General features: G+C 36.6%; 2 protein-coding genes across 2 annotated transcripts; both read right to left on the bottom strand.

The window, feature by feature from the left end:
• Window positions 1–24,942: 24,942 nt before the first annotated feature.
• On the bottom strand, window positions 24,943–29,325 carry LOC145278308 (uncharacterized). The gene is made up of 5 exons (XM_080130599.1): window positions 28,564–29,325; window positions 26,764–26,794; window positions 26,156–26,403; window positions 25,864–25,894; window positions 24,943–25,421 (listed from the first exon to the last, which is right to left on the bottom strand). The coding sequence occupies exons 1-3, from the start codon at window positions 29,224–29,226 to the stop codon at window positions 26,222–26,224; spliced, it is 876 nt and encodes a 291-aa protein (XP_079986725.1). The 5' UTR covers window positions 29,227–29,325; the 3' UTR covers window positions 24,943–25,421; window positions 25,864–25,894; window positions 26,156–26,221.
• Window positions 29,326–33,193: 3,868 nt separating this feature from the next.
• Window positions 33,194–48,528, bottom strand: LOC145278135 (uncharacterized). Its single transcript, XM_080130416.1, has 10 exons — window positions 48,267–48,528; window positions 44,889–45,008; window positions 44,627–44,671; window positions 43,767–43,914; window positions 43,262–43,323; window positions 38,683–38,808; window positions 37,221–37,268; window positions 35,972–36,085; window positions 33,713–34,737; window positions 33,194–33,218 (listed from the first exon to the last, which is right to left on the bottom strand). The coding sequence occupies exons 1-10, from the start codon at window positions 48,333–48,335 to the stop codon at window positions 33,194–33,196; spliced, it is 1,782 nt and encodes a 593-aa protein (XP_079986542.1). The 5' UTR covers window positions 48,336–48,528.
• Window positions 48,529–72,089: the final 23,561 nt, after the last annotated feature.

Below are 72,089 nucleotides of genomic sequence, written 5' to 3'. Positions count from 1 at the left end.
CTCCTAAGCCGTAGGAGCTAGCATCACTAGCGACGACTATTTTTAAGTTTGTGTCAAAGTGCGTTAAGAATAATTCGGATGTTAGTGCGCTCTTTATTTTGTCAAAAGCGGTTTGACATTCTTGCGTCCAGTTCCACGGTGTATCCTTTTTAAGCAGATTATTTAAGGGGGCTCGCAAATTATGCATTCCTTCAATAAAAGATTGGTAATAATTTGCGAGTCCTAAGAAACTCTGCAAGGTTGTTACATTATCGGGTACTGGCATATTTTTTATTGCCGCAGATCTGTCTGGATCTGGACGTCGTCCATGTTTGTTTATTATGTGTCCAAGATACTTAATCTCGCTCATACAAAAGTCACATTTACTTTCTTTTACTTTAAAGCTGAATTCTTGTATTCGAGTAAATACTTGTTTCAAATGTTCCTTATGTTCTTCTAGGGATTTGCTCCTGACAACAATGTCGTCCAGGTATGCACATGTGCACTCAATACCACTTAGCATGGTGTCCATCGCTTGCTGAAAGATGGCAGGCGCTACTTTGATGCCAAAAGGCAATCGGTTGTATTTGTATAATCCCTTATGCGTATTAATGCATAGTATTTTTGAGCAATTCTCCTCGACCGGTATTTGCAAATACGCGTCGCTCAAGTCTATCTTGGAAAAGATATTACCCCCATTCAACTTCGTGAATATTTCCTCTGGGCTTGGTAGGGGGTAATGGTGATCTTTTAATAGGGAGTTGACCCCGGTCGAAAAGTCTGCGCACACTCTAACTTCGTCATTCTTTTTCTTTACGTATACGGTGGGGGCTGCCCACTCGCTGTGTTCTATTTTTGATAGAATTCCCGTCTGTTCCAATGTCTTTAATTCTTTATCAATCTTTTCCAACCCAGCGAACGGAACATTTCGCTTTTTTCTAAAAATTGGGCTGGCGTTTTCTTTAAGTTCAAACGAGGCCTTGAATTTATTGCAGCGACCTAAGTTAGTCGTGAATGCCTCAGGAAATAATTCTTTTAAATCGTCTTTTATATTTACTGTTGTTGGAGAAGAACATTCTAATTTTTTACAGAATGTATTGATTGGCTTATCCCATAGTCCGAATTTCTCAATTAAATCTATTCCAAACAGATTTTCACTATTTTTTAGTACGAATATTTTTAATTTCTTCGAAATCCCTTTCAATTTTATCGGGAGGACAACTTTTCCTTCAAATTTTATACCACCACCAGTTACCGTCCGGGCTGCTTTACTAGTTTTCATCATGGCCGGTTTTCCCAACTTTTTCCACGTATTCAGGTTTATTATAGAAACATCGGAGCCGGAGTCGAGTTGTAACTTTATTGATGTTTTAAATATTTCCACTTTTACGTATTTTCGCCGATCTTTGTCTAATTTTGTATTTGATTTTGTTTGCTGTACTCTCTTTCTGGTGTAATCTTTATATCTGCAGCAATCGCTTTTGTGTCCCACCTCCTTACAAATCTGCACATCTCTTACAGTTATATCTAGGAAGAGGCTTGTTATATTCTGTACTATATTTATGGTTTTTATCTTTGGAATATCCCGTTCCATTGCTTTTCTTTGTAAAGTTCTTGGTTGGTGCGTATGGTTTTCTAACTTTTCTTACATATGCCACTCCGGATTCTTCTATATTTTTTTAATCCTTTTTTAGTGTAATGGCCCTTTCACAGTCCTCTGCTAGTTTCTGGAGGGTTAAATCTTGCTCAGATTCCAGCTTAGACAACACTCGTCTGCGTATTTCTGCATTTTTCGTGGAAACTAACCCTTGAGCGAAGATTAGACATTTAAAATCTTCTACCGTTAGTTCTGCAAGTTTAAAATTATCGCAGTTTTTATTGACAACTGATGCATATGTCAAATAATCTTGGTTGTCCATCTTTCTTAGATTCATGCACAGCCATCTTTTATGAAAAAGAGATATATTTGGATTAAATAATTCTTTTAGTAATTTTACAGCTTCCATGAACTCTAATTCCGCAGTTCTTTTAGGTAATATGTAATCTACGAATTTGCTGTGTTCTGATGTACCCAATTTTCTGAGTAAGAGGCTCACTTTCTGACTATTTGGCCAATTTTTACAGTCCAGTTGAAAAACATCCTCGTATCTTGTGTAGTATGCTTCAAAATTCTTCTCTTCCTCAGGCACATAATGAAATGTGTCCATGCTATTAAAAATAGTTGCATGGGAGAAATTAACACTATCAACATTTTCTCGATTACTCTTTAGTAGTTCCAGTGTTTTAGCAAAACGTTCCTCTTGTCTTTCTTCATATTCCAATTGTAGTTTCTATGCCTTTCTTCCTGTTCCAATTGCAGTTTTTTCTGCTTTAACTGTGCCATTTTCTGCTTTTCTTCTTGTTCCTGCTGCCATTTCAATAATCTGTCCTCTCTCTTTTCCTCGCGGTCAGCCTGTGCCTGTATTTGTGTTTGCAAAAGCTCGTTTTGTGTAGCTTGTCTGCGTTCATCCCACTCAGCCTGTGCTTGTAAAAATTGCATGAACATTTTTGATAAGTCTTCCATGTTTTTTTTTTTTGTTTTTTTGTTTTTTTTTAGTGTGTAGTTAAAAAAAATATTGTACCATGTACCATATACACCGGTTTGGGTTACAACAAAAAAGCAAATTGCTGTAAGCTCCTGTTTTCAATAATAATATCGCTGCTTGCAATAATATATTCTTTTTGCGAGTCACGCTGCAAAAAAAAAAAAAATAAAACAGGTTTATCTGGAATCACGAAATGGAATTGACTTTCCGTTTTTAGGCACTTACTAATAAGTAACTCTTTCCACAAAATAAAAGTTTGGGTTTTTTTGTTTTTTTTTTTAATCGAGTCACAATTGAATAAATGTATGCAGTACATTTAGTTCTTTGAGTTTTTTTTCTCTAGTATTTTAGTAATTAAAATACCTCTTACATTGAGATTACCTTTTTTTTTCCGTGACGTTTTACTGTATTATCCGTTATTCAGTGACAACTTCAAGAAAAAAAATCCTTTCCTTGAATTTTAATTTTAGCTGTGGTATTTCCTTTTAGTACCGACGTCAACCAAAACATTAATTAAAAAGTCCTTTAGTTGTTGTTTTGTTTACGGAGAACAGTAATTAGAATCCACTGGTGAACTTTTTTCGTAGGTTACTTCCTTGCTTTTCGTAATACGGGTCTGACCTGTCGTTTTTGCGACAGAACAAAGTTTGCTTTTCGTTTGCAAGTTGGTCCTTTAGTAAGATTTGTCGTGTAGCGACAAACAAAAATTCACTTTTACATTCGTTTGCAAGTCGGATTCCCAGAAAACGGCGTAAATTGTCGCTTTTGCCACGTTAGAGTTTTTTTTTTTTTTTCACTTGAGTTGAAACTTCTCTTTAGCGTAAAATCCGCTTGCTCGTCAACACTTTGCATTCCTTAAAAAAAATGGTCAACCTTTGCGTTGTACTTTAAAAAATTTTTTTTTTAAATAGTTCTTCGTCAAACTGTTATATTTGACGCTTCATATCTCGTCACCAACTGTTGTGGTTGCAAGGTTGAACAATAATTAGTAAGGAAATACAATGAAGACACAACAACAAGATAACGCAATAATAAGTGTATTAAAGAAAAGGTATATTTACAATATGTACAAATGACGGTGTCGAGTCAGAGAGTCTTGGTGGGAGGACATGTACGCTCTTCGGCGTCACTTCTGGTGGCATTTGAGTAAGACACACCAAGGCCAACCTAGGCTTGCCATTTATAGTGTTATGTTATTCGCATATGCAAATAAGTGGTTGCCACCACAACAGTAAGGTGGTAGATAGTAGGTATATTTTCTATAGGCTTAAGAGCAGCAGACGATAACAGCGGAGGTGGAGAAGAGGCGTTAGAGAAAGTGGAAGGAATCTGAGGGTACAAGTTTGCTTCCTGGTCCAATATGAGACGAAGTGATCTTCTTTGAGTTTCTGTCTCCACATGAACTCTGTCAGATAGCTTTCTAGTAGTTCTCACTTGGTCCCATACTCCACTTTAAAGCCGGCCTAATGGTTATCGTACTTGACTTACTGTCTTTAGATTTTGGTTTCGTTCTCAGCTTGATATGCTTTTACTTACAAGTCTCCTATATAATAATTTGACTGCAGAAATCTCCCTCTGGATCAAAGTGTCGTAGGTTTGCAATAACAGATGCCACATACTAATTCATTATGTCTAAGCTGTTAGCCACTATCTTACGTAATTTTCGAACATAATTATAGACACATTAAGTAGGGTTGTGTAGTCGGATGATAAAAGTCTGACTCCGACCCCGACTCCTAGAATTCCTATGATGCTGACTCCAACTCCTGACTCCTTAACCCCTATATGGAAATCTATTCTGCAGGTCCATATACCAGCAAGGATTTTATAAATACTTTTCATGTATATTATTTTTTACGTTTAACATTCACTAGTATGATAAATATACTTACATATACACTCAAGCAGCTTTATAGAATAAGTTAAGATAACAAAGGGACAAAAAATTTACAATAAATTTTTATTATGCTATCAGTTCAAAAGGGAAACCAATATTTAGGAATAGAGAAACATCTTCAGGCCATGGTATTTCGAAACCAAACGCTTCTCATCATAAGAGGGATGTAAAAAGACATATTATATAGAGAATAACTTTCTTAAAAGATGATACTGCCTTTATGGTAAGAGGATCAAAGGAAAAACAGGAAACTGTCCGTTAAGTACAAAGTAGCTGAGAAGTTGCTTGGTTCCATATATATATATATATATATATATATATATATATATATATATATATATATATTGACATATATAATTATCCTCTGTATTCAAGGGATTTCCTTAATATTTTAGCCGTTTTCATTATTGTTATCCATTGTATCTTCTCAGCCATCCTTCTGATTCCAATCTCTCCCATTCCTTTTCCAAAGTTTCCTAGCCCTCATACTATTAGTGGTTTTATCTTGCTTTTCTTCATTTGGCTAACACACAATTGAGCCATCTTTGATTTTGTTGCACGGAAAGCTGCAACGAAAATTCTACCACGAACAATAAGCTTCGAGTTATTTCAATTGTTGTTTCCATCTTGGAAATGTTGAACGCTGATACAGTCCTGTCTACATCTAAATTATCGGCCTTGCCTTTGCTGGGTGGTATTCCGTCTGTCGACCGTCTCTCTCAGCCGCCCGTTACAGACTGCATGCTAACTAACTATCGAAGGTGTCTCTAAACCCGTATATATAGTATATCGGCTCCCTGGAATAAACTGCCGCTTGAGGTTGTCACTGCACCAACAACGGATCAGTTCAGGACGAAGTTGGACAGTTGCTGGGCAATTGTATTTCCGACTGTCTAAATTCACAGTCTCCCTTCCTCCCTATTTATTCGCTTTCTTTTTTCTCTCGCTTACTTCCCGCGCATTTTTAATGGCCATGAAACATCAAATGTATTAACCCAAGGCAAACAAATATAAACAAAACTAAAATAAACCACGACACCTACATTCTGATAATTTATAGAACCACGACACCTACATTCTGATAATTTATAGAACTAACGATATTATCATTGAATTAAGCATTGCTTATTCAATATTTTCACACAAAAAAATTATAATTGCAAAACATATTTCCTGTTTTTTTAGGGTTACACTTTTAGCATAATTTTAATGAGTAAGATTTTAATATTTTCCTTGCATGAATGAAGGTGCAATCTTCAACGTAACATAATTTTTATATAATTTTTAAAAATCTCCCCTCCCCCAAATTTAAAAGTAGGAAACACAAAAATAATTAAATTAAAAAATGGTAAAAATTATACATAAGTTCACGATAGGAATGTATGGATGCAGGGATGGGAAAAGAAAGAAAATCAGTCGGTTTTGCACCTCTTCCCTTCCTCTCTTCAACCACCGTACATCATTTTCAGACAGCCTTTTGACTTTCTGACATTTTGGGCTTCCGTAGAACTTATGCTAAACGATTTTTCGTTTGTTCTATTTGTGCGAAGGCAGAATCTACTGCTTCTAAGGGACTAATTAAGTTCTTTTTTTGTACAAACAAGCTTATTTTTAAAAAATGTAATTCAATATCTTAGAACTTTACTAATTATCTTTGCGGGGCCGGTCGTCCGGGGACAATCGATCCAACAACTAACAAGGTAGATACAGGCATAAAGTAAACAGCAAAAAGGCAAAGAAGAATGACAGATACAGGTTATTTGGTTAAAGAATAGGGTTTTATTTGCAAATGAAAGCGAAAAATCGTATGATCTGGATGCTGGTCGCCTGGAAGGTCGCACGTCACTGGAGGCTAAGGTCTGGAGGTCTGGAACAGGTATTCTGGACATAGCGTTGTTCAGGATTGCTCGCTGGGTCTGGAATGATCGGCTGGACGTCAAGGCGATCCAGAATGGACGGTGGACACTGAGCACTGAGGTGGTCAGTGTTAAGGAATGGATGACCCTGTTAATGTAGGAGTCAGTGTTAAAGAATGGACGACACTGAGAACGGAGGATCAGTGTTAAGAAACGGACGACACTGAGAACAAAGGATCAGTGTTAAGGAACGGACAGTCGGTAGGGAGCCAGGTGCGAGCGAGGTTGCAGACCGGAGGAACTAGGTGCAAGTGAGGTAGCAGACCAGAGGTGCAAGGTGCATGAAAGGTTGTAGGCCGGAGAAGCGAGAAGCGAGGAGCAAGCAAGGTTGCAGACCGGAGGAGTGAGGTGCAAGTGAGGTTGCAGGCCGGAGGAGCGAGGTGCAAGCAAGGTTGCAGGCTGGAGGAGCGAGGTGCAGGAAAGCTGCACGAGGAAGCTGGAGGTGCTGGAACGAGCTGGAGGCACCAAGGGCTGGAAGGCTGTGGGAATGAGCAGGAACCCGCTGGAGTGAGCTGGAAGCGCTGGAGACTGGGAGTGAAGTTCACTGCTGGTGGGTCTCAGGAAGCAAGCAGTAGTGAATCACATTTGTTAAAAAACTTATTAGCCCTTATAAGGACTGGTTGTTTAGCCCTGATAAGGGCTGATTGAACTGCTGCTGAGACGGTTGCTGTCGCTGCTGCTGCTGCTGTTGGAATCCTTCGGCGCTGGTGGATTCGGTCGACATGACTGGTAACGTCAGTTATCACTTCAGGACCCTCCTGTTACTCCCCAGCGGAGTTAGCTTTATTTATCATGAAAATTATAATACATATTATTGGGTAAATAACCCTTGCCAGGCAGGTATTATACAATACAAATGTTACAATTTTATGATTAGGCATGAAACACAGAGGGAATCTGGGGGGAAGGGGTGTCGGGGGTCGTCCACTTGGTCTATTCCCTAAAACTAGTTGCAATCACCACAATAGCGCATTCATGCTATGAACTTAAGCTATTTAAAATTTACCCAGATGAGATGAAAATGACATATTTACTATATTTACAATGCTAATATATATATATATATATATATATATATATATATATATATATATATATATATATATCTTAGGGTTTTTTTTTTTTGAACATGAATTTTAATGAGATAATAAACGGGTGATTTGTATGAAATATGAAATAATGTAATTGTGATGTGTATGATATATGAGGATGATGGGGGAGGGAATGAAAGCCTTAAATACACGCCAAAATAAAGAAAAATAACAGTAATAAAAAACAAAGAAACCAAATAAAATGCTAATGGTGATGTGTTAGCGGGAACCCTCCTTTCCTAATCTAATTCTGAAAGTCTTCCTGTTTTCCGATTCTCGACCGAAAACAAGGGAGTCATTTCCTAAGTGGGAGTGGGCAGTCTACAGACAAAACAAATGGGTGGGGTTTTCGGGGCTGTTCGGTGACTTCCAAGATGTGTACCGTGGGAATGGATAGGGTCAAAAAATAAATTGTTGGGTGCGGCCTTCTTGGAGGTATTCTAACACCTTGAAAATAAATGGTGGGGACGTGAGATTTATTCATACCAACTAGCTAAGGAACTGATCCACTATGATCGGATTTTCTTGTTCTTGTAGTCAGCGTGTGCCATGTCTAGGCAGGAAACACGTACCTGAGCCTGTTTTGTGTGAACGCACACAAACTAGTAGTGTATATCCACCTACGACTAAACTCCGAGTGGGATAGCCTCCTTCTATCACATCTGATTTTGATTTTAAGTTGATGTTTAAAATGCGAAATCAGATAGTAATGAGCGATTAGATCCCCCCTCGCCCTATCTCTAAGCGTGATGCCCACACAACTAGTCTAGCTACACCTAAGATCACTAGGAACACCATTCGTTCCTCCCTAAGCCACGGTGGATCTGCGTTGTAGACAACGGATGCTAAATCCAGGCACATCATCTGGTCAGGATGATGCGAGCTGTGACATCGCTGACATAAGTCCAGTATTCGCGGAGCTTGGAGCACTAAAAAAAAGCGTGTTCCACAGTTTCCTTGTGATCCTCCTCGCACCGAGGACAAGTAGGGTTGATTTCATTGTTGATACTGTGACGCCTGCCATTAAGGACAAGCACATTCCTAACCAGTCGCCAGGTCAGGGAAAAAGTAATTCCACAGAGAGGGCACCTCCCCATCCGACAGCCACAGCCACTCCCCTAGTGGGTCCGACGTGGTCCCTCCACTAGCTCCCTGTAAAATGCCCTTCTAGGCCGGGCGAGGTCACTGGACCCCGGCAACACTCTGAGCACCTCTTGGGATTCGTCATAGAACTGCGGTTGTTTTCTCGGTCTACGTATGCCTTTGATTGTGAGATCGGGGATGAGGTCAGGAAATGCTCTACTGATCACAGAGCCCCATGCAGATTCTTCTACCAGAGTTCTGCTCAGGAACGCCAGTCTCTCGGCACGTTTGTGACTCATCAAATCTGACATCCCCAAGCCCCCATCAATCGGATGTTGAGTACAGACCTGTCTACAGATGAGCGGCTGCCTCCCGTTCCACAAAAGGGATAAGAGCAACTGGGTCAAAGCTGCAAGACGACCCGCAGGCAGGGAAGTACAGCCAGCTTGTAAGCTTGTAAAGGACGAGCGGAAAGACATATGAAGCACACGCCTCCGCTCTACCTTTAAGGGACAATCCCCTCCGAAGCCAAGTCCTCACAGATGCTCCAACCTTTGCCTGTACCTCTTTCCAGTTTTTGTTGAGCTGGAGGCCTGGTCCGAACCAAACTCTGAGTATGCGAACCGGTCCGTCTATCCAGACAAAAAAGCTCGGCAGTGTTAACGAGCCCTGCCTGGCGGCCAACCTCAGGCCGACGAACTTGCTGAGATTGACAACTGCCCCTGTGACTTGTTTGTACTGCTTGAGTGCCTTAATCACTGCATAAATGTCATAATGGCTCGAAACGCACACAGTGACATCATCGGCAAACGCAGAGACCATAGCTCGCGCACCACCAGGCAATTCGATTCCGTGTAGTCTCCCCAGTCCTCAACTTGCACAGGACAGGTTCTAACGCGAGGATGTATGACAGGGGAGACAGCGGGCACCCCTGGCTGACTGACCGGGAAACAGCGAATTGATTGGTGCGGCTTTGGTGTCGTCTTCTAAATTTTCTATGATCGTGCACATCAAGTGCAGATTGCAGATCACGAGTTAACTGTATATATTTGCTTCCCCACGAGAGCAAATTAGGCATGAAGCCGTTTTTTTATGTGGAGAGGGGGGGAGGAGAAGAGGAATGGGGACCAGCTTCCGAGAGGTGGGAAATGGGAGCTGGATAGGGTTTCCCCTACATGGACCAGAAACTCATTGCTACAAGGGCAATGGTCTTTGCTTGCAGTATCTGCTAGAACGAAATTTATGCAATCAAAAGTAGGTTGTGAGTTTGTTGATTCCATTTAAATTAATTTTGTCTAAAGGGTAAAAAGTCTATCGCCTGTTTTATTGTTTTTTTGTTGATATATTTAAATTCCCACGTGCATAGCGACGTTGATGATGAAAAGAGAAAGGGTGGGTGTGGGGTATATGGTTAGAAAAGAAAAAAAAAAAAAGAAATGTACCGGGTGTATCTGCATCGCTCTTTGGGAAAGAAGAAGGAAAGGATGGGACAGCAGAGAGATAAGAGCCGTGAACATCTACTCTTGAAAAGAATTTCGTATTGCTGACGTTCGGATTGTGTGGTGTGACATTGGTGGCGAGAGGCCAGGTGTGGTCGATTGGAAAAGAAGAGGACAGAAACGTGCTGTTGTCAAGAGAGTGACTCACTCCTTCCCGACCCCCAGAACCGAATCTTGATTATAACGCTAGAAGCTATTTCGGCAAGTCAAGCAGGTTAACATGGCTGACTGGAGACTCTCAACTCAGATGTTGAGACCCTTCACTGGGGAGGGTGACCTAATTAAATGGCTGGAAAAATTAAAGATGGTGGCAAGGTTGCAAAAAATTGAAGACGTGGTCATCCTGCTGCCGCTCTACTTAGAGGGGAAGCACTCACTATTTACCAGCAGATGCACGATGAAGATAAGGGAGACCTTGCCTCAGTGGAGCAAAGACTGAAATTAGCTTTCACCGAGAGTTCATTTGAAGCACTCGGCAAGCTTGCAAGTTTGAGGTGGACCGGCGAGTCTGTTGACGTCTTTGCTGCGGAGATCAGAAGACTGGCAGGATTGGCTGGTTACATGGGGAGGAGTCTGGAGATGTCGGTTAGTGAATGGCTTCCCAGAAGAAATCTTTGCAAACATGTAGAGAATCACTAAGATCAATACGATGGAAGTGGACGATCTCTTGGTCAACGCCAGAGTCCTAGTCAAGAATGTCAAGGACCCAATCGTGGCTGCAGCTGTGAGTTGAAATAAGTTCATGAGGCCCCACTTGAATGATCAGAGACAGGCAGCGACGCGACAGGAGGGGAGGCCTGCCATCAAGTGCTTCCGGTGTCAGGGTCCTCATCTGCTCAAGGACTGCAAAGAGCCGAGAACGGGGGACATCTGCTACCGATGCGGACGAGTGGGGCACATTAGCCACTATTGCGTTGCTGCATGGGACCAGGGAAACGAGTGAAGGGAAGCTATTGCGCCAGTGGTTCCCCCTTCTATGTGGAAATGGCACACAATGAAACGTTGCGTCAGTTACCGGTAGTAGTCAATGGGAAAAGAGCCATGGCCCTTGTTGACTCAGGTTGCACCACAACGTTGGTAACAAAGAATGTCGCTAGATCATGGAGCAGAGCCAGGAGTATTAAGATCGTGGATGGCAGGGAGGTGAAATGCCTGGGAGAGACAACAGCGGAAGTACTGGTGCAAGGTGTTGGATCGTCTGGTTGGTGATGTTGATGTGGTTTTAGGTGTAAGTGCGATCAACCAACTGGGGGGTGCTATGTTGAGAGCGGGGGCCAAGTAACTTTTGGACACCTCGACACAGTAGGAATGGCAGGAGTGAAAGGAGATAGAAATATCAGAACACAAAAACCATAGGCATACTACATCGAGGATGAGGATTTCCTGGCGAAGTTCGATGGTGAGAGGTGGACAGTGGAATCGAAATGGATCTCCGGGCCTCAGGAACTACGAAACAAAGTAAGCTGCTACGAGAAAACACTACGAGGAGAAATAAGAAAAGGATTCGAGGAAGAAGTGGAGAGGTGGATAGAGGAGGGAATTCTGAAACCGTGGACAGGGGAAGAAAAAGGAGTGCTACAATTACTGGTGGTTGTTCAACCGACAAAAAATTAAAGTTAGACCGGTACTGGATTTCAGAGAATTAAACAGATACGTAGCCTGCCAAACTGGAAAGGGGATTGATGTATACGAAGAGATGATGAGGAAATGGAGGAGGATGAAGCAGGCCACTAAGATTGTCGATCTGAAGTCGGCTTATCTCCAGATCTGTGTAGATGAAAAACTCTGGAAACATCAATTGGTCCGGTACAAGGGGAAGTTGTATTACCTGACGAGGTTAGACTTTGGGCTGACCTCAGCCCCCAAAATTATGAGTGCCATGCTGAAGACGGTGCTGAGTAAAGACTGTACAGTGGACAAGGCCACTAGTTCGTACATTGACGACATTCTTGTGGAGGAAGTAGAAGTGACAGCAGAGAAAGTGAGAGGCCATGTCGCGAGGTATGGGTTGACTGCAAAACCGGCGGAGTCCTTGGATGGAGGAGCAGCGTTGGGGTTGAAACTATGCCGAGATGGTGAAGGAAGCCTTGTCTTTAGACGAGAGAATGCAATACCCGAAATCGGAACCGACCTGAAAAAAATGAGAACTCTTCTCAGCTGGCTCAGGATAGTGTGCACCTTTATTAAATGATAAATGGGCACTGATGGCTGGGAGGGTTGTGTGACGAAGGAGGTCACGAACATGCTACAAGAAATCATCGCGAGAGTGATGAAAGAAGACCCAGTAAAGGGGGAATGGTACGTCAGTGGTGGAGATGCAAGGGTGATTTGGTGTGATGCCAGCAGTCTGGCATTGGGCGTTGTATTAGAGATGGGAGGCGTAACTGTGGAAGATGCGGTGTGGTTAAGGAAGAAAAACGACTATTCCCATATCAACATAGCCGAACTGGAGGCCACTATGAAAGGAATCAATCTGGCCCTGAAGTGGGGATTGAAAACGATTGAAATCAAATCCGATTCGGCAACAGTAGTTTCATGGATCAGGTCAACAGTGACTTGCGATAAGAGAGTTAGGACCAGAGGTGCTGCAGAAATGCTGATCAAGTGTAGGCTTGGAGCACTTGCAGATTTGATAGCGGAATTCCAGTTGAAGGAATCTGTAGTGCTGACTCCATCAGAAAAGAACAAGGCGGATTCGATGACATGGGTAAAGAAGGCCTGGTTGCAAGAGAGAAGGAGGTTTCTTCAGTATGCTGTGCAGGGGAGGAAGTTAAAAAGTTACATGAAATGCACCACTTTGGTCAAGAACGGATGTTATTCCTGGCAAGAGAGGTCTACCCGGAAACCACCGAGAAGGAGGTCAAGGAGGTAGTGGAGCACTGTCAGGAGTGCCAATCGATAGACCCCGAACCATCCAGACACGAAGCAGGAGAGTTACACATTGCAGAGGATTGGAAGCGATTGGCCATTGATGTGACCCATTATCGCCATAAGCTGTATCTGTCGATGGTTGACTGTGGACCGGGGAAGTTTGCCATATGGAGTGAGATAAGAGCAGAAGCTGCATGGGCGATCGGAGGGGTCATCGAAGAAATATTTTTGGAAAGAGGGCCGGTTGAGGAACTGTTAATGGACAATGGCCCCGCTTTCTGATCAGAAGCTTTTAAAGAGGTGTGTGATAGATGGGGAGTAAGGCAATTTTTTAGAGCAGTATATCGGCCGAGTGGCAATGGGATAGTGGAGAGGAATCATCTCACCATCAAGGCTGCTGCGGAAAAAAGCAACATTTCACCCATGGAGGCGGTGTTTTGGTACAACATCTCACCGAAAACCAGACAAAATGAGACAACTGTGCCTCATAGAGCCATCTTTGCATATGAGTGGCGGCATCCGTGCAACAAAACAGTAGGAATTGAGGGTAAAGAAGCTACCATTAAAGTGGGCGAGGAGGTGTGGGTAAAGCTCCCCAATGAAAAATATACCACTCACTGGGGGAGGGGGGTCGTAACAGGAACGCAGTCAAAGAACAACGTAATGGTGAATGGCGTTCCCCGGCATATCCTAGACCTGCATTGTGTAACCCTGCCGGTGTGCAGTGATGGCAGTGAAGAGGAGGAAGTCGATATCCACCAAGAAGCTAACGATGCACCACAATTCGCCTTAGCCCCACATTGTGGTTCTTTACAACTGGACGAGAATGTCTGTAGTTAACTTGAAAACGTTAACCCCCAGGAAGTTGTCCCCCAGAGGCCTCAACGTGAGAGGATGAAGGATTATGAAGCGTCTTATTGATCTCAAAGATCAGAGGAGCGTGTGTGGTATATGGTTAGAAAAGAAGAAAAAAAAAAGAAAAAAAAAAGAAAAAAGAAACGTACCGGGTGTATCTGCATCGCTCTTTGGGAAAGAAGAAGGAAAGGATGGCCAGCGCATTTGTAAACGCGAAGGGCATCTTGGGAACGCAGAGCATGATAGGAGAAGCTATGTTTTTCCTGTCTCTTCCTTTTTTTTCTAGATAGGACGATATAAAAGATGGGAAAAATTCCTTGGGGCAGCAGAAAGAAAAGAGTCGTGAATATCTTCTCTTGAAAAGAATTTCGTATTGCTGACGTTCGGATTGTGTGGTATGACATTGGTGGCGAGAGGCCAGGTGTGGTCGATTGGAAAAGAAGAGGGCAGAAACGTGCTGTTGTCGAGAGAGTGACTACTCAGCACTGACTCACTCCTTCCCAAACCCCAGAACCGAATCCTGATTATAACGCTAGAGTGGGTGAATGAATGAATTCACTAAGCCCAGATATGTTCAACGCGCTTCACTCGTAGTTAGCCGATGATCGCGTCCTTTGTTTAAGGCAAGGGAAGCAGCGAGGGCGAAGAGAAAAAGAAAAAGAAATGAAGGCGGTGATTTGAAACCGCGACAATAGTTCCAGAAAACTAATATTTATCTTTCAAGGGATTTTCCAACGAATTTATTTAACTTCAAAATTTAACTGAATTTGTCAGTTTCCGAATGACGCTGTAAAAACTATTTCCATTATAACTTTTTTTTTCACGTGTAAATGCTTTTTTTTTCTTCGATATCATAACAAATTGTTTTTTTTTCGCTGTAAAAAAATAAAAATAAAAATAACTACTGGATGAAATTAAGTGAATTTTTTTCTCGGAGAACTTCATTCCGTAACGGATGCGTAAAATAAAAACTTGTTCGATATTTTCATTTTTTTAATGTCTTGATTAAATTCTAGAAGGACCTTAAATGCCAGTTATCTCCTTTAGATAAAGACCAAATCCTGGATAAGCGCCGGAAATCGATCTTTGCGCTTTACTTTGTGCTGTTGAGAAAACAACAAAACAGGGACAAATTTCGGTTAATAAAAGTTAAAATACGCGAAAACATTATTCAATCAATTTTTAGAAATACTATCACAATATGTATTTCTCTAAGCTATTCGCCTTGCAAAAGTTAAAAAAATAAAGCTTAAATTATTATTTTTTTTATCGCTTTCAAGGGGAATAACTCTCATATTATTAGTAAAAGTTATTTCCCTTGAAATTTTCTGGATTTCTTACGTTATCTACACTTGGCAAATACATTTTTGTCCCTTTTGTATGAAAAGTAATCGATTAATGGGAAATAACTCTGGATAAATATGAAGAATTACTCCACCCTCGAAAATTCCTTTAAAATTACCACCTTTATAGGTTTTCGGGGTCGCTGAAAAGGAAAATAACGTTGAAAACTACGGCAAACGAGTAGTTTCCAAGATATGAAAAAATGTTAGTTTTAAAAAAGTGGGAGGGGGGGGGCGCTCACTTTTCTATAGATACCGCCAAAAATGGCCGAAAAATCAAGTTGTTTTTCAAAACGATATTACATTTATTAAAATCCATTATTTCTGAGTAACTTTTTTTTCCAAAAAGATAAAACGCTGAATTTTATCATATAGAAAACAGAATAATATAAAACTTTTTCTACTATTTTTAATTAAATTTTAAATGTTAAATTTTCCCAAAAAGTTAACAATTGACATTTTTTGTCTTGCACAAAAAACGTATATAAATGATTAAAAAAAAGAAAAAAAAAAGGTTTTTGAAATAATTAATTTATTTATTTGTTGTCTAACTAAGATTTAGGGTGATTTTCTATGAGAATATGCAAAAATATTATAATATAAGTACCTTGATTTCAAATAATTCCACTTATTCATAGAGGCAACCAGTTACTTCGCGTCGATCTAGACAATGTTTACGTTTGTACTATGGAAGCCCAAACAGGCAAAAAAGAACCTTATTTTTCAGTGACGAACATTTCAATGTATTATTAACGCTGAGGCTGGCCAGTACCAGATGGGTGACCATTTGTATGAGTTTGGTTTTTAATGTGTATGTGTGTGGGGGCCAGGCTCCCCAAAATGGGGGGGGGGGCAATTTAAAGCAGAATAAAAAAATATTATTTCAGCGCGTTTGGTGCATCGTAATCGAAAGGCGGCAAACGTTTTCAAACGGGATTGAAAAAATGATGCTATTTTTAACACAAAGGGAACAATATTTATCGAATTTTTTTTGTATCGATTCTTCAAAGCATGCCCTGTTTAATAATGGTCATGAATTATTAGGCTCGGTAAAAAACATTGTTAATTTATTTATCAAAGATTTTAAAATGGCTTTTTTGTATAAATATTAAAAATTGTTTTTTTTATATTTTGCTTAACTTAAATTAATTATTTTACTTAACATATTCACTGAATTTCACACTTCAAAACTCAAAAGCGGGATAATTAAACACAATCGAAGTTCTGATATTCAGACGTCAAAATAAGGTATGCAAACAATTTTTTTTTATTTTTTTAATCTATAATCCTGTCCCTTACAACAACACAATATGTTTTGTTCAGTTTCAGATGATTATTTCAAGCATATTTGGAACCCCCTCAAAACAAGGGGGGGTTGTAAGCAAAAAAAAAATATATATATATAAATATCGTTTATGAAAAATAAGTACATTGTTATAAAGTTCATTCTTCTCTTAATAATCGCTGAAAATTTCGTATTGATTGGATAATTACCTGATGTTTTGTAGATTTTTAAAAAGACGGTCCATCAAAAAGTACTTACCTGCCCCCCACCCACCAGTTTTTGCGGTGCCTACTTTTCTATAATAATTTAACGTAAAATAAGCACCCACTTTGTTCATATCTTGGAAACTACTCGTTTGCCGTAATTTTAAATGTTATTTTCGTTTTCAGCGACTCCGAAAACCGTTAAGATTGGTAATTTTAAAGCAATTTTCGAAGGTGGAGTATACTTCTTCATATTTACTTAATTCTGACTAAGAGATTCATAATTTTTGTACCTAAGAGAACGTCGAATGATGAAACACGCTTTTATAAAAAAAAACAAAAAAAACAAAGAAAAATAGGTAATTATGCAAAAGAGAGGCCGTTCTGAAATAATAATTTTATCATTTAGAAATCCATTATTTACATTTTTGTTACTATTCTCTTCACAGTTTAATGAACAAAACATACCAGAAAGATTGAATTTAATTTGAAAAAATCAAATAGTACGGTTTTTATTCTTTATAAATATCAAAACATGTCAAGATATTTGATGTAAAAGAAACAATTCAAGTGCGACGATAATTGGAAATTTTAATTAGCAAAATTGGAATGACTGTTTTTATAATATAATTCAATAACAAAGGCCCCATCAGATTTTTATCTATTTTATGAATGCACATGTGTGAATCGTTCACGTGACGGATTACTTATGTTAAGAATAAGTAGGTTTGAAAACAATTTTTAAATATCGTGTCAAACTGAGCTAAGGGTTATCGTGTCTTCAGATTTTGGTTTCGATTTTTTTTCTTTTACATGGGGGTCACCAATTATCAAGGCCCGAAGGCCATTCAGGGATAAGGGTTATTGCGTGTACAGTAATCAATGAGATAGTATTGTAGTAATCATTAGTATTGGGGTTTTTGATAGAGTGTCTTACTTAAGGGGGCGGTTTGTTAGGAGTTTGTTTATGTTGGATTTGAAGACGTCCAAGTTGTAGTCAGGTGGGAAACAGGCAAGCGGCAGAGAGTTCCACTGGTGTGCAGTTCTAAGAAAGAAGCTTTGCTCATGGAATCTACGTTTGGATTTAGGCACAGATAAAGAGTGGGAGAAAATCATTGACAGTAGTTTCAGTCAGACGGGTTATCTATCCTTGACCCGAGCTCTCTACGAATGAAGGAAAGGAGTACAGCTGTCATAGCAGAGTACCTATTTACAATGCCTCCCCACGGGACAGAGTTAGACACCAGGGTCGTTTTTTAACGTGGAGAAAAGGTACAAAAATAAAAATTGTCTCAGTCGTGAAGGATTTCTCCTCCACTGAAAGAGAACGAGAAATAGAAGTGCCGCATCTGAAGCACAGATGGTATTTATTTGCTCCCCCACCGAGCAAATTAGGCACAAGGCCAATTTTTAATGTGAGGAGTGAAGGGAGGGGGAAGGGAAAGGGGGGACCAGCTCCCGAGAGGTGGGAAATGGGAGCTGGTTAAAGGTCAGGCATGTGGGGTTGCCCCCACATCTGGTCTTTGCTAGTCATAGCTAGTCATATCATAGCCTACAGTATCTGCCGGAACAGATGGTATTTATTTGCTCCCCCACCGAGCAAATTAGGCACAAGGCCGATTTTTAATGTGAGGAGTGAAGGGAGGGGGAAGGGAAAAAGGGGACCAGCTCCCGAGAGGTGGGAAATGGGAGCTGGTTAAAGGTCAGGCATGTGGGGTTGCCCCCACATCTGGTCTTTGCTTGCAGTATCTGCCGGAACAGATACATCACTTTAATCTTGGCCAAAAGGCCAAGTAGCCTAGCAGAGTACTTATTTACTATGCCTCCCCACGGGACAGAGTTAGACACCAGGATCGTTTTTTAACGTGGAGAAAAGGTACAAAAATAAAAATTGTCTCAGTCGTGAAGGATTTCTCCTCCACTGAAAGAGAACAAGAAATGGAAGTGCCGCATCTGAAGCACAGATACTACACTTTACACTTTGATCTTGGCCAAATGCCAAGTAGCCTAGCAGAGTAAATGAAAGATGTTGTGTTCATCGTAGATGAATAACCAAATGTTTGTGTCCTGTTGTCATTCCCCGTTATGTAATATTTCTATATAATAACTATACAATTATAAACGTTGTTACATTAAAAAAAAACAAAAAAACAGTTGTTGCTGCTTTATTAAAAATTACAACCTTCCACGCCATCATCCTCACCCAAAATCGTTTTCAAGGGGAATAACTCTCATATTATTAGTAAATGTTTTTTCGGTTTTGGTTAACTTTCGCCACCCGTTGTTTACAAAGCCATTTGCCGGAAGTGACGTTTTATCTACGGATGATCAAAACCGTATAGAATGAACCTTTTTTTTTATATAAGTTTTATTCAAACAGGCTTTATTTGAACTTAATGGACTTTTTTTTTGTATTTATTAACTGTTTTATTCTTTTTATCAAACAAAAATAGAATTTTTATATTGACATATTATGGACTGTTTTTCGAACATCGAAATTTTAAAATTAGTTTTATTTAAAAAAAAAAAAAAAGAAAGGCGGTGTTTTTTTTTTTAATTAAATTCTAAACTTTATTTGAATTTTTCAACAAACTTTTACAGACATAATGGACTAGGCACCGCCAAAACTGGGGGGGGGGGCAGGTCAGTACTTTTTGACGGACCGTCTTTTTAAAAATCTACCAAAAATCAGGTAATTATCCGATCAATACGAAATTTTCAGCGATTATTAGGAGAAGAATGAACTTTATAACAGTGTACTTATTTTTCATAAACGATATTTATATATATATTTTTGCTTACAAACCCCCCCTTGTTTTGAAGTGGGAACAAATATGCTTAAAATAATCATCTGAAACTGAACAAAACATATTGTGTTGTTGTAAGGGACAGAATTATAGATTCAAAAAAAAAAAAAAAAAAAATTGTTTGCATACCTTATTTTGACGTCTGAATATCAGAACTTCGATTGTGTTTAATTATCCCGCTTTTGAGTTTTGAAGTGTGAAATTCGGTGAATATGTTAAGTAAAATAATTAATTTAAGTTAAGCAAAACAAAAAAAAAATTTTTTTAATATTTATACGAAAAAAGCTATTTTAAAATCTTTGATAAATAAATTAACATTTTTTTTTTAGCGAGCCGAATAATGCATGACCATTATTAAACAGGGCATGCTTTGAAGAATCGATACCAAAAAAAACAATTCGATAAATATTGTGCCCTTTGTGTTAAAGATAGCATCATTTTTTTCGATCCCGTTTGAAAACGTTTGCCGCCTTTCGACTACGGTGGACCAAACGCGCTGAAATAATTTTTTTTTATTCTGCTTTAAATTGCCCCCCCCCCATTTTGGGGAGCCTGGCCCCCACACACATACACATTAAAAACCAAACGCATACAAATGGTCACCCATCTGGTACTGGCCAGCCTCAGCTTAATAATACATTGAAATTTTCGTCACTGAAAAATAAGTTTTTTTTTGGCCTGTTTGGTCTTCCATAGTTTGCTTTTTATCAAACGAAAACGTAAACAGAGTCGATCTGAACTCTACGTCAACGCGAAATATCTGGTTACCTCTATGAATAAGGGGAATTATTTGAAATTCAGGTACTTATATTATAATATTTTTGCATATTCTCTTAGAAAATCATCCTAAATCTTAGTTAGACAATAAATAAATTAATTAATTATTTCAAAAACCCTTTTTTTTAAATATTTAAGTACGTTTTTTGTGCAAGACAAAAAATGTCAATTGTTAACTTTTTGGGAAAATTTAACATTTAAAATTGAATTAAAAATAGTAGAAAAAGTTTTACATTATTCTGTTTTCTATATGATAAAATTCAGGGGTTTATCTTTCTGGAAAAAAAAAAGTTACTCAGAAATAATGGATTTTAATAAATGTAATTTCGTTTTAAAAAACAACAACAACTTGATTTTGCGGCCATTTTTGGCGGTGCCTATAATGGACTGTTTTTCAAACATCGAAATTTTAAAATTAAAGTTTTATGACCCTTCTAGAGTTATCGAACTTACTTTCGAATTTGCAAGACTGCCAAATTGATTTCCAAATTGATTTCCAAATTATGAACATTTTAGCAAATACAGTAATGCCAGCGACAGAACTAGCAACAACAAATATAGTATTCAGTGATGTGATTAAAGAAACGTCCTCTGCAAATACACTGAATATCATGAAATGGTTGGCACGACGTGGCCTAATTGCCAACCAACACATGTGTACAAAATGTACTGACCCATGTCGAAGTATGAATCTCCAACATAGAAATGGAAGGCGCGTTATTGACGGCTATTGTTGGTCTTGTTCCAAATGCAAAAAAACAATAAACATTAGAGCTGGTTCCTTCTTTGAAGGTAGCCATTTACGGCTACAAGACTTGATACAAATTTTGTATTGGTGGTCGTTGGGGGAACCAATAGTGACTGTTTGCAAAGAAACTGGCGTCTCTAAAAAATCTGTAATCGACTGGTATAATTTCATTCGCGATATATGCGCGATGACGATGCTAGAAAATCCAATACAATTAGGTGGTCCTGAACGAACAGTAGAAATTGACGAAAGTAAGTTCATGCATCGAAAATATCACCGAGGAAGATTCCGTCCAGGTCAGTGGGTTCTTGGCATGGTAGAACGAGAAACGAACTTGACAATGATGGTGCCAGTCGAAACGAGAGATGCTGCCACCCTATTACCAATCATTTCCCATACGTGAGACCAGGCACACGGATTGTGACAGATGGTTGGCGCGCCTATAATACATTACCGAACCATGCTGTGGTAAACCACCGGTATAACTTTGTGGACCCAAATGATCCTACTATTCACACAAATCGTGTGGAAGGTAGCTGGAGTCTTTGCAAAAATAAATTCAGGTCCATGAGGGGGACTAGCGATGCAAATTTTAATAGTCATCTACAAGAATTCCTTTGGCGGCGGCGAATCAAAAGCAATTATTTTGGGAATATAATGTATTGGATACGATTTTTTTATGATGTATGAGTTAACTACATTAACAATGAAAAAAACAAAACTTTTTCTTTAAAAATTTTTTAAATTTTATGTTATAAAAGATCTATAAAGTCTATTTTTTTATATGAATGAAAAAATTTGTTAAAGAGTTAAAATAAACAAAGACTTTTCATTAAATATATTTAAAATAGATTATAAAATATCTATAAAGTCTATTTTTTATGTCTGTAAAAATTTGTTAGAGTTAAAATAAACAAAGACTTTTCGTTAATATCCATAAAGTCTATTTTTTATCTCTGTAAAAGTTTGTTGAAAAATTCAAATAAAGTTTAGAATTTAATTTAAAAAAAAAAAACACCGTCTTTTTTTTTTTTTAAATAAAACTAATTTTAAAATTTCGATGTTTGAAAAACAGTCCATAATATGTCAATATAAAAATTCTATTTTTTTTTGATAAAAAGAATAAAACAGTTAATAAATACAAAAAAAAGTCCATAAAGCCTGTTTGAATAAAACTTATATAAAAAAAAGGTTCATTCTATACGGTTTTGATCATCCGTAGATAAAACGTCACTTCCGGCAAATGGCTTTGTAAACAACGGGTGGCGAAAGTTAACCATAACCGTTTTTTCTTGTATAAAACTATTTCCTGGATTTCTTATGTGACTTGGTTGCAAGTACGTTTTTGGTGCTTTTGTATAAAAAGTCATCAATGCAAGGGAAATAACTCTGACTAAGAGATGCATATATTTTTACATAAGAAAATATGGAATGATGAAACCAACTTTGAGGAGTTTTACTTCTTATAAAAGACTAGCCTGGGTGCCCGGCATTGCCTGGGTGTTTGGAGGCGTGTGTTGAGAAAAAAAAAAGTGGTAGTAGGCAGGCTCGAACCTGTATTGTGAAGGAGGAAAAGAATGTGAAAACAAAAAAACGTGACATCCTTGCTGTTGTGTCCTTCACTAAACTGGAAGTGACATAGGTTTAAATTAAGGCTAGATATTCGAAAAGAGTGGTGACTTTCGAAAATATTGGCGAAAAAAGCGACCCCTCCCTGCAGAAAAGTGCCTTATTCAGGGTGAAGGAATTAATGTTTTTGACCAATTTTTTTATATTTGTCATCCGAAGGGTCAATCTTACAAATGATACTAATCTCGTGAAAATCAGTCGTTTCTGGCAAAAGTTTTAAGCAGATATACAAACATACATACATACATACATTTAAACAGACAGATAAGATTTATATTACAGATTATCATCCCATTAGCCTCCTCCCACTTTTCGCCAAAATATTTGAGTTCATAATTAATCAAGCTATAGTCCATCACCTTACAGTTGCTAAACTTCTATCCAACCATCAATATGGATTCACACAAACCCATTTTACTGCAGATATTCTAACTGTAATCGCTGAATGTATATACCATGCAGTGGATAAGGCAGGTGAGGGGAGGGCAGTATCCCTATATATATCTAAGGATTTAGACAGGGTAGAAAGTTACTTACATCTGAAAGTATCCTGTATCTCTACAATACCACCATTCGCCCATGTATGGATTATTGTTGTCACATCTGGGCTGGTGCATTTGCTGCTGGTCTCTCCCACCTGGATAGGGTACAAAAAAGAGTCGCCAACCTGATAGGTCCTGAACTGTTATCTAAGCTTCAACCTCTGTCCAATCGACAAAATGTTGCATGTCTCTGCCTGTTTTACAAGTATTTTAATGGTGAATGCTCTGATGAACTTATCTGTGCCTAAACCTAAACGTGGATTTCTATGAACAAAGCTTCTTTCTTAGAACTGCACGCCTGTGGACTTGTCTTCCGTTTTCCTGCTTTCCGGCTGACTACAATATGGTTGTCTTCAAGTCTAATGTAAATAAGTTCTTGATGAGACGTTCCATATAAGTTATCAAATTTACCAAATTTTCATTACTAATGATTACTATATTGTCCAATTTCTACTGTACACTCTTTAACCCTTATCCTTGAGTGGCCTCTTGGCCTTGATAATGTGGTGATGCCTATGTAAAAAAAAAAAAAAAAAAAATGTCCTTGTGTCCCCTCGCAAGCAGAAAAATCCCACTCCTACACAGTAGAGATCCCTAGATGTAAGAACGTCTTCTACGCTAATAGTTTCTTCCCTAGAACTGCTAGACTTTAGAAACCACTTCTGGGCTCCTGTTTCCCTAACTGCACTGTCACGTAGAAGTTCAAGTGTAATGTAAACAAACATTTTGCTGCTCAACTCCCTACACAGTATCCCTGCAACTTATGTCCCTGATAGTAACACTCTACATAAAAGTGGCATTATGTCTTGCTTTAGATGAAAATGTAAAAAAAAAAAATGAATTTATGCAGAAAACAGATTGTTGTGAAATAATAATTTTATCATTTAGAAATCCATTCTTTATATTTTTGTAACTATTCTCTACTTTCAGCTTACAATTCAATGAACAAAACCAAAACTTAATGGAATTTAATTTGAAAGAAATAGTACGGCCTGTATTCTGCATGAATACAAAATAAAATGTTAAGATATTTAACGTAAAACAATAAAATTCAAGTGCAACATTAGTTGCAAAGTAATTGGAATTTTTATTACCAAAATTGGGATGACTTTTTTTTCCCTCCAAGTTGTGTTGGTTTCAGCTACCAAAATTCTATTGTGAAAAATGAGTTACGTCCCTTTAATCGGTGACTTTTTACACAAAAATTGATTTCCAAGTCTAAAATTAAAATGTTTTAGTTTATTTGCTTAAGATTTAACATGTATCTTCCCCATCGTTGGTTTTTATTTTTTCATTTAGAAAAAAAGAAAGTAGGAATATTTGACTTTCCATGTAATTCCCACTAATTCTTTGCTCATACATTGGAGGTAAAATTCTTCATTCAAAAACCTTCGTCGCTTACAGTGGACGATATAGATTTATAGTAACCTTCCCCTCCATTTCCTCATCCGAAAAATGTACAAATGACAAAAAAAGAAAAAAAAATGACAAATCGTTGAAAACTCTATTGTTTTTAGAGTTTTATTGTACACCTTCCATCATCATTGCTTTTTACCAAAATTTCTTCCTTGTTCAAAAAATATGTAAAGTATTTAATACAAATCGTTACATTTTGATCGATTTTTTATTTTTATAAGAAGTGATAGAAGGAGACAATTTTGCTGTATGTTTTTTGGGGTGATCTGATTCTGTCAATTTCATTTCTTGTTAGTTAAATGTTTTTTTTTTGTTTATCATCCCCACTGAAAAAAATCCATACAAAAAAACAATTCTGGTTAAAAATCACAAGTATATTAAATATCTTGAGTAAATAAAAAAAGAACAAGATGAAATTTGTTTCGATGAGTTTATTTCTTTATTTTAACGTTTTTACAATAGAATCAGAAAAAATTAACTTTTTAACAATAGCAAGAGAATTTAAACTTTTTAACAAAAACATAATAAACTTTTAACTTATTTACAACAGCATAATAAAACTTTTCACTTATTTACAACAGCATAATAAAACTTTAACTTATTTACATAAAGAATTTTTAAATTAACTCCAAGATGTCTTTTGGGTCCTTTCTTAACAGAAGTTCAGAAAAAGTTTCGGTTGACTAATGTAGATGCCCGTTTTACAAATGAAAAATCAACGAATCCGAGTTACATGGAAAAGAAATGGGAAAGTTTGTGCTTATATTTTGACCAGACATTTTATGACTAGAATCTTTGGTGGCGGCAGATGTAGGCAATGTTTAAGGTTTCCTTGGAGACTTGAAAAATGGACGTGTCCACGAATTTGATGCTTGATGCGTTCCAGGCATTAGATCTGAAAGATTATAAGCAAAAGAAAAATTGGTATTTTTAAGTAATATAATGAATAAACAGAATGGGAAAGTAGAGAAAGAGAAGGAAATAAAATATCTAAAAAGAAAGAAAGATAGATAGATAGATAGATAGATAGAGAGAGAGAGCAGGAGAGAGAGAGAAAGAGAGCGAGAGAAAGAAAGAGAGAGAGAAAGACAGAGAGAAACCAAGAAAAACAAAAAGAGAGAGAGAAAAAGAAGATGGAACTAGAAAAGGAGAGAATAACTATGCAAAAAAAGAAAAAATAAAGAAACTAGTATGAAAGACAGAAAAGGCACACACAGGAGAGAGAGATGAAGAAATTACCCGCAAGAGAGAAAATAGAAGATAAAATAACAGAAAAGAGAAACCGAGACAATTTCGAGAGCGTGATAGAAATTTGTGAAGAATGGATTGAATCTCACCTGTTGAAAAAGGAAATCTGGATGGGAAAATCTGTGATGAAAAATAGAAAGAGATTTCAGTTGAATTTTATGATGCATGAAATAAATACTCGTTTATTATAATTATAGAATGACAAATGGATCAAAACCCAGTACGAATTTGTGGGAAAAGCGGCATTTCTTTAATGAGTATAACTTGGCATGTCTTCTCATAATTTTTTTATAAATAAAAACAAGAAACAATAAGCAAAAGACACAAAAATTCATTTTTTTTTTCAAATGTAAAAACTAAAAAAAAGAAAAGAAAACTTACTGAACATGAAGATGGATTTTCAGATGAAACGTTGACAGTGTTTTTACTTTGACCAAAGAAATTGAATTAACCAGGAGGTGTGGGATTGGCAGATGGTAATACTGTAGAATTTGTACTTTGATCAAACGTTGTATGACAAGGAAGTGTAGTAGTTTCAGATGTAGGAAATGTAGATGTTTTGCTTGAAGTTTTGAGAATTGAACGTGGCCACTTTTTTGATAGGTGAGTTCCAGGCGATTCCATTGCAACTGAAATAATTTTACCAAAAGAAAAATTGGCATTTCTTTAATGAGTATAACAAGAGTAAGAGTGAAATGAGCGAAAGAGTAAGATATAGATAGATAGATAGATAGATAGATAGATAGAGAGATAAAGAGAGAGAGTGAGATAGATAGATAGATAGATAGATAGATAGATAGAGAGGGAGAGAGAGATAGATTGAGAGAGAGAGAGAGAGGGGGAGAGGGAGAGAGATTGTCAAAAGAAAGAGAAACTAGCAGGAAAGAATAAAGAGAGAAAATATCGATATAAAGAGACAGAAACGATTAGAAAACATGAGAGAAACGGATGAAAGAGATAAATTGATTAGAGAAAGTTGTAAATCTCACCTGTTGAAGGAGGCATTCTGGATTGGAACATCTGTGTTAAAAAATAGAAAGAGATTTCATTGTAAATTTTACAAATTGTAAAAAAGTATGGATGGCGAGATTCATACTAATAACATTAAATCAACTTCTCAGCATCAATCGTTTATCCATCTATCTATCTATCTATCTATCTATCTATATATATATATATATATATATATATATATATATATATATATATATATATATATATATATATGTATATATATATATATATACATACATCTCTCTCTCTCTCTCTCTATATATATATATATATATATATATATATATATACATCTCTCTATCTCTCTATCTCTCTCTCTCTCTCTCTCTCTCTCTCTCTCTCTATATATATATATATATATATATATATATATATATATATATATATATATATATATATACACAAACGAAGGGGCGTTCTAAAACAAATGCCTAATATTTTTTATTCTGCCCGAATGGTTTAGAAATGATTGCAAATCTCTCAAGTAATTTTTAAAAACTGTTTTCTCCCTGTGTTTTAAATCATTTAATGTTGTTGTTGAGTAAAATTCAAATGCATTTTTTTTATGCATTTAAAAACCATTTCTTCAGCGATTATTCAAAGGATTTAGTTTTGTCTGATTATTAATAAATTATTAATAAATTATTAATTGGCTGGTTATTAATTAACTATTAATTGGCTGGTTATTAATTAACTATTAATTGGCTGGTTATTAATTATTTATTAATTGGCTGGTTATGAATTACTTATTAATCGTGCCTGTTTATTAATTAATTATTAATTGTCTGTTTATTAATAAATTATTAGTTGTCTGCTTATTCATTAATTATGAATTGTCAGCTTATTAATTAATTATTAATTGGCTGGTTATTAATTAATTATGTATTGGCTGCTTATTAATTAATTATTACTTGGCTGCTTATTAATTAATTATTAATTGGCTGGTTATTAATTAATTATTAATTGTCTGCTTATTAATTAATTATTAATTGTCAGCTTATTAATTAATTATTAATTGGCTGGTTATTGATTAATTATGAATTGGCTGCTTATTAATTAATTATTACTTGGCTGGTTATCAATTAATTATGAATTGGCTGGTTAATGATTATTTATTAATTGTCTGCTGTTTTATTAATTATTAATTATCTGTTTATTAATTAATTATTAATTGTTTGCTGTTTTATTAATTATTAATTGTCTTCTTATTAATTATTAATTGTCTGCTGTTTTATTAATTATTAATTGTCTGCTTATTAATTAATTATTAATTGGCTGGTTATTAATTAATTATTAATTGGCTGCTTATTAATTAGTTATTATTGGCTGGTTATCAATTAATTATTAATTGGCTGCTTATTAATTAGTTATTAATTGGCTGCTTATTAATTAGTTATTAATTGGCTGCTTATTAATTATTTATTAATTGGAGGCTTATTAATTATTTATTAATTGGCTGGTTATTAATTAATTATTAGTTGTTTGCTTATTCATTAATTATTAAGTGGCTGGTTATTAATTAATTATTAATTGTCTGCTGTTTTATTAATTATTAATTGTCTGCTCATTAATTAATTATTTATTGTCTGCTCATTAATTGATTATTAATTGGCTGGTTATTAATTAAGTAAGAAGGTTACTGTGTTACTGATGTCTACACAGAATGTAGTCAATAAAATGCAGATTCCTATGCAAAACAAATCAAATTAGCAAAACTAATATCCATAAGAAAATCATACAAGCAAAAATGTGTTTAGAAAAAGAGGAAAACTTACCAAAGTTGAACTTGGAGATGCAACATGATGAGCGTTTGTAATCGGGAAGTTCAACAGATTATGGGATGCAGTGGCTAAAGCTGGCACTCCTGTATCAGTTGGATTTGAAGAACTGGAAGGTAAACATGTGAACGATGTTGTTGTTGGAGACATGTCAGTGTATTCCTCGGGAAAAATAGAATTTAAATTAAAGCTAACTGATTTTTTCTTGGACTTCTTTGACACATTAGAAGTTTTCTTTTGTACAAGTGTCTTTTTCTTAGGCTTCTCTGGCAAAGTAGAATTTGTCTTTACTTGAACTGATTCTTCCTTAACTATCTCCGACAAAACGGGTTTTGTCTCATATTGAACTGACATTTTCTTTGGCATTTCTGACAAAATCGCTGTTTTCTCAAGTTGAATAGACTTTTTCTTGGGACTCTCTGACAAAATAGACTTTATATCAGTTTGAGATAACGTATTCTCATGCATATTTGGCAAAATAATTTGTTTCTTCTTTCGAATTGCTTTTTTTATTGTTCTCACAGGGGAAATAGAAGTTTTCTCGATATTAGTTGACGTTTCCTGTAGCTTCTCTGGTCCAAAAGAGTTTGCCTCAAGTTGAGCTGTCTCTTCAATTGGTTTCTCTGACAAAGTAGCTTTTGTCTCAAGCTGAGCTGCCATTTTCTTTGGCACCTCTGACAAAATAGATTTTGTCTCAGTTTGAGATAACGTTTTCTCAGATATTTTTGGCAATATAATTTTTTTCTTCTTTCGAATTGCTTTTTTTATTGTTCTCACAGGGGAAATAGAAGTTTTCTCGATATTAGTTGACGTTTCCTGTAGCTTCTCTGGTCCAAAAGAGTTTGCCTCAAGTTGAGCTGTCTCTTCAATGGGCTTCTCTGACAAAGTAGCTTTTGTCTCAAGCTGAGCTGCCATTTTCTTTGGCACCTCTGACAAAATAGATTTTGTCTCAGCTTGAGATAACGTTTTCTCAGATATTTTTGGCAAAATAATTTTTTTCTTCTTTCGAATTGCTTTTTGTATTGTTCTCACAGGGGAAATAGAAGTTTTCTCGATATTAGTTGACGTTTCCTGTAGCTTCTCTGGTCCAAAAGAGTTTGCCTCAAGTTGAGCTGTCTCTTCAATTGGTTTCTCTGACAAAGTAGCTTTTGTCTCAAGCTGAGCTGCCATTTTCTTTGGCACCTCTGACAAAATAGATTTTGTCTCAGTTTGAGATAACGTTTTCTCAGATATTTTTGGCAATATAATTTTTTTCTTCTTTCGAATTGCTTTTTTTATTGTTCTCACAGGGGAAATAGAAGTTTTCTCGATATTAGTTGACGTTTCCTGTAGCTTCTCTGGTCCAAAAGAGTTTGCCTCAAGTTGAGCTGTCTCTTCAATGGGCTTCTCTGACAAAGTAGCTTTTGTCTCAAGCTGAGCTGCCATTTTCTTTGGCACCTCTGACAAAATAGATTTTGTCTCAGCTTGAGATAACGTTTTCTCAGATATTTTTGGCAAAATAATTTTTTTCTTCTTTCGAATTGCTTTTTGTATTGTTCTCACAGGGGAAATAGAAGTTTTCTCGATATTAGTTGACGTTTCCTGTAGCTTCTCTGGTCCAAAAGAGTTTGCCTCAAGTTGAGCTGTCTCTTCAATTGGTTTCTCTGACAAAGTAGCTTTTGTCTCAAGCTGAGCTGCCATTTTCTTTGGCACCTCTGACAAAATAGATTTTGTCTCAGTTTGAGATAACGTTTTCTCAGATATTTTTGGCAATATAATTTTTTTCTTCTTTCGAATTGCTTTTTTTATTGTTCTCACAGGGGAAATAGAAGTTTTCTCGATATTAGTTGACGTTTCCTGTAGCTTCTCTGGTCCAAAAGAGTTTGCCTCAAGTTGAGCTGTCTCTTCAATGGGCTTCTCTGACAAAGTAGCTTTTGTCTCAAGCTGAGCTGCCATTTTCTTTGGCACCTCTGACAAAATAGATTTTGTCTCAGCTTGAGATAACGTTTTCTCAGATATTTTTGGCAATATAATTTTTTTCTTCTTTCGAATTGCTTTTTTTATTGTTCTCACAGGGGAAATAGAAGTTTTCTCGATATTAGTTGACGTTTCCTGTAGCTTCTCTGGTCCAAAAGAGTTTGCCTCAAGTTGAGCTGTCTCTTCAATGGGCTTCTCTGACAAAGTAGCTTTTGTCTCAAGCTGAGCTGCCATTTTCTTTGGCACCTCTGACAAAATAGATTTTGTCTCAGCTTGAGATAACGTTTTCTCAGATATTTTTGGCAAAATAATTTTTTTCTTCTTTCGAATTGCTTTTTGTATTGTTCTCACAGGGGAAATAGAAGTTTTCTCGATATTAGTTGACGTTTCCTGTAGCTTCTCTGGTCCAAAAGAGTTTGCCTCAAGTTGAGCTGTCTCTTCAATTGGTTTCTCTGACAAAGTAGCTTTTGTCTCAAGCTGAGCTGCCATTTTCTTTGGCACCTCTGACAAAATAGATTTTGTCTCAGTTTGAGATAACGTTTTCTCAGATATTTTTGGCAATATAATTTTTTTCTTCTTTCGAATTGCTTTTTTTATTGTTCTCACAGGGGAAATAGAAGTTTTCTCGATATTAGTTGACGTTTCCTGTAGCTTCTCTGGTCCAAAAGAGTTTGCCTCAAGTTGAGCTGTCTCTTCAATGGGCTTCTCTGACAAAGTAGCTTTTGTCTCAAGCTGAGCTGCCATTTTCTTTGGCACCTCTGACAAAATAGATTTTGTCTCAGCTTGAGATAACGTTTTCTCAGATATTTTTGGCAATATAATTTTTTTCTTCTTTCGAATTGCTTTTTTTATTGTTCTCACAGGGGAAATAGAAGTTTTCTCGATATTAGTTGACGTTTCCTGTAGCTTCTCTGGTCCAAAAGAGTTTGCCTCAAGTTGAGCTGTCTCTTCAATGGGCTTCTCTGACAAAGTAGCTTTTGTCTCAAGCTGAGCTGCCATTTTCTTTGGCACCTCTGACAAAATAGATTTTGTCTCAGCTTGAGATAACGTTTTCTCAGATATTTTTGGCAAAATAATTTTTTTCTTCTTTCGAATTGCTTTTTGTATTGTTCTCACAGGGGAAATAGAAGTTTTCTCGATATTAGTTGACGTTTCCTGTAGCTTCTCTGGTCCAAAAGAGTTTGCCTCAAGTTGAGCTGTCTCTTCAATTGGTTTCTCTGACAAAGTAGCTTTTGTCTCAAGCTGAGCTGCCATTTTCTTTGGCACCTCTGACAAAATAGATTTTGTCTCAGTTTGAGATAACGTTTTCTCAGATATTTTTGGCAATATAATTTTTTTCTTCTTTCGAATTGCTTTTTTTATTGTTCTCACAGGGGAAATAGAAGTTTTCTCGATATTAGTTGACGTTTCCTGTAGCTTCTCTGGTCCAAAAGAGTTTGCCTCAAGTTGAGCTGTCTCTTCAATGGGCTTCTCTGACAAAGTAGCTTTTGTCTCAAGCTGAGCTGCCATTTTCTTTGGCACCTCTGACAAAATAGATTTTGTCTCAGCTTGAGATAACGTTTTCTCAGATATTTTTGGCAATATAATTTTTTTCTTCTTTCGAATTGCTTTTTTTATTGTTCTCACAGGGGAAATAGAAGTTTTCTCGATATTAGTTGACGTTTCCTGTAGCTTCTCTGGTCCAAAAGAGTTTGCCTCAAGTTGAGCTGTCTCTTCAATGGGCTTCTCTGACAAAGTAGCTTTTGTCTCAAGCTGAGCTGCCATTTTCTTTGGCACCTCTGACAAAATAGATTTTGTCTCAGTTTGAGATAACGTTTTCTCAGATATTTTTGGCAATATAATTTTTTTCTTCTTTCGAATTGCTTTTTTTATTGTTCTCACAGGGGAAATAGAAGTTTTCTCGATATTAGTTGACGTTTCCTGTAGCTTCTCTGGTCCAAAAGAGTTTGCTTCAAGTTGAGCTGTCTCTTCAATGGGCTTCTCTGACAAAGTAGCTTTTGTCTCAAGCTGAGCTGCCATTTTCTTTGGCACCTCTGACAAAATAGATTTTGTCTCAGCTTGAGATAACGTTTTCTCAGATATTTTTGGCAATATAATTTTTTTCTTCTTTCGAATTGCTTTTTTTATTGTTCTCACAGGGGAAATAGAAGTTTTCTCGATATTAGTTGACGTTTCCTGTAGCTTCTCTGGTCCAAAAGAGTTTGCCTCAAGTTGAGCTGTCTCTTCAATGGGCTTCTCTGACAAATAAGCTTTTGTCTCAAGCTGAGCTGCCATTTTCTTTGGCACCTCTGACAAAATAGATTTTGTCTCAGCTTGAGATAACGTTTTCTCAGATATTTTTGGCAAAATAATTTTTTTCTTCTTTCGAATTGCTTTTTGTATTGTTCTCACAGGGGAAATAGAAGTTTTCTCGATATTAGTTGACGTTTCCTGTAGCTTCTCTGGTCCAAAAGAGTTTGCCTCAAGTTGAGCTGTCTCTTCAATTGGTTTCTCTGACAAAGTAGCTTTTGTCTCAAGCTGAGCTGCCATTTTCTTTGGCACCTCTGACAAAATAGATTTTGTCTCAGTTTGAGATAACGTTTTCTCAGATATTTTTGGCAATATAATTTTTTTCTTCTTTCGAATTGCTTTTTTTATTGTTCTCACAGGGGAAATAGAAGTTTTCTCGATATTAGTTGACGTTTCCTGTAGCTTCTCTGGTCCAAAAGAGTTTGCTTCAAGTTTAGCTGTCTCTTCAATGGGCTTCTCTGACAAAGTAGCTTTTGTCTCAAGCTGAGCTGCCATTTTCTTTGGCACCTCTGACAAAATAGATTTTGTCTCAGCTTGAGATAACGTTTTCTCAGATATTTTTGGCAAAATAATTTTTTTCTTCTTTCGAATTGCTTTTTGTATTGTTCTCACAGGGGAAATAGAAGTTTTCTCGATATTAGTTGACGTTTCCTGTAGCTTCTCTGGTCCAAAAGAGTTTGCTTCAAGTTGAGCTGGCTCTTCAATGGGCTTCTCTGACAAAGTAGCTTTTGTCTCAAGCTGAGCTGCCATTTTCTTTGGCACCTCTGACAAAATAGATTTTGCCTCAGTTTGAGATAACGTTTTCTCAGGTATTTTTGGCAATATAATTTTTTTCTTCTTTCGAATTGCTTTTTTTATTGTTCTCACAGGGGAAATAGAAGTTTTCTCGATATTAGTTGACGTTTCCTGTAGCTTCTCTGGTCCAAAAGAGTTTGCCTCAAGTTGAGCTGTCTCTTCAATGGGCTTCTCTGACAAAGTAGCTTTTGTCTCAAGCTGAGCTGCCATTTTCTTTGGCACCTCTGACAAAATAGATTTTGTCTCAGTTTGAGATAACGTTTTCTCAGATATTTTTGGCAAAATAATTTTTTTCTTCTTTCGAATTGCTTTTTGTATTGTTCTCACAGGGGAAATAGAAGTTTTCTCGATATTAGTTGACGTTTCCTGTAGCTTCTCTGGTCCAAAAGAGTTTGCCTCAAGTTGAGCTGTCTCTTCAATGGGCTTCTCTGACAAAGTAGCTTTTGTCTCAAGCTGAGCTGCCATTTTCTTTGGCACCTCTGACAAAATAGATTTTGTCTCAGTTTGAGATAACGTTTTCTCAGGTACTTTTGGCAATATAATTTTTTTCTTCTTTCGAATCGCTTTTTTTATTGTTCTCTCAGGGGAAATAGAAGTTTTCTCGATATTAGTTGACGTTTTCTGTTGCTTCTCTGGCACAAAAGAGTTTAACTCACGTTGAGCTGACCTTTTCCTATGCTTTTCTGACAAAATAGCTTTTGTCTCAATCTTAACCGACAATTTCTTTGGTAGCTCTGATGAAATAGATTTTGCCTCGGTTTGAGACGACATTTTCTCTGGCACTTTAGGCAAAGTAAAATTTTTATTTTTTCGAACAGCCTTTTTTATGGTTCTCTTCGAGAAAATAGAATTTTCCTCAATTTCTACCGACTTTTTCTTTGGCTTCTCTAGCAACAGAAAGTTTTTCTTGAGTTGAGTTGAATTTTTCTTGGGCATCTCTGGTAAGGTAGAATTTGTCTCAACTTCAACTGACTCGGTCCGTGGCATCTTTGAATGAAAAGAATATGTCTCACGTTGAACTGACTCTTCCTGTGGCATCCTGAGTAAATGATAGTTTGTATTAAGATGAACTGAATTTTTCTTGTGCCTCCTTGGAAAGGTATACTTTGTCTTGAGTTTAAGTGACTCCTGCTGAAAAGTAATATCAAACATTAATAAGAACTATTAATGAAATAAATTATAATCATTTATTCGGAGGATATTTAATGAAATTTGCTTATTATTGACTTGTATTTATATAGATAAATATAGATATATTTTACTGATAAATCATTTTAATCCAATTAAGATTAAACTAAGTGTTATGATTTGGAAATTTTTCATGCGGCATGAAAAATATACATTCATTTTTTGTAATTAAGAATCAAAAATTTTATTTGACAAATTGTTCAGAAATTGTAGATAAATGTGAAATAGAAATGTTGTTCAAATAAAATAAGAACAATTTACAAAATAAGTTGAAATAATAAATAGAAAAAAAACCTAAAAATTTAATTTTTATTTATAATTATTTAATTTTTTATTTAATCTAAAAAGTTTATGAAATCAATAAAGTATTTAACAAATAAATCAGTGAGAAATTTACAAAACTTTACAAAAAGACAAACGATCAAAAAGATTGAATCATAAACAAAGAAACAAAAATTATCAAACTTAAAGTTATTTAATTATCGGAAAATAAAACCCTTTATAGCTTGATAGTTTGTAAATGAAAATTATATATATATGGGGTTTTAAATGATATATATATATATATATATATATATATATATATATTATATATATATATATATATATGGGGAAGTGGTATTATCTACTGGAGAGCCATGTATTTAACAGCTGTCCTGTTTTTAAATCTCCGAAACAGCTAAATAGTAAGCAGCTGATGATCCCCGTTTTCCATTTACAAAATCTGAGTTAATGTTTTCTCTTTTCATCCGTATGTAATTAAATTCTGTTTTAAAATTGAAGACTTTTGCGAAATCGGCTTATGCAATTGCTAAGTCTATTTCTATTTAACAACTGTAGTTAATGATCTTTTTTTTTTGCATCCTTATATAAATGAATTCTCTTTTGTCATTATAATCTTTTTAAAAGTCGGATTATGTAGGTGCTTAGTCTGCGATAGGTTAATGTTAATTTCTTTTCTCCTTCCAGGAATTTAAACTGTACTCTTTATTTTTATTTTTGCATTTTTTTTATTCAAAGCTTTTATGTAATGCTTTAAAAAGTATAGGAATCGATTATTTATGAAGGTAATTACAAACCTGACACATTATGCAAAGGTGTTTTGATTGAACAAAAAATAATGAAGTTTGATAAAAGGTCACGTGTGAAAACAGTGATAATATGATTAATTACTTACAGATATTTTTTCACATCCATTCTTTGCCGACAATCCAAAGACAGTATCTGCGAATTTTCGCTTCATCTCAAATGCAATAAGATAATCATATATGGTCTCCTTTGAAGGTGGAAGCTGACAAACGAGAGAAAAAAATTCATTGCATTTCGTTCATTTCTAAAATGCTGGTCTTTTCAAAGATATAATCTTTTAAAATGTTTACAATTCTATCGATTTTCTTAAAAATCAACTGGAGGAAAATAAGAAGACACATTCCTGCGATACTTTTTAATCTATGTTGTTAAATCACAGAATTCTAAGAACCAGTTATTCTTCTCATCTCCTTATCTCGTTATGAAAACAATTACTTGATTTAATTTCAATGATTTTTTTCTTACACGTAATATACATAATAAATGCTATTTGTGTCTAATGTTCAGTAATGGTAGATTAAAATATACTGTGATAAAGATATGCTCAATATTCGATCCCACACCCAAGGAAAGTTCTTCCAAGAATAAAACTGTTTGTGAAATTTAAGCTTCCTAAAAATACAAGTTGATTTTGGATTCCAGAATTGTATTTTATTTTCTGTTAAGTTTATCCATTACTTAAAAATATTCATAAAATGTAAATAATGATCAGGATGTAGAGTTTCAAAAACCAATAATCTTTACCTTGCTTTTGTTACAATGAATGATGTTTTTTTTTTTTTAATGGTTAAAAAGAAATAATATTTCTGAAGATTACATATGCTATTAAACCTCATCTTGTATATTAATTAATTTATACTGGCCTCGCCCTTATTCGGGTGGTATTAAATGAAAGTTTAGTTTTCCTATTATTCTGATGACATAAAATACAAAGCAACATAGAAATACAAAATATGCAAACTAATGCAAAATTAAATAAAAATACGACTTTTTAGTTGAATATCTTTATCATTATAGTTTTTGTATGAAGCGAACAATACGATTGACAGATTTTCAATACGAGCATTTTTTTTAAATACATTACCAGTGAAACATATCACTGTAATTCGAAACAAAATTAAATCTAATGAATATTTCAAATGTATTTCGGGATTTATTATTTCAATGCAACTAAAAAACTTAAGATTTGCAAATCTTTCATGAAGAATTGAAAAATAATTTTTTTATTTTTTTACTTAAAAACCATGAATTTTATTACATGACAAATTGAACAGAAATTATAGATTCATGAGTAATAGAAATGTTGTTCAAATCAAAAGAGAATTTATTGAACTTACTGTGAATTGTAGAAGGGTATTGGTGAAATCTCTGAAAACTGAATATTTCTGAAAAAAAAGGTTGAACAAAATAATTGGTTTCTTGAACAAATTGAATAATAACTGTGCATATATATATATATGTGTGTATATATATATATATATATATATATATATATGTGTGTATATATATATATATATATATATATATATATATATGTATGTATATATATTCCAAGTTGAAAATATTTGAAATATTAGAAAGATTTAGAATCATTGAATTTCAGCAAGGGTCGTTGATAGTGCTCAATCAAAAAAGAGCAAATTTGTAATTTTTATTTTCTTTATGTAAATACAGTCATATCTTGCTATGATGTGCAGACCGTTTTGATTATTATTGATCCCATCAGGCCAGAAAAAAATTTGAAAATTTAAAAAAATTGAAAAACTTTTTTTTAAAGACATGGCAAAATATTTCCTCCTTTAAAATTAAAAAAGTTTTTCTTGCTTGATGAGATCAGTAATGATTGAAACGATCTGCAAATTGTAACATGATATGACTATATTTACATAAAGAAAACAGAAATTAAATCTATATAGTCGCTGTATCACAACTCACCAATGCGGCTAGACAAGCAACTACCTGAAGCCAAGAACGAAACTCGACCGCCCAAACAACAGTCGGTGCTTCAAACTATTATGATATTTCGCTACTGCTATGAGAGTAGTGAATTGACAATGTTTTGACATTGTCCAAATGCTTAAGCGAATTAGCAGTGTTTAAAATTGGACTTATTTTATAACTTAGAAATATAAAGAACAATTTACAAAATAAGTTGGAATAATAAAACTGGAAAAACTAATAAATTATTCATGAAAGCTAATAAATCTAAAAAGTTATAAAATCAATTATTTAACAAATTATCAGTGAGGAATTTACAAAATTTGACAAAAAGACAAACAATCAGATAGATTGAATCATAAACAAAGAAACAAGAATGATAAAACATAAAGACAATCACACACACACACACACACACACACACACACACACACACACACACACACACACACACACACACACACACACACACACACACACACATATTTATCTGAAAATGAAACTTGGATAATATTTATTAATTTACGTCTCCTATCTATTAATGTATTTCACAAAAATCAGATCATTTGAATTCTTACAAAAGCTTCTATCCCCATTTTATCTCCTTTGCATAAAAACAAATATAACCCATATTAGACTCATTATGCCCCGCCCTTGTGTTTCAAATTTCATAATGATCAGTTAATTATTTTAAAAATAAATAAGGTACATGTAAATATATAAACATATCCACACACACCTAATTTTATGCATGTGTGTAAATACTATTGAAAGATATCTTGTTTTAATAGAACATGGTGGTGTGACAAAAGGTTAAGTTAATCTACTCGAAAAAAGATGATGATGTGATCAGTTACTTACATGCGTTTGAGGACGTTCTTCCTTTGTCACAAAACGAACACATTCTTGTGGAGATCGGCGGTTATTACTAATTCCGGAAAAATGATCATATATAGGCATCACTGACATTGGATCACTTGACTCATCCTGGAAAACGGAAGAAATAATCATTGCAATTATTCCAATTTTTACCGGATTTTTATGTAGATAATTATTGAAAATATATTTTTAGTTAATAATAAAGACAATGAAAAGAAGTCTCATTTAAACATTTAATAAACAACTTTATTTGTATTAATTTATTTTTATTTCGGACTATTATTCTCATCTTTATTAGTTGTTGTTTTTTTTATCTTTTATTGGTTTTTGTTTATTCACAACGTTTCGGCCAACTAGTCCTCTGGCCTTCGTCAAAATGTGGTGAGACGACAACAACTACGGATGGCAGTGATGGCTGAGAATGCAGTTAGGGGATTCGAAGTTCCTATCCTCGCGGTTAACACCTGACGAAGGCCAGAGCAATAGTTGGCCGAAACGTTGTGAATAAACAAAAACCAATAAAAGATCAAAAAACAACAACTAATAAAGATGAGAATAATAGTCCGAAATAAAAATAAATTAATATAAAATGCTCATCTCAAAAATGAATTCCAATTAAGGAATATTATATATATAAACTTTATTTGTCACGTACATCAAGTCTGTTGCCAAGGTCGCTGGAAAGATGGTGGGATCCTTCTACCGCTCCAGAAGATATCTCACTACTGATGCAATTCTCTATCTATATAAAAGCCAAGTACGTCCAAGGATGGAATACTGTTGCCATATCTGGGCAGGAGCTGCTAAAAACAGCCTATCCTGCCTTGACAGAGTACAAAATAGACTTCGTGGCTTAGTGGGGGATGCCCTTTTCTCTACCCTGCAACCTCTCTCCCACAGAAGAGACGTTGCGAGTCTATCCTTGTTTTATCGTTATTTCCATGGCAGGTGCTCGTCTGAACTCCAATCTCTGGTCCCCCGTCGCCAATCTTTCACGAAAAACACCCGTCTAGCTGAATCCACTGTGAAAAATTTCCCCCACTCTATATCTGTGCCTAAATCAAAACGCGGATTCCATGAGCAAAGCTACTTTCTTAGAACTGCACGCCTGTGGAAATCTGTTCCGTCTGCCTGCTTCCCACTGGACTACAACTTGGATGTCTCCAAGTCCAATGTTAACAAATTCCTAATGAACCGCCCCTTTAAGTAAACACTCCATCAAATCTCCACACTAATGTAATGTACTTGCAATAACCCTTATCCCTGAGTGGCTTCCGGGCCTTGATAAGTGGTGATCACTGTGTAAAAAAAAAAATAAGAGAGTTCATTATTCGTGCTCGCTTGTAGTAGTCATGACAAGAGTTCGTTGAAAAAGAGAGAAAAGTGTGAGTTGTATGTTCTTTAGCATGACAAAGAATGTTTGAAAAGTGTTCAATGTGTTTAAAGATAGAATTAATATCATGCCAGCTGGTTGAAGAAGAGAACAGTTCAGTTCCGTTTACATGTTTAAAGGAAGCCTATTAAAAGAGAAAGAAAGGGCAACGTCTTCAGAGTGTTGCCGTGTTGCCGTGCGTTAGTGTGAGTTCTTTAGCATGACAAAGAATGTTCGTTTGGGTAGTCCTGTAGAATGATGCAGTTCGTGTGGGTACAGCACGTGGAAAGAAATGGTAGTTAGGAGAGAGTCATAGCTTGCTTGTAGTACTCACGTTCAGCCTGGGGCCGAAGCCCCAGTCGATGTGTGCTTTTGGGCAAAGCAGTGAGAAAGAGAATTAATGGTTACTGATTTTGCCTTTTATATACTCTGTCACGTGATCGAGAGCTGACTTGTGATTGGACAAGCCAGGGAGAAATGGATTTCAAATCTCAAAGTCGTGAGAAGTAGTCTCTGCCTGTGATGTAGTGGGTGTCAGCTGCTACATGTTCATCTATCTTAATCCCTTCCCCATCTAATTGAAACAAAACTGCATGTTTGTATTGAAGTGAGTTTAGGGTTTTAGAATTTCTAGACTACCTGTGACCCGTTGGGTCAGTATGTTATATTAGCTATGGAATTCATGTATGAGCGTGACATGTTTGACGTAAAGAAAATAGTTTCTTTTTGACATAACAGAAACATTTCTATGAAAGTATATTAAAATAAAAACTCATGGCCGGATCACTCAAACATGAAAAAAAAAAGTCCTCACTATTCGTGTAGTTACCTATTTTTCCGAATAATCGCTCAAAAATCGAAAATTAAACAGGATTTTCCTACGAATCGAATGCAGACGAAAGTCATTTAGCAGCAAAAACGCACATGAACGTACCGAGGATAAATATAAAAATGAAAAACCCATATTGGAATCCTTCAACCAAGTTATACAAACTTAAAATATAAAAAAAAAAAAAAAATTAATAAAACCTGAAACAAAAAAATAAAACCTAAATAAATAAAATAAAAAAAAACTAATATTGAAACAGATTATTAAATGTGTCAAAAAATCACCGTTCTCACACAACTATTTTGTATGTAGAAATGTAAACAAAAAATAAAAACAGAAGGAAGGAAGGAAGGAAGGAAGGAAAAGAGATGGATAGAGAGTAGTAGTAGTAGTAGTAGTAGTAGTAGTAGTAGTCTTGCTTTACTACAATTGTTTTTATGTTTGTCAACGGGTTAAAGTTGTTTAGTAGTAAGAAAGTAACGACAGTATAGTTGTAATAAAGAATAGTTGCAAAACACCCCACTCTTCCCATGTTAAATAATAATTTCGAAATAATAACGTTAATATTTCAGTGCACAGGTCAAAATCTGCAAAAGAAGCGATTTGTGTTTATTTGTTTATGTTGTTATAGGTTAATGTTTATGCGCGCATGCGCAACCAGATGTCATAAACCAGAAAGTGGGTTTCATCCCTCGTTACAAGCTTATTTAAGTTTATAATTATATAGATTAGTTACCAACACAATATATGTTTAATTAGTATAAAAAAAACACAGGAGATTAAAAATAGATAAATTTTGAAAATTAATTTCATTGACTTATATCTTTAAATATTACATGACATTAACTCATAAAATTCTAATTATTTTTAATATCATTTAGTTGTCTACGCGTTGTAAAAAGAATATTACATAGAAAAGAGTTAAATAACGTATCTAAAAATTTAAATTATATTTGCAAAATATTTTCACAGAGCAAAAGAAATGGTTGATCTATTGACTGCTATGAATAAAATCATTTTCTTTCATTCATTTTTTTTTTCGTTTTTTCTTTCTTTCTTTCTTAGTATCATCATTTTACATTAGTTCTTCATTTGAATTTCAAGGTGATAATAATATTCAAATAAAGATATTTTACTTAATAACATTTTATGATTATAATAATATTCAAATAAAGATATTTTACTTAATAACATTTTATGATTATAATAATATTCAAATAAAGATATTTTACTTAATAACATTTTATGATTATAATAATATTCAAATAAAGATATTTTACTTAATAACATTTTATGATTATAATAATATTCAAATAAAGATATTTTACTTAATAACATTTTATGATTATAATAATATTCAAATAAAGATATTTTACTTAATAACATTTTATGATTATAATAATATTCAAATAAAGATATTTTACTTAATAACATTTTATGATTATAATAATATTCAAATAAAGATATTTTACTTAATAACATTTTATGATTATAATAATATTCAAATAAAGATATTTTACTTAATAACATTTTATGATTATAATAATATTCAAATAAAGATATTTTACTTAATAACATTTTATGATTATAATAATATTCAAATAAAGATATTTTACTTAATAACATTTTATGATTATAATAATATTCAAATAAAGATATTTTACTTAATAACATTTTATGATTATAATAATATTCAAATAAAGATATTTTACTTAATATTTAATATTTATAATAATGAATACTTGTATTTTATGAACAAGGGGGAGACAATTTAAATAGATAATTACATAGAAGAATGCTATATTCTCTTATTTTTATAAACATTATACATGTCTATTTAATCAAAATCTTTTATAATGTAATAAATAAAAAAGTGGGGGTTTATCCGGTTAAAGATTAAATGGAAATCTACAATAATCGTATTTCTGAACTTGTCTGTTTGAATCAGGAAAAAGAAAATGTATGAAAATCTGTCAATATTACAAAACATCTTATACCACAGAGTTATCCCGCTTGTTTTCTTTCTAATACTGTGTAAAACACCATTTCTATTTACAAACGAAGGATTTCATTAAATGTTTGTCTCGTGTTTTAATAAACTGACTTAGAAAACAAAGATTGTGTTCCTTCTTTTCTATATTCTTTTTTATGGCCAACTGACATTATACAAAAACTTTAAGCCTTGTACTAAATATATTTTTGTCAGTTATGTTAATAATGAATTTTGCTAAAAGAGAACTAATTTAACTGCTTAAATGAATCGATTATTTATGGGAAAAACTTATTGCAGTTAATAGATAATTCCTCATTCCAACTTATCAAGTGGGAATTCATCAAAAAGAACGAGTAAATCTGCTTACCATGAAATATTTCACAAGTAAATCATTCTTTCTGTTCATTGATTCAGATTGATGAAATTCAGCTGAAAATTTAAAACAAACATTTCTTTATTTAAAACAGAAAATAATGAAGGAGAAAAGCTTCATATGTACATTTTGAATAATAGGGCTGGAGTTATCACATATACAAAAAACGATATTGAAATGGATCCACAATGATAATTAAATTATAATAAAATATATTAATAAAAAAGAATATCGTAACCGTCATTCATTGATAGTTACATGAGATGACATCATTCAATTTACACCCAGTGAAATATTAAATGTTATAAATTATCAATATATATATTTAGATATATGTGTTTTTTTCTTCAGTCAAAAGCAAGTTTATATTCATATTATCATAAAATATTATTTATTGGAAAGAATGCAGACTGCTTTAAATGAAAGATAAAAACACAAGAACGGAGAATACATATTGAATATTTTGTATGAAAATTAAAATAAAAGAAAAATTATTTACCATTATTCATAGAAACGTTGGGATCAACAGATAATCCTGATTCAGCTGCGTCCGGGTTGTCCTGCACTTCATGAGTAAGTAAGACATGATCAGTGTTTGCAGGATGCGGATGTACTGATTCACCATCACTTGCATTGGATTCAGGGTTCTAAGAAAATGAAACAAGATCATATTTTTATAAAAAGATCAAAGTGAATGTAGAAAAGAAACAACTTGGCGTTGGTGTACTAATCAGATGTGAGGAATCTAATGGACCTAACACCTCCCACCACCACCATCCGAACTGAATTGTTTTATATCTGTTTCTTCTTCCTTACATTATTATTATTTATTATTTATTATTTATTTTTTTTTTTATTATTATTATTATTATTATTATTATTATTATTATTATTATTATTATTATTAATAATAATTATTATTATTATTATTATTATTATTATTATTATTATTATTATTATTATCATTATCATTATCATTATCATTATTATTATTATTATTATTATTTCAGAGTTGACTCAACTTTTGGATGATTTTAGTTGAATTTTTTTCTTGAACATCAGGTCTATTCCTTTTGACAAGACATTGAAAGTATACCTTAACACTCTCATTGTTCCTAACAGGCAAGCCTTTTGCAAAATTGGAAAAGAAATTGACTCATTGACATGATTAAATAATTTATGGTGACTTTTTGTTATCATCCCAAATGTTACAATCAAACTTGCGATAATATTTCAATAGTTTTTATAAATATCAAAATTATAGAAGATTTTGTGTTGTAGTAGTAGTAGTAGTAGTAGTTATGGAACTCCAAAAAAGGGGAGGGGACGAGGAAGAAACTTAGCAAACATTATACTTACAACTATCTGGAAGTTTTTGAACCAGACGCCATCACATGAACAGAACTGAAAGAGACGATTGGAAAACAATTTGTGAGAAAAATAAGAAAATAAACAAACAAATAAAAGTGTATTTGTTATACATCAGATGTAAGGTAGGGGATGTGCTGGAAAATTGAAGCAGTCTCTTGGGGTTCATCTCTACAAATGGCTAGCTTCCACCCAATATATTAAACACAAAAACAAATAAAAGAAATGAATATAAATTTTGTAAATGTCTTACCAAAGAATTCGCATCTTCTTGAACACAATTCTCTCCTGTCGGCTGGCTTTCCATGAAATCTACCCACCATGTTGAAACAAAGAAGGCTTTTAGTGCATCAGTAAATTTCTTTAGAATTGTCTGGAGGAAAAAAAAAAAAATGCCAAGTTTGAATTTATTGAACTGGGAAAATATGCTTCCCACGGAAATAATAAAAGTCCTTTTTGATGAGATGATGATGATCATGATGATGATCATCATCATAATTACCATTGTTGTCGGCGGCGGCGTCATCGTCCACCTCCTTCTCCTCCGCCTCCTCCTCCGTCTCCTCCTCCTCATCCGTCTCCTCCTCCTCCTCCTCCTCCTCCTAATCATCATCATCATCATCATCATCATCATCATCATCATCATCATCATCATCATCATCATCATCATCATCATCAACAACAACAACAGTAGCAGCAACACGTGCCCTAAATTCTGACTCTTCTTCATCATGGTAGGGCCAGTGTCAATGTGGTAGCGTAAGATTTAAACAACACCAAACCTACAACCTGGCTAATAGGACTCTGGTTAAAATCCAGGAGGAGTCGACATTAGAACCTGTCTTCCTCTAGTTGTGTCAATAATGATGCTGCAAATCATTAGAGAAAGTGTCTTCATTGATTCTACACCATTCCTGTGCTTTTTTCTGAGCAAAATCTTCCACGACATACAACTGCTACGTTTGGCCAAGATCAAAGTGTACTATCTGTTCTTCAGATGCTGCACTTCCATTTCGTGTTCTCTTTTGGTGGAGAAGTAGTCCTTCACGACTGAGACGATTTTTTATTTTTGTACCTTTTCTCCATGTTAAAAAACGATCCTGGTGTCTAACTCTGTCCCGTGGGGAGGCATTGTAAATAGGTACAACTGCTATGCCCTGCTTCTCTATGTGTCATGCAATTCTGGTGTTATGCGAACAAGAGTTCCTTCCAAATGTTAGACCATCGTTGGGAGTTTTATATGTTTCAAAGGATTTTTTAATAAACCTGCAATATTGCAGATTAATGAATAAGTTGTGACTAACGAGAATACCTTCATTTAAATGAGATAATCCTGGGACAAAATCTTCATAGAAATTTATGCAGGAGTTTAACTAAATTAACTACAACAGCAACAGCATAAAAATTGATTGAAAAATTTATTATGATGATGATGATGATGATGATGATGATCATCATCATCATCATCATCATCATCATCATCACCATCACCACCACCACCACCACCACCATCACCACCACCACCACCACCACCACCACCACCACCATCATCATCATGAATTTAGAAAGATTCCTTTTCATTTCAATCGATTGAAAAATTTATTAAATTAATTTTGCACTTTGAACGATTATAATATTGTTAAATATGTTGTTCACACGTTTTGAACGGTTTTCCAGTATTATGTTCAAAATATAAGAATAATGTAAGAAAGTTCGATTTTGTTTCATTTTTTGATGAACAAATAAAACAACTCGTAATGATCTCCCTTCTCTCAAGTTCCTAAATTTCTTGCACAAATGTTTAGAAAAAATGATGCTTATGTCCCATCAACTCCCTCTATCCCAGAAAAAAGGTAAAAAAAAAAAATAATTTTCTGCTTCATTGACCTTTGCAAGAAACACAGACACAAAAAAATCGAAGATGAAATTAAACAGGTGATGGAGCATTGTATCCGCTTTTTTTATTTTTTTACTTTGGCCATTGAATCCGTGTTTAGATTTGGGCACAAATAGAGAGTGGGGGGGATCGTATATAGTAGTTATAGTTAGTCGAGTGTATTTTTTGAAAGTTTGGTAAGAAGGATACCATAGATTGGAGTTCAATCGAGCACTTGCCATGAAAATAATGATAGAACAGAGACAGGCTTACAATGTCTCTTCTATGAGAAAACGGTTGCAGGGAAGAGAAAAGGGCATCACTTACTAGGTTTCAAAGCCAGTTTTGAATTCTATCAAGGCTGGATAGGGCACGCCGAGCGGCTTCTGTCCAGATGTGGCTTCTGTGCAAAATTTTATTCTCCTTTCTTGATATTGCGACTGAATCAATCTTGTTTTTATTTTTTGTCTAATTGAATTTAACTTTTATTTCCTTTTTTGCCATCATCTAATAACATTTTGTAAATATGCCTTCTCCCAATATATCGACATCCATCCTCCATTTGCAAGCTTCTTTCCGCACACAAAAAATATGTTAACTAAATTTATTCACCACTAACTCTAAATCTCAATGACAAAATGTCATGTACCACTTGGACTTAGGGTTTGTGAAAAAAATATTTGATAAACCTTAATTGATATGTATTTTTCAGTGTAAAGTAAAAAAGGACCCACTGCCTTTCAATAGTCTCCTTTGCACAAATATAAAGCTTGATCGGTTACAGTTTGGCAATTAAGAACGTGATTTCAAATCTATGTTGTCCACTTATCTCTAGATAGATAGATACTTATATTGACAGATAGATAGACAGATATATAGATTGATAGATAGATAAACGGATATATAGATACATACAAAGATAATTCAAAAACATATAGATAGATAAATAACAGATGAATTAATGCGTGCGCCGACCACTATCCTACAATTTCTAAAACATGTTACTATTTATCGTATGTAATGTGTTTCTTCTTGTTCGATTTGTAGGAGCGGGTCTAACGGTGAACTAGAAAACACTCATCCACACAACACTTAATTATATGATACCGTAAATTCCTATGACATACTCATTAATTAGAGTTCCTGTTGTTCATAGAAAAACGCTTTAACTGTGCCTTAGATTCCACGAACACAGCTTCTTTCTTAGAAGTGCATGCCAGTGGAACCCTCTTCCATCTGCCTCTTTCCTACCTGACTACAACTAAGACGTCTTCAAGTCCAACATAAACAAATTCGTGACGAACCGCCCCTTTAGGTAAGACACTTTATAACATCTCCAATACTAACGATTACTACGATACTATCCAATTGATTACCGTACACGCAATAACCCTTATCCCGAGTGGCTTCCGGGCCTTGATAAGTGTTGACATTCATATTTATTTACCAATGTATTTTTTTAAAATAATTTGTTAATTTAATGTTTTGGTTTGTTTTTTTTACTTTGTCTTTTAACACAAAACTTATCTTTTGTATATTTTTAAAAAAGCAATGAATTTAACACCTTCTAACAAAGTGACTGATAAAATATAACATAGAAAATAATCTCATCAGAAAATTATGCAATCTCAATTTGATAATAAAATTATTTTACTGCAAATAAGTAAATTTATTTGATTTAGAAAATTCTTGTTACATAATTGTAAAAAAAAGAAAATATAAGAAAAGAATGTAACTCTTCTTGGGTTTGCTTACCTTTAGTCTCTCATAGGGTTTCGACGAAGTAAGAGTTCGCCTGGAATTGATTTTTCCTGTGTTGGCCATTTCAAAACGACCACGGACACTTCGGATAAATCTGCCTAACAAAATTAAAAAAAAAACAACTACTAATCTGCAAGTTTTAAGCCACTAAATATTGCGATAATAAAACCTTTATATATATATAGGCATGTACATCTATGATTATATATCCTTAGTATATACTTTGTGGATCTTGCTTATTTTCGTGCACACTGGATGACAGATGAACGATAAATGGGCAGAACCAATAAAAAAACAAATGGATGACGTCATAAAGAGGACATCTCCAAAACCAGTATCTCCGTTTATGACGAAAGTTAACCTCTATGACGTCATAAGGCATCTTTGCCATCATTAGTAGAAAGGATGACGTCGAAAAGGGAAACTACCCCTTCTGTTAAAATGGTATAAAGGCGATTTATTGCAGATTGCCTGAGGTGCCCCTATCAAGGAAAGGCGATGGGTCTGTTCATGACTCTCAGAACTTGTTTATACAAGTGTCCATCATCCGTTTAATGTCTTGAATAATCGTGAAGTATTAAGACCAAGATATTCGTGAATATTGAATAATCGTGAAGTATTAAGACCAAGATATTCAAGATATTCTTCAAATAAATAACAACAAAAATGGGAAATCAAAGGGGTATAATTCTTAATAACAGCAACAAATTACAGAGTAACTTTCCTTATACTGTCTTTTGCTTTAAATCAAATATATTCTTTTAATAAACAACGGGCACGGAGACCCGAAATTGCCTGGAATTGATCAATGAATGTTTTACACTCCTATATTTTTAGTGCCATCAAAATCAGTGAAATCGTTCATTTTACAATCAAATCGATTGATTGCCTGCTCTAGTTGCAGGCCCATCGTCGTGCACAAGAAAGAAGCTTCACATGCCTCTTCGCAGTGACTTAGTCCACAAGACATTGTAGTCTACATTGCACTGTAGAGAACCTACTGTTGATTTTATATGCCAGCCCTTTCTGCATGTGTGATGATAAAACTTCTCAAATGCACTTGCAATGTTAGGCTGTATAAAGTGTTAACTTTGATCCAAATCGCCTGTTCCTTCTTTCATCGGATTATTTCGATTATCGATATTTATCAAAGATATTCCGATACAAAACCTATCTAAGAAAACTGCCAGATAGATAAAGTACATTAATGTGAAATTTCATAAAAACCAGCACAGCCGTTGCGGAATCTATGGGGAAAGAACACACACACACACACACACACACACACACACACACACACACACACACACACACACACACACACACAGAGAAATTGCTAAATTTGGAAAGGAATGATCTTGCACTCAATACTCTCATTTAGACAAAAAAAAACGAAAAAACTTACGATTAATGGTAACAAAAAATTCCTAACATTAATTGCTACATATATCTTATTTATTATTGGGAAACTTTAAAAATGGCGTGTGGTAGAAGGGAGTAGTTGCTCTGTTGTTGTTGTTGTTGTTGTTGTTTGTTTGTTTGTTTGTTTGTTTGTTTTTTTTTTTGTTTTTTTGTTTTTTTTCTTTCTTTTGTTTCTTCTATTATTATTATTTAATTATTATGGTAAATTTTTACCACATCCCCCACTGTAAACATCCCAACCCCGCTATGTTAAGAACGGCTTCCCAGGTTGGGGTGTGTGTGTTTATTACGAAAGCCGTTCTTAACATGTATTGGTTGAGGGTTTTTATGCTACGCTGACGCAGATCGTAAAAAGTACCGTTATTATTATTATTATTATTATTATTATTATTGATTGTGTTCTCATTGGCCTTTTCAGAACAGTTTGCTTAAAACACTGGAAGATACAAAAGTGTCATGATATTTTTCTTTTTTTTTTTCTTTTTGCACAAATGTTGGTCTATTGTATCAGTGAAAATTATATTATTTCTATTATTACGAAGATAATTTAATGAAAAAGTAATTGAAAAATTACAACAATATTAGATAATTTTATGAAACTTTAAGAAAATGAACATTCAAATCAAGAAAAAAGAATACTCATTGTAAAGTAAGTTTCATGAATAAATATTTTTTGATTAACAAACAACTGATAGCAAACACATTTTAAAAACATTTTTTTTCTGTGATTTTTTTAGTATTATATACATAATTTATTAACTTTGATATTGGTTGCTGAAGCAGTAGCAGTGTCAGAAACCGATCTTAACAATACGTGGAAAAATTAAATAATTCGACCTCCTATCTTTACAAGCTTATAATTACTTGAAAAATGTAATTCAAACCCTAATTTTTTTTCATTAAAGGAGCAAAGGACAAATTAAAAACAATAATAGGTTTAATAGCAAATTATGCAATATTTTTGTTTTTAAATCGGGTTTCTTTAAAAAAGATTTAAAGAAAATCAACGAAAATTTATATACTTCGGTTATAAAAAATCGATATAAAGTCGAAAAAATCACTTACCTATAAAAAATACTATTGAATTTTTAGTTCCATTCTTCATTGTTCAGAATTTATCCATATTTATATTTTAAATTCCATTATTTTTTAAATAAAAGAATTTTTTAAACGACTGTTTGAAAAAAGCGTGATTACGCAAGCATTTTTATGTCTTTATCAAAAAACCGGTAGTAGCCATTTGTCCTTGTTTAGAACTACGGATGGACAGACAGTAGTAAAAACCACAAGTTCGCGTTAACCATATAGCCTTTTACCTGAAGAAATATGTGTTCCCATTGTTTAAAAATAGTCAAATTTTTCTCATAAGTTTTTGCCTTAAAAAAAATACTCAAAGAATTTTTTTTCTTTTCTCAAAGAAATACATAAATTTTCGATATATTATATTCTCATTCTTCTTTATCGAGTGATTTTTTTTAATATCTAAAAAAGAAAACATTGAATGAAATAGAAAGAATTGTCGTCAGCATCCATTACTTACTGGACAATATAAGCAGAACATAGGCTTCCAATAAAAAAAAAATAGACGTGATATCGAAAACTTTGGTACGTAAATATATTATTAAAATTTTAATAGACATTTGAAAATGGGTGGGCTGAATTTTAAAAATAAAACTTTTCTCTAAAATATTTTATTCGGTTTATTGGAAAGAGCATAAAATTTCACATTGACCCTGAAAATATCTTTAAAATTTAACCAATAGAAAAATTTCGAAAGATTTTTAAATTTTAAAAATTGAAAAAGAATTTACTCGTCAAATTCAATTGATTTCATTACGTTTAAAAAAACAAAACTGGCTTCATGAAGGCGCGCTGCCTGCACTTTGTAAACACTGATTAAAAAAATATATATATTTCCATTATTTTTTAAACAACTTTAATAATTTATCTTGGAAGTATATTCCATAAAGAAAATAAACAACCCACTTTTAAAAGAGAAGTTAGGAGTTGTTATATTTTATTTGCAGTTTCGTGTTAGGGGTGTCAAAAATTTCCCCCAAAATTCATATACACCTAATGAAGCACTGAAGCACTGAAGCAGCAACATATTTTCGTCTGCTGCTGCTTTCAAACAAACATTCACAGCTTTTAACAACTAAAATTCATCGAAATATTTTTAAAATAAGACTATCGATTACAAAGTTTAAGACGTAAAATAAACTAACGAATTTATTTGTTGGTGTTTGTGTAAGAGGGCAGGAAACATACAACTAAGATTTAAATAATAAAGAGAACAAATCTAAGAGGCACAACTCTTAATAGCAACTATTAATTCTAAAGTTACTTCCCTTGAACTGTTATTAATTTTTCATCGAATACCTTTTTCAATTTGTCATAGAAACAATTCTGAAGTAAAACACCAAGTAATAGAATATAAATATACAAAATAAAACAACTTTGAAAATTAAGCATTTCTTAAAAAGTGTATTGTTGTCTTATGCTTTTAATAATTCGTAGAAATGTGTGTCCTTTCTCACGCCGTCTCCACAACTCTTCCATTAGATGGGAATCTAACAAATTTTCATTAGTCGCTACCATCCTCATATTCCTTTTCACATGTGACCAGAATCCCTCCACAGTTTATTAAATATTAATTAGATATTTTTTAATTTTAAAACTTTAATAATTTTTATTTTTATTTTAAAACTAATAATTCGTAATATTCGTGATTTGACAGCGTAAAATACTCATGTGACCCTTCTAGAGTTGTCGAACTTTGTCGGGACTTAACTGCAAGACTGCCAAATTGTCATACTAAGGGAAATAACAGATGATTATAGAATGTCGAAACCCATTTCGGAACTCCTTACTCTTTTAACTCCCAAAGTTTCGTCTGCTAAAATTTTAATCACGTGATTACGGTGTAGCATCAATAAAATAAACCATTAATTCAAGTGCCGCTTGTTATGGATTTAGCTGAATACGATATTAAACATCACTTTATTGGTACTTATGCACTTATGTTCCCAGGCTGGCGGGTGTTTTGTAACTATTCTGTACTTTCACCTAGCAATTTAATAAGCAAAAAGACATCGTAAAATTTGAAGGACCGTTTGGATACATTGATTTAAATTTAAAGTGGTGTGTAATTATTAAAAAAGAAATTCAGTTGCTGTAGTGAAGTAGAAAAAAAAATTTTTTTTTAAATATATAAGACACAGCTGTTCCTTCCAAAATGTCGAGCTCTTCAACGTCCAAAAATAATTCACTGTCACAAAAAGAATTCGCCGTCACTTCTTCCAACCGTCGTTTCACTCTCTGCACTTTTCGCACCTGCTTTAAAAAAGTACCGTTTATATGCTGCCCATTTCTCCACTTATGTAAATTGACTATCAACCAGAGCCATCTAGTTTTCCATATCTCCAAACAGCCAATTTGCAAAGGGGGACAACTCAAACCACACAGAGCCATCTAGTTTTCCATTTCTCCAAACAGCCAATTTGCAAAGGGGACAACTCAAATCACACACCCCCTTGATCTACACGATCATCACATGTCAACCCATCACGTAGGCGCTCGACCAACATGGCGGCCGTCTCTCTCGCTGCGATCTCTGCGGAGCCTCTTTGTGAACGTCGCTACTTGGCTCGACGTCGCTGTCTTCCTCTGATGACACCACTACCGGCCGCCATCAAGGATGTGTCGAGGGATGCCGTCGATAGATACATTGTTCGGGGACTGGACACTTGTACCAATGCCCCTCCCCCAGCGTGTGGTACAGCGAGCATCAGGCGGTTTGATCCACACTTCCTCTCCCACTCGCACAGTCGCTCGCTTCTCGCCTTCCTCCGCGGGTACCTGTTCAGTTCGGGGACGCCGCCACTCGTACATGAAGACTGCCCTCTGTGGCACTGAATCCACTTTTTGCCCTGACTTTGGAGCCATATTATACCAGAAGACAGCTTCTGGCAGCGAAATCTGGCCCCTTTCACCTATAGCCTTAATGGTCCTGTGATGCCGCTCCACAATTCCGTTTCTGCCTGGTCTATATGCAGCCCTGAAATAGCGCCGCACTCCCCACTATTCCAACACATTCTCCATGGCAGCTGAGCGAAAGGCAGTCCATTAGCACTTCCGTCACTGGATCCCTCTCCAAAAACACCTCTTCCAAGACCTTTGCAATTTCACCTGCATTTTCCTCCTTGATTTCCCTCCACATGGCTACTCTTCCTGGTCCACAGTCGACCATTGACAGATACGGTCTCTGTCGATAGTGCGTTACATCTATTGGCAACCTGCTCCAGTTCTCTGCCACCTGAACCTCACCAGCTTCGTGTCTACTCGGCACAGGGTCGATTGACTGACACCGGCTGCATCTCTCAACCACTGTCCTAACGGCCTCCTTTGTGATTCTGGAGTCCACCTTCCTGGCCAAGAACAAGGTTCTATCCACTCCAAAATGTTCTTCGCTGAAGGAACGATAGTGACCCTAAGTTGAAGATCAAATTCCCTAATCAGCTCCCTTAACATCATCAATCGACGCTTTACTAGCATCTCGGCAGTGCCTTTCGTCTTCACCCTACTTTTTCCTGTAGCTTCGGACTGGATCCAAGAGAACACAGTGGCTGAGTCGGTCCTCACCTCAACATTCTGTAACCCCCATTTCAAGGCTAAGTTGATGTCCTTCATAACCGCATTCAGTTCCGCCACATTTCTGTGAGCCACGTCGTCCTTCTTCCGCAACCAAGCAACATCTTCTGTAGTAACATCACCTATCTCCAAGGTGACCGCCACTGCTATACAGCTTGCATCACACCACACAACACCTTCTGCACTGTTGGGTACATGCCAAACACCTCTCACTGGATCCTCCCTCTTCACCTCTTCAATAATCTCTCTCATAATGTCCACAGACTCTTTATCAACTCCATCCTCCCACTTCGCTCCACTAGCTAGCCTTTTGATATAACTACATGCAGTCCGTAGCCATCCTGCAATAGGGTAATGGCCCACCAGTCTTCTGCATATTGAGAAGAGTTCTCGCCTGCTCAATTTTTCCGACACCTCCGGGATCTCATTTCCCCTCCGGAACACTAACCGTCCTACCTGGTCCTTTCTTAGTTGGAGCCCTAACACAGCTCCTCCCTTCAACGATTCCGGGCGTTTTGCAATTAGCCCAAAGCTGCTGAGGTGTTTTACTACGTCCTCCGCAGTTGTTACCGTCTCATCCACCAAAATATCATCAATGTAGGAACTGGTGACTCTTCTGACTACGTCCTCCTTGCTTAGCACCGTTTTGAGGATCGCTGCCATGATTTCTGGTGCAGAATTCAGGCCAAAACCCAACCTAGTCAGGCAGCATGTTTGGCCCTTGTATCTGACCAGCTGGTATTTCCAGAATTCCTGTGAAATGTGGATCTGTAGGTATGCAGATTTTAAATCCTCAATCGTCGCAGCCTTCTGAATCTGCCTCCACTCTCGCATGGTCTCTCCGCACACGTCCATCACATCGCCTCCCGTGTGACATGCAACGTGTACGTTCAGCTCCCTGAAGTCCAGTACTGGCCGAACTTTTTGTTTTGTGGGCTGAACAACCGCCATTAACAGCAGCACACCTTTCACCTTCTCCGTCCATGGTCTTAAAATCCCCTCTGAGATCCATCGGTCCACCTCCTTCTCAAATTCAACTCTTGTGCCTCCTCGCAACGTATGCTCGTAGCATTTCACTGTTGTTCAGTATGGGAGATTCTCCCTTCCATGCCCACTTGACTGTCCAATTCTTTCCATCAAAGTGTACAGAGAAATCTTGGTCCTCTATCGTGCAACGTTTGTCTAACCCGGCCGTTCCTGTGTCACCTTTTTCGAATTGCACACCTGCAGCCCCTTGATGTCCTCCAAATATCACGGAGTTCCTATATACCGTAACGCCCCCTAGTCGAGCAATTGCGTCCATCCCTAGCACCACATCGACACCCGTGACAATTTTGTTAATAACAATCGCCTGGATTGTTAGTGACATCCCACGTACCATCAACCGAACGATACTTGTGCCATTGCACTTCACCTCTCTGCCGTCAATTGTCGTAATGCTGCTGGTTTCATTGCATGTGTCAACCATGTCTTTGGTGACAATTGTTGAAGTACAGCCCGTGTCGACAAGGGCTTTTGCACTTCGTCCATTTAGGGTCACCTCTACTTGTGGTGACATACCCTGAAGCGCCTTCATCGAATAAGTGGGGTAGCCACCGGCGCAGTGGCTTCCCCCTGTTCGTTTCCCTGGGGGCAGAATCTGCTGATGTGGCTGACTTCCCCACAGCGGTAACACGTGACTTTGGCTTTGGCTCCCTGCACTCCCTCGTCATATGGGGGCCTTGGCATCGGTAGCATCTGCCAGAGAACCTGGGTCTCTGCCACAGTCCTCTCTGCTTTTCGTCCTTCACAATTTCCTACTGCAGTTTGCTTCGTTAAGTGACAGCTACGATTCCCTGCTCACTCTCTTTTTTCCTGACCAGCACCCTAGCCTGTGTAATCTACTCTGCCACCTCCATAGTATTTACACCGGGCAGTTGCTGCAGAGCTATAGAAATATGGTCCAGGAAGCCATTGATAAAGGCCATCTTAACCATCTGTCGACGGCCTCCTTCATTGAATCCTGCTAGTCCCATCAACCTCCTGATATTGTTGGCGTAAACATCGACAGGCTCTCCGGTCCTCACCATACGGCTTAGTCTGCCATATGCCACAAACGGTCCTTCGGTAAATGCTTCCTTCAACTTTTCCTCAATCACGTCAACAGACAGTCGATCCTCCTCCCGCATCTCAAGATATAAGGCCAGAGCATCACCATCAAGATACAGCAGTCTCAAGCTGGCTACATCCGCGATGTCCCTCAACTTAGCGACAAGTTTAACCTTGGTCAGCCAGGTTATAACATCTCCCTCTCCAGAGAACGTCTTAAGCATTTCACTGCTGATCCTCTTTGCTTCCATAGTTCCCACCGAAATAGCTTGTAGTGAAGTAGAAAAAAAGAAATTTAAAAAATATATATAAGACACAGCTGTTCCTTCCAAAAAGTCGAGCTCTTCAACGTCCAAAAATAATTCACCGTCACAAGAAGAATTCGCCGTCACTTCTTCCAACCGTCGTTTCACTCTCTGCGCTCTTCACACCTGCTAAAAACAAAAAAATAAGTACCGTTTATATACTGCCCATTTCTCCACTTATGTAAATTGACTATCAACCAGAGCCATCTAGTTTTCCATTTCTCCAAACAGCCAATTTGCAAAGAGGGACAACTCAAACCACACAGAGCCATCTAGTTTTCCATTTCTCCAAACAGCCAATTTGCAAAGGGGGACAACTCAAACCACAGTTGCACTTGTGTTTTATTTCTTCAATTTGAATAATTTCACAATTATGAATGAATTCGCGTGTACTTTTAATAAATTTAAATCATAAGTACCAATAAAGTGATTTTTAGTATCGTATTCAGCTAAATCCAAAACAAGCGGCACTTTAATTAATGGTTTATTTTATTGATGCTACACCGTAATCACGTGATTAAAATTTTAGCAGACGAAACTTTGGGAGTCAAAAGCGTAAGGGGAATCAGGAAGCTTTAATTCAACAAGAAAACAAAATTGAAAACGAAAGGAAAATAAATACATATTTTTTTTTTTTTTTGTGTGTGTGTGTGTGTGTGTGTGTGTGTGTGTGTGTGTGTGTGTGTGTGTGTGTGTGTGTGTGTGTGTGTGTGTGTTTTTAGTACAGTTTTTTTTGTGTGTGTGTACGTTTTTTTTGTGTGGAAAAAAAACAAAAGGTAAACAAAGCATGAGATTTTTGTGATTTAAGTCAATGAGAAACTTTTATTCAAAAAGAAAAACAGAAAACGATTGAATTATAAAAATAAATATGATGTTTTCTTTGTGTACGTACACTTATTTTTTTTTTTGAATAACAAAAACGAACAATGAGACTATTTTCGTGTTTTTTTCGTTTTTGTTTTTTTGTTTTTTTTCTTTTTTTTGGCCATAGACTATAATTATATTAATGAGACATTTGTTTCCGTAAATTTTTTTGGTCACCAGAAGTGTTTCTTTTTTGTGAACATACTATGCAGCCTTTTTTTTTTTTTTTTTTGCTTTTTTTGCTTTTTTCGAGGATGGTAAGTGTTGTGGTTGCAAGGTTGAACCATAATTAGTAAGGAAATACAATGAAGACGCAACAACAAGATAACGCAATAATAAGTGTATTAAAGAAAAGGTATATTTACAATATGTACAAATGACGGTGTCGAGTCAGAGAGTCTTGGTGGGAGGACATGTACGCTCTTCGGCGTCACTTCTGGTGGCATTTGAGTAAGACACACCAAGGCCAACCTAGGCTTGCCATTTATAGTGTTATGTTATTCGCATATGCAAATAAGTGGTTGCCACCACAACACCCCCCTCCCAAGATTTGAAGTCACACAGATTTCAATATCTTTTTCTTTTTGGGTTTACCATTAATGGTTCATTCACTTTTCTTTTCCTACCTGATCTTCGGGGTTCAGGTGCATTTTGAGGCGGTTCCAAATTAAAAGATTCGTATATGATATCTATGGTGTCCTCCTCTTCGACTGTTGTCGTATCATCATCATCTTGGATATGACGCTTTTTTATCTGATTTAGGTGCCTTTTATGTATATTCTGTGGACCTTTAATCATATATGTACAATCACCAATGCGTTTATCCACTACTCCACATTCCCAGTAAGATGTGTTATTTCTGTAGCACTTAAAATATACTCGATCTCCCGAGTTATATTTCTTTCTTCTCGTGTGTGTAGTGTTTCGGATAATTGCCTGCCTTGGCAATAGTTTGTCAAACGCTGATTTTACCTTTCTGGCAAACATTAGATCAGCTGGTGATATGTTTGATGGTGTACTAGGATGTGGTGTAATCCTATATACTTGCAAGAATTGTTGCAAAGCTTTTTCTGTTGGTGTTCCAATGGATTTCTTTAATGCTCGTTTTAGCGTGTCCACGAACCTTTCCGCGAGGCCGTTCGACCTTGGATGATACGGCGGAGTCGTGATGTGCTTCACTCGGAACGTGTCGCAAAATTCCTTAAACTCTGCGGATGTGAACTGCGTTCCGTTGTCAGTGACCAGTGTGTCTGGTACACCGAATCTTGCAAACAACTCGTGTAGGAACCCTATTGAGTTGTTCGTTGTTGGATTCCTGCAACGCATTACCTCCGGCCATTTTGTGAAACTATCCACTACAATTAAATAATAGTTTTCACCTACTGGACCAGCGAAGTCCATGTGGATTCTCGACCATGGTTGGTCGGTTTTCGGCCAAGGTTTGTGTACTATAGGTGGAAATTTTACCGCTAACTGGCATCCTTTACATTTATCAATTGTTGTCGCTATGTCAGTGTCCATGTTACGCCAGTACACGTAGCTTCTCATTAACGACTTCATTCGATTTATCCCCGGATGTCCTGTGTGGAAATCTCTTAACATCCTATTCTGCAATGTTTTGGGTATTACCACTCTCTCGCTGTACAGTAACACATCGTCACATATGGAGAAAACTTCCTGCACCTTTGTGTCCGTTATAATTTTCTCTTTTATGTCCTTTATATATTCATCTTTCTCGGCTTCCCTTTTAATGTCCGACAAAGTTACGGGTAGTTCCTTAATGATGTTTGCTACCATATTTTTTACTTCAACATTTGTCCGAATTGCTGCAATGACTGATTCTTCCAGATTGTGTTTCTGTGGTATCAGTCTTGACAGTCCATCCGCATGGCAAATCTTTTTTGATGCTAGATGTTGTAGCTGGAAATCGTAATTAAGTAGTATTGTACCCCAGCGCAGCAATCTATTTGCGGTGTATACCGGCAATCCTTTTTTTGATCCATAGATCGTGACTAACGGTTTAGGGTCGGTTTCAAGTATGAATTGTCTACCATATAAATATCGGTGAAATTTAGTCACGGCAAAGATTATGCTCAACGCTTCTTTTTCGATTTGTGAATATGCCCTTTCGGCTTGTATCAGCGTTCTCGAAGCGTGCACTATTGGTTTTCTAGACCCATCCGGCATAATATGTTGAATGCATGCTCCTAAGCCGTAGGAGCTAGCATCACTAGCGACGACTATTTTTAAGTTTGTGTCAAAGTGCGTTAAGAATAATTCGGATGTTAGTGCGCTCTTTATTTTGTCAAAAGCGGTTTGACATTCTTGCGTCCAGTTCCACGGTGTATCCTTTTTAAGCAGATTATTTAAGGGGGCTCGCAAATTATGCATTCCTTCAATAAAAGATTGGTAATAATTTGCGAGTCCTAAGAAACTCTGCAAGGTTGTTACATTATCGGGTACTGGCATATTTTTTATTGCCGCAGATCTGTCTGGATCTGGACGTCGTCCATGTTTGTTTATTATGTGTCCAAGATACTTAATCTCGCTCATACAAAAGTCACATTTACTTTCTTTTACTTTAAAGCTGAATTCTTGTATTCGAGTAAATACTTGTTTCAAATGTTCCTTATGTTCTTCTAGGGATTTGCTCCTGACAACAATGTCGTCCAGGTATGCACATGTGCACTCAATACCACTTAGCATGGTGTCCATCGCTTGCTGAAAGATGGCAGGCGCTACTTTGATGCCAAAAGGCAATCGGTTGTATTTGTATAATCCCTTATGCGTATTAATGCATAGTATTTTTGAACAATTCTCCTCGACCGGTATTTGCAAATACGCGTCGCTCAAGTCTATCTTGGAAAAGATATTACCCCCATTCAACTTCGTGAATATTTCCTCTGGGCTTGGTAGGGGGTAATGGTGATCTTTTAATAGGGAGTTGACCCCGGTTGAAAAGTCTGCGCACACTCTAACTTCGTCATTCTTTTTCTTTACGTATACGGTGGGGGCTGCCCACTCGCTGTGTTCTATTTTGATAGAATTCCCGTCTGTTCCAATCTCTTTAATTCTTTATCAATCTTTTCCAACCCAGCGAACGGAACATTTCGCTTTTTTCCTAAAAATTGGGCTGGCGTTTTCTTTAAGTTCAAACGAGGCCTTGAATTTATTGCAGCGACCTAAGTTAGTCGTGAATGCCTCAGGAAATAATTCTTTTAAATCGTCTTTTATATTTACTGTTGTTGGAGAAGAACATTCTAATTTTTTACAGAATGCATTGATTGGCTTATCCCATAGTCCGAATTTCTCAATTAAATCTATTCCAAACAGATTTTCACTATTTTTTAGTACGAATATTTTTAATTTCTTCGAAATCCCTTTCAATTTTATCGGGAGGACAACTTCTCCTTCAAATTTTATACCACCACCAGTTACCGTCCGGGCTGCTTTACTAGTTTTCATCATGGCCGGTTTTCCCAACTTTTTCCACGTATTCAGGTTTATTATAGAAACATCGGAGCCGGAGTCGAGTTGTAACTTTATTGATGTTTTAAATATTTCCACTTTTACGTATTTTCGCCGATCTTTGTCTAATTTTGTATTTGATTTTGTTTGCTGTACTCTCTTTCTGGTGTAATCTTTATATCTGCAGCAATCGCTTTTGTGTCCCACCTCCTTACAAATCTGCACATCTCTTACAGTTATATCTAGGAAGAGGCTTGTTATATTCTGTACTATATTTATGGTTTTTATCTTTGGAATATCCCGTTCCATTGCTTTTCTTTGTAAAGTTCTTGGTTGGTGCGTATGGTTTTCTAACTTTTCTTACATATGCCACTCCGGATTCTTCTATATTTTTTTAATCCTTTTTTAGTGTAATGGCCCTTTCACAGTCCTCTGCTAGTTTCTGGAGGGTTAAATCTTGCTCAGATTCCAGCTTAGACAACACTCGTCTGCGTATTTCTGCATTTTTCGTGGAAACTAACCCTTGAGCGAAGATTAGACATTTAAAATCTTCTACCGTTAGTTCTGCAAGTTTAAAATTATCGCAGTTTTTATTGACAACTGATGCATATGTCAAATAATCTTGGTTGTCCATCTTTCTTAGATTCATGCACAGCCATCTTTTATGAAAAAGAGATATATTTGGATTAAATAATTCTTTTAGTAATTTTACAGCTTCCATGAACTCTAATTCCGCAGTTTTTTTAGGTAATATGTAATCTACGAATTTGCTGTGTTCTGATGTACCCAATTTTCTGAGTAAGAGGCTCACTTTCTGACTATTTGGCCAATTTTTACAGTCCAGTTGAAAAACATCCTCGTATCTTGTGTAGTATGCTTCAAAATTCTTCTCTTCCTCAGGCACATAATGAAATGTGTCCATGCTATTAAAAATGGTTGCATGGGAGAAATTAACACTATCAACATTTTCTCGATTACTCTTTAGTAGTTCCAGTGTTTTAGCAAAACGTTCCTCTTGTCTTTCTTCATATTCCAATTGTAGTTTCTATGCCTTTCTTCCTGTTCCAATTGCAGTTTTTTCTGCTTTAACTGTGCCATTTTCTGCTTTTCTTCTTGTTCCTGCTGCCATTTCAATAATCTGTCCTCTCTCTTTTCCTCGCGGTCAGCCTGTGCCTGTATTTGTGTTTGCAAAAGCTCGTTTTGTGTAGCTTGTCTGCGTTCATCCCGCTCAGCCTGTGCTTGTAAAAATTGCATGAACATTTTTGATAAGTCTTCCATGTTTTTTTTTTTTGTTTTTTTGTTTTTTTTTAGTGTGTAGTTAAAAAAAATATTGTACCATGTACCATATACACCGGTTTGGGTTACAACAAAAAAGCAAATTGCTGTAAGCTCCTGTTTTCAATAATAATATCGCTGCTTGCAATAATATATTCTTTTTGCGAGTCATGCTGCAAAAAAAAAAAATAAAACAGGTTTATCTGGAATCACGAAATGGAATTGACTTTCCGTTTTTAGGCACTTACTAATAAGTAACTCTTTCCACAAAATAAAAGTTTGGGTTTTTTTGTTTTTTTTTTAATCGAGTCACAATTGAATAAATGTATGCAGTACATCTAGTTCTTTGAGTTTTTTTTCTCTAGTATTTTAGTAATTAAAATACCTCTTACATTGAGATTACCTTTTTTTTTCCGTGACGTTTTACTGTATTATCCGTTATTCAGTGACAACTTCAAGAAAAAAAATCCTTTCCTTGAATTTTAATTTTAGCTGTGGTATTTCCTTTTAGTACCGACGTCAACCAAAACATTAATTAAAAAGTCCTTTAGTTGTTGTTTTGTTTACGGAGAACAGTAATTAGAATCCACTGGTGAACTTTTTTCGTAGGTTACTTCCTTGCTTTTCGTAATACGGGTCTGACCTGTCGTTTTTGCGACAGAACAAAGTTTGCTTTTCGTTTGCAAGTTGGTCCTTTAGTAAGATTTGTCGTGTAGCGACAAACAAAAATTCACTTTTACATTCGTTTGCAAGTCGGATTCCCAGAAAACGGCGTAAATTGTCGCTTTTGCCACGTTAGAGTTTTTTTTTTTTTTCACTTGAGTTGAAACTTCTCTTTAGCGTAAAATCCGTTTGCTCGTCAACACTTTTGCATTCCTTAAAAAAAATGGTCAACCTTTGCGTTGTACTTTAAAAAATTTTTTTTTTAAATAGTTCTTCGTCAAACTGTTATATTTGACGCTTCATATCTCGTCACCAACTGTTGTGGTTGCAAGGTTGAACAATAATTAGTAAGGAAATACAATGAAGACACAACAACAAGATAACGCAATAATAAGTGTATTAAAGAAAAGGTATATTTACAATATGTACAAATGACGGTGTCGAGTCAGAGAGTCTTGGTGGGAGGACATGTACGCTCTTCGGCGTCACTTCTGGTGGTATTTGAGTAAGACACACCAAGGCCAACCTAGGCTTGCCATTTATAGTGTTATGTTATTTGCATATGCAAATAAGTGGTTGCCACCACAACAGTAAGGTGGTAGATAGTAGGTATATTTTCTATAGGCTTAAGAGCAGCAGACGATAACAGCGGAGGTGGAGAAGAGGCGTTAGAGAAAGTGGAAGGAATCTGAGGGTACAAGTTTGCTTCCTGGTCCAATATGAGACGAAGTGATCTTCTTTGAGTTTCTGTCTCCACATGAACTCTGTCAGATAGCTTTCTAGTAGTTCTCACTTGGTCCCATACTCCACTTTAAAGCCGGCCTAATTGTTATCGTACTTGACTTACTGTCTTTAGATTTTGGTTTCGTTCTCAGCTTGATATGCTTTTACTTACAAGTCTCCTATATAATAATTTGACTGCAGAAATCTCCCTCTGGATCAAAGTGTCGTAGGTTTGCAATAACAGATGCCACATACTAATTCATTATGTCTAAGCTGTTAGCCACTATCTTACGTAATTTTCGAACATAATTATAGACACATTAAGTAGGGTTGTGTAGTCGGATGATAAAAGTCTGACTCCGACCCCGACTCCTAGAATTCCTATGATGCCGACTCCAACTCCTGACTCCTTAACCCCTATATGGAAATCTATTCTGCAGGTCCATATACCAGCAAGGATTTTATAAATACTTTTCATGTATATTATTTTTTACGTTTAACATTCACTAGTATGATAAATATACTTACATATACACTCAAGCAGCTTTATAGAATAAGTTAAGATAACAAAGGGACAAAAAATTTACAATAAATTTTTATTATGCTATCAGTTCAAAAGGGAAACCAATATTTAGGAATAGAGAAACATCTTCAGGCCATGGTATTTCGAAACCAAACGCTTCTCATCATAAGAGGGATGTAAAAAGACATATTATATAGAGAATAAGTTTCTTAAAAGATGATACTGCCTTTATGGTAAGAGGATCAAAGGAAAAACAGGAAACTGTCCGTTAAGTACAAAGTAGCTGAGAAGTTGCTTGGTTCCATATATATATATATATATATATATATATATATATATATATATATATATATATATATATATATATTGACATATATAATTATCCTCTGTATTCAAGGGATTTCCTTAATATTTTAGCCGTTTTCATTATTGTTATCCATTGTATCTTCTCAGCCATCCTTCTGATTCCAATCTCTCCCATTCCTTTTCCAAAGTTTCCTAGCCCTCATACTATTAGTGGTTTTATCTTGCTTTTCTTCATTTGGCTAACACACAATTGAGCCATCTTTGATTTTGTTGCACGGAAAGCTGCAACGAAAATTCTACCACGAACAATAAGCTTCGAGTTATTTCAATTGTTGTTTCCATCTTGGAAATGTTGAACGCTGATACAGTCCTGTCTACATCTAAATTATCGGCCTTGCCTTTGCTGGGTGGTATTCCGTCTGTCGACCGTCTCTCTCAGCCGCCCGTTACAGACTGCATGCTAACTAACTATCGAAGGTGTCTCTAAACCCGTATATATAGTATATCGGCTCCCTGGAATAAACTGCCGCTTGAGGTTGTCACTGCACCAACAACGGATCAGTTCAGGACGAAGTTGGACAGTTGCTGGGCAATTGTATTTCCGACTGTCTAAATTCACAGTCTCCCTTCCTCCCTATTTATTCGCTTTCTTTTTTCTCTCGCTTACTTCCCGCGCATTTTTAATGGCCATGAAACATCAAATGTATTAACCCAAGGCAAACAAATATAAACAAAACTAAAATAAACCACGACACCTACATTCTGATAATTTATAGAACCACGACACCTACATTCTGATAATTTATAGAACTAACGATATTATCATTGAATTAAGCATTGCTTATTCAATATTTTCACACAAAAAAATTATAATTGCAAAACATATTTCCTGTTTTTTTAGGGTTACACTTTTAGCATAATTTTAATGAGTAAGATTTTAATATTTTCCTTGCATGAATGAAGGTGCAATCTTCAACGTAACATAATTTTTATATAATTTTGAAAAATCTCCCCTCCCCCAAATTTAAAAGTAGGAAACACACAAAAATAATTAAATTAAAAAATGGTAAAAATTATACATAAGTTCACGATAGGAATGTATGGATGCAGGGATGGGAAAAGAAAGAAAATCAGTCGGTTTTGCACCTCTTCCCTTCCTCTCTTCAACCACCTGACATCATTTTCAGACAGCCTTTTGACTTTCTGACATTTTGGGCTTCCGTAGAACTTATGCTAAACGATTTTTCGTTTGTTCTATTTGTGCGAAGGCAGAATCTACTGCTTCTAAGGGACTAATTAAGTTCTTTTTTTGTACAAACAAGCTTATTTTTAAAAAATGTAATTCAATATCTTAGAACTTTACTAATTATCTTTGCGGGGCCGGTCGTCCGGGGACAATCGATCCAACAACTAACAAGGTAGATACAGGCAAAAAGTAAACAGCAAAAAGGCAAAGAAGAATGACAGACACAGGTTATTTGGTTAAAGAATAGGGTTTTATTTGCAAATGAAAGCGAAAAATCGTATGATCTGGATGCTGGTCGCCTGGAAGGTCGCACGTCACTGGAGGCTAAGGTCTGGAGGTCTGGAACAGGTATTCTGGACATAGCGTTGTTCAGGATTGCTCGCTGGGTCTGGAATGATCGGCTGGACGTCAAGGCGATCCAGAATGGACGGTGGACACTGAGAACTGAGGTGGTCAGTGTTAAGGAATGGATGACCCTGTTAATGTAGGAGTCAGTGTTAAAGAATGGACGACACTGAGAACGGAGGATCAGTGTTAAGAAACGGACGACACTGAGAACAAAGGATCAGTGTTAAGGAACGGACAGTCGGTAGGGAGCCAGGTGCGAGCGAGGTTGCAGACCGGAGGAACTAGGTGCAAGTGAGGTAGCAGACCAGAGGTGCAAGGTGCATGAAAGGTTGTAGGCCGGAGAAGCGAGAAGCGAGGAGCAAGCAAGGTTGCAGACCGGAGGAGTGAGGTGCAAGTGAGGTTGCAGGCCGGAGGAGCGAGGTGCAAGCAAGGTTGCAGGCTGGAGGAGCGAGGTGCAGGAAAGCTGCACGAGGAAGCTGGAGGTGCTGGAACGAGCTGGAGGCACCAAGGGCTGGAAGGCTGTGGGAATGAGCAGGAACCCGCTGGAGTGAGCTGGAAGCGCTGGAGACTGGGAGTGAAGTTCACTGCTGGTGGGTCTCAGGAAGCAAGCAGTAGTGAATCACATTTGTTAAAAAACTTATTAGCCCTTATAAGGACTGGTTGTTTAGCCCTGATAAGGGCTGATTGAACTGCTGCTGAGACGGTTGCTGTCGCTGCTGCTGCTGCTGTTGGAATCCTTCGGCGCTGGTGGATTCGGTCGACATGACTGGTAACGTCAGTTATCACTTCAGGACCCTCCTGTTACTCCCCAGCGGAGTTAGCTTTATTTATCATGAAAATTATAATACATATTATTGGGTAAATAACCCTTGCCAGGCAGGTATTATACAATACAAATGTTACAATTTTATGATTAGGCATGAAACACAGAGGGAATCTGGGGGGAAGGGGTGTCGGGGGTCGTCCACTTGGTCTATTCCCTAAAACTAGTTGCAATCACCACAATAGCGCATTCATGCTATGAACTTAAGCTATTTAAAATTTACCCAGATGAGATGAAAATGACATATTTACTATATTTACAATGCTAATATATATATATATATATACATATATATATATATATATATATATATATATATATATATATATATATATCTTAGGGTTTTTTTTTTTGAACATGAATTTTAATGAGATAATAAACGGGTGATTTGTATGAAATATGAAATAATGTAATTGTGATGTGTAAGATATATGAGGATGATGGGGGAGGGAATGAAAGCCTTGAATACACGCCAAGATAAAGAAAAATAACAGTAATAAAAAACAAAGAAACCAAATAAAATGCTAATGGTGATGTGTTAGCGGGAACCCTCCTTTCCTAATCTAATTCTGAAAGTCTTCCTGTTTTCCGATTCTCGACCGAAAACAAGGGAGTCATTTCCTAAGTGGGAGTGGGCAGTCTACAGACAAAACAAATGGGTGGGGTTTTCGGGGCTGTTCGGTGACTTCCAAGATGTGTACCGTGGGAATGGATAGGGTCAAAAAATAAATTGTTGGGTGCGGCCTTCTTGGAGGTATTCTAACACCTTGAAAATAAATGGTGGGGACGTGAGATTTATTCATACCAACTAGCTAAGGAACTGATCCACTATGATCGGATTTTCTTGTTCTTGTAGTCAGCGTGTGCCATGTCTAGGCAGGAAACACGTACCTGAGCCTGTTTTGTGTGAACGCACACAAACTAGTAGTGTATATCCACCTACGACTAAACTCCGAGTGGGATAGCCTCCTTCTATCACATCTGATTTTGATTTTAAGTTGATGTTTAAAATGCGAAATCAGATAGTAATGAGCGATTAGATCCCCCCCTCGCCCTATCTCTAAGCGTGATGCCCACACAACTAGTCTAGCTACACCTAAGATCACTAGGAACACCATTCGTTCCTCCCTAAGCCACGGTGGATCTGCATTGTAGACAACGGATGCTAAATCCAGGCACATCATCTGGTCAGGATGATGCGAGCTGTGACATCGCTGACATAAGTCCAGTATTCGCGGAGCTTGGAGCACTAAAAAAAAGCGTGTTCCACAGTTTCCTTGTGATCCTCCTCGCACCGAGGACAAGTAGGGTTGATTTCATTGTTGATACTGTGACGCCTGCCATTAAGGACAAGCACATTCCTAACCAGTCGCCAGGTCAGGGAAAAAGTAATTCCACAGAGAGGGCACCTCCCCATCCGACAGCCACAGCCACTCCCCTAGTGGGTCCGACGTGGTCCCTCCACTAGCTCCCTGTAAAATGCCCTTCTAGGCCGGGCGAGGTCACTGGACCCCGGCAACACTCTGAGCACCTCTTGGGATTCGTCATAGAACTGCGGTTGTTTTCTCGGTCTACGTCTGCCTTTGATTGTGAGATCGGGGATGAGGTCAGGAAATGCTCTACTGATCACAGAGCCCCATGCAGATTCTTCTACCAGAGTTCTGCTCAGGAACGCCAGTCTCTCGGCACGTTTGTGACTCATCAAATCTGACATCCCCAAGCCCCCATCAATCGGATGTTGAGTACAGACCTGTCTACAGATGAGCGGCTACCTCCCGTTCCACAAAAGGGATAAGAGCAACTGGGTCAAAGCTGCAAGACGACCCGCAGGCAGGGAAGTACAGCCAGCTTGTAAGCTTGTAAAGGACGAGCGGAAAGACATATGAAGCACACGCCTCCGCTCTACCTTTAAGGGACAATCCCCTCCGAAGCCAAGTCCTCACAGATGCTCCAACCTTTGCCTGTACCTCTTTCCAGTTTTTGTTGAGCTGGAGGCCTGGTCCGAACCAAACTCTGAGTATGCGAACCGGTCCGTCTATCCAGACAAAAAAGCTCGGCAGTGTTAACGAGCCCTGCCTGGCGGCCAACCTCAGGCCGACGAACTTGCTGAGATTGACAACTGCCCCTGTGACTTGTTTGTACTGCTTGAGTGCCTTAATCACTGCATAAATGTCATAATGGCTCGAAACGCACACAGTGACATCATCGGCAAACGCAGAGACCATAGCTCGCGCACCACCAGGCAATTCGATTCCGTGTAGTCTCCCCAGTCTTCAACTTGCACAGGACAGGTTCTAACGCGAGGATGTATGACAGGGGAGACAGCGGGCACCCCTGGCTGACTGACCGGGAAACAGCGAATTGATTGGTGCGGCTTTGGTGTCGTCTTCTAAATTTTCTATGATCGTGCACATCAAGTGCAGATTGCAGATCACGAGTTAACTGTATATATTTGCTTCCCCACGAGAGCAAATTAGGCATGAAGCCGTTTTTTTATGTGGAGAGGGGGGGAGGAGAAGAGGAATGGGGACCAGCTTCCGAGAGGTGGGAAATGGGAGCTGGATAGGGTTTCCCCTACATGGACCAGAAACTCATTGCTACAAGGGCAATGGTCTTTGCTTGCAGTATCTGCTAGAACGAAATTTATGCAATCAAAAGTAGGTTGTGAGTTTGTTGATTCCATTTAAATTAATTTTGTCTAAAGGGTAAAAAGTCTATCGCCTGTTTTATTGTTTTTTTGTTGATATATTTAAATTCCCACGTGCATAGCGACGTTGATGATGAAAAGAGAAAGGGTGGGTGTGGGGTATATGGTTAGAAAAGAAAAAAAAAAAAAGAAATGTACCGGGTGTATCTGCATCGCTCTTTGGGAAAGAAGAAGGAAATGATGGGACAGCAGAGAGATAAGAGCCGTGAACATCTACTCTTGAAAAGAATTTCGTATTGCTGACGTTCGGATTGTGTGGTGTGACATTGGTGGCGAGAGGCCAGGTGTGGTCGATTGGAAAAGAAGAGGACAGAAACGTGCTGTTGTCGAGAGAGTGACTCACTCCTTCCCGACCCCCAGAACCGAATCTTGATTATAACGCTAGAAGCTATTTCGGCAAGTCAAGCAGGTTAACATGGCTGACTGGAGACTCTCAACTCAGATGTTGAGACCCTTCACTGGGGAGGGTGACCTAATTAAATGGCTGGAAAAATTAAAGATGGTGGCAAGGTTGCAAAAAATTGAAGACGTGGTCATCCTGCTGCCGCTCTACTTAGAGGGGAAGCACTCACTATTTACCAGCAGATGCACGATGAAGATAAGGGAGACCTTGCCTCAGTGGAGCAAAGACTGAAATTAGCTTTCACCGAGAGTTCATTTGAAGCACTCGGCAAGCTTGCAAGTTTGAGGTGGACCGGCGAGTCTGTTGACGTCTTTGCTGCGGAGATCAGAAGACTGGCAGGATTGGCTCGTTACATGGGGAGGAGTCTGGAGATGTCGGTTAGTGAATGGCTTCCCAGAAGAAATCTTTGCAAACATGTAGAGAATCACTAAGATCAATACGATGGAAGTGGACGATCTCTTGGTCAACGCCAGAGTCCTAGTCAAGAATGTCAAGGACCCAATCGTGGCTGCAGCTGTGAGTTGAAATAAGTTCATGAGGCCCCACTTGAATGATCAGAGACAGGCAGCGACGCGACAGGAGGGGAGGCCTGCCATCAAGTGCTTCCGGTGTCAGGGTCCTCATCTGCTCAAGGACTGCAAAGAGCCGAGAACGGGGGACATCTGCTACCGATGCGGACGAGTGGGGCACATTAGCCACTATTGCGTTGCTGCATGGGACCAGGGAAACGAGTGAAGGGAAGCTATTGCGCCAGTGGTTCCCCCTTCTATGTGGAAATGGCACACAATGAAACGTTGCGTCAGTTACCGGTAGTAGTCAATGGGAAAAGAGCCATGGCCCTTGTTGACTCAGGTTGCACCACAACGTTGGTAACAAAGAATGTCGCTAGGTCATGGAGCAGAGCCAGGAGTATTAAGATCGTGGATGGCAGGGAGGTGAAATGCCTGGGAGAGACAACAGCGGAAGTACTGGTGCAAGGTGTTGGATCGTCTGGTTGGTGATGTTGATGTGGTTTTAGGTGTAAGTGCGATCAACCAACTGGGGGGTGCTATGTTGAGAGCGGGGGCCAAGTAACTTTTGGACACCTCGACACAGTAGGAATGGCAGGAGTGAAAGGAGATAGAAATATCAGAACACAAAAACCATAGGCATACTACATCGAGGACGAGGATTTCCTGGCGAAGTTCGATGGTGAGAGGTGGACAGTGGAATCGAAATGGATCTCCGGGCCTCAGGAACTACGAAACAAAGTAAGCTGCTACGAGAAAACACTACGAGGAGAAATAAGAAAAGGATTCGAGGAAGAAGTGGAGAGGTGGATAGAGGAGGGAATTCTGAAACCGTGGACAGGGGAAGAAAAAGGAGTGCTACAATTACTGGTGGTTGTTCAACCGACAAAAAATAAAGTTAGACCGGTACTGGATTTCAGAGAATTAAACAGATACGTAGCCTGCCAAACTGGAAAGGGGATTGATGTATACGAAGAGATGATGAGGAAATGGAGGAGGATGAAGCAGGCCACTAAGATTGTCGATCTGAAGTCGGCTTATCTCCAGATCTGTGTAGATGAAAAACTCTGGAAACATCAATTGGTCCGGTACAAGGGGAAGTTGTATTACCTGACGAGGTTAGACTTTGGGCTGACCTCAGCCCCCAAAATTATGAGTGCCATGCTGAAGACGGTGCTGAGTAAAGACTGTACAGTGGACAAGGCCACTAGTTCGTACATTGACGACATTCTTGTGGAGGAAGTAGAAGTGACAGCAGAGAAAGTGAGAGGCCATGTCGCGAGGTATGGGTTGACTGCAAAACCGGCGGAGTCCTTGGATGGAGGAGCAGCGTTGGGGTTGAAACTATGCCGAGATGGTGAAGGAAGCCTTGTCTTTAGACGAGAGAATGCAATACCCGAAATCGGAACCGACCTGAAAAAAATGAGAACTCTTCTCAGCTGGCTCAGGATAGCGTGCAGCTTTATTAAACGATAAATGGGCACTGATGGCTGG

The sequence above is a fragment of the Euprymna scolopes genome, chromosome 6 (assembly GCF_053919585.1).
Source record: "Euprymna scolopes isolate OS-2025 chromosome 6, ASM5391958v1, whole genome shotgun sequence".
In the NCBI taxonomy this organism is placed as follows: Eukaryota; Metazoa; Mollusca; class Cephalopoda; order Sepiida; family Sepiolidae; genus Euprymna; species Euprymna scolopes.
The sequence above is the reverse complement of the archived record's forward strand: the minus strand, read 5'-3'. Positions and strand labels throughout refer to the sequence as shown.

What these genes read in the sequence shown, in the direction of transcription:
- LOC145278135 (XM_080130416.1), bottom strand. Translation starts at nt 48,335, where the DNA reads ATGGCCAACACAGGAAAAATCAATTCCAGGCGAACTCTTACTTCGTCG. An exon ending in AACCCTATGAGAGACTAAAG is followed by an intron (nt 45,009 to 48,266) that starts GTAAGCAAACCC and finishes TTTTTCCTCCAG; the next exon opens with ACAATTCTAAAGAAATTTAC. An exon ending in ATGGATGTGAAAAAATATCT is followed by an intron (nt 34,738 to 35,971) that starts GTAAGTAATTAA and finishes ATTACTTTTCAG; the next exon opens with CAGGAGTCACTTAAACTCAA.
- LOC145278308 (XM_080130599.1), bottom strand. Translation starts at nt 29,226, where the DNA reads ATGGCAGCTCAGCTTGAGACAAAAGCTACTTTGTCAGAGAAACCAATT. An exon ending in CATCTCCAAGTTCAACTTTG is followed by an intron (nt 26,795 to 28,563) that starts GTAAGTTTTCCT and finishes TTTTTAACACAG; the next exon opens with ATGTTCCAATCCAGAATGCC. An exon ending in CAGAATGCCTCCTTCAACAG is followed by an intron (nt 26,404 to 26,763) that starts GTGAGATTTACA and finishes AAATTATTTCAG; the next exon opens with TTGCAATGGAATCGCCTGGA.